Raw genomic sequence first — 72,089 nt, forward strand, 5'->3', positions numbered from 1 at the left:
TGGTACCCCGTAGCAAACTACAGCACTCTGTACGAATACAGAGCGACGAACCCGCGAGTAAGAGAACTGACATCACTCAACTACAAGCACTACTAGCATCTACTATACCAAGTAAAATACTAGAGATAGGAATCACGAATACTTACTAAATACCGAAGAATGTAGCAGCATCCGTAGAGGTACAAGCTGGGAGCAGAATGCCGACACCCCGGTACTTCTCCCGAACTACTCCCTCACTCTCGTAGAGGTACAAAATGGAGAAGAGCACCGAAGACCGGCGCCCCTCCTAGTACCTCTACCCTCTCCCTACTCTAAGACAACTCTAAACCAAGAGAAGGCTTCAAGTGAGCACTTGATGGATTGTGAAACTCAACTTGGTGGTGTGTTGAAATGGAGCCCCTCCCCTCATATTTATAGAGGGGGTACATGGTGCTTTCAGCCGAGGATTGAGCCAGTGCCTCCTTGCACCGCCTTTGGCATCGAATGAGGGATCTCCATGTGGAGGATGAGGCCGAGTCGAACCGACCTTAGGTTGGGCGACCTGGTTGGTCGGCCGACCGGAAAAGGTGGCCGAACCGCCTCAAACTTGGTCTAGAGGCTGCTAGGTTGGCCCCCATGTCATACCCAGGGGTGTGGGCCCCTCTTAAGGTGGTTTAGATGTTCTGGTGGGCCCGTGGATCCTCGTGAATGCATCTGATTCGTTGAGAGGGTGTTGTCACGGATTGATGACGTGTCACCTTGCTTGTGGGCTGCATTCCTTCTCATGTGAGGCTATTTAGTGGGCCATTTGATCCTTGTACGTAGTTGCGCATTTTGCCTTGAACTGAGGAGTGTGTTTCCCTGCTCATGAAGTGTGTTTTCACCCTTATTTCACCTGCATACTAATATTTACCAACACTCGTGGAAATGGTCAGTAATAAACCCCTACCACTATGTTGATGTTTATATTTTATGTATTTATGCAGGAGTTGACGGCCTAGATTTGGTACTTAAGAGCCGTTAACAGTTTCCACTATAGAATGACTCACGTGGGTTTCAAGCCCAATTCCATAGATGCATTGTCTATCACATTCCGTGAAAGACCCATTGCAAACTGATCTGCTAGATTTTTAGCCATCTGAACATAGTCCAAGACTATTACTCCGGAGTTTCTCAATTTCCTGATAGACTTCAACCGCCTTTTCACATGTCTTGATGACTTCATGTTATCCTTTGAACTGTTCACCTTGACAATCACCGTTTGATTGTCACAATTCATTAGAATTGCCGGTATCGGTTTTTCAACTATCGGCAAGTCCATAAGGAGCTCACGAAGACACCCAGCCTCAATAGTGGCGGTATCTAATGCTGTGAGTTCTGCTTCTATAGTTGACCTCGTTAAGATGGTCTGCTTGCAAAACTTCCAGGAAATAGCTCTACCACCAAGTGTAAACACATATCCACTTGTGGCCTTTATCTCATCAGCATCAGAAATCCAGTTTGAATCACTATACCCTTCTAGTACGCTAGGGTACCCGGTGTAGTGAATTACATAGTTCATTGTGCCCTTTAGATAGCGCATTACTCTTTCAAGAGCCTTCCAATGATCATCTCCCGGGTTTGAAACAAACTGGTTCAGTTTGCTTACAGCAAATGAGATGTCAGGTCTTGTTGCACTAGCTAAATACATCAATGGCCTAATGATCTGAGAATATCTCAGCTGATCTCGCATTATCCTTGTGTTCTTCCTTAAAATTAAAATGGCATCATATGGTGTTGAGACAGGTTTATAGTCGCTATAACCAAAGCGACTTAACACATTCTCCACATAGTGAGACTGTATTAGAATCACCCCACCATTGCTCTCTTTTAAAAGCTTTATATTAAGGACAACATCAGCTTCTCCTAGATCCTTCATCTCAAAACTTTGAGATAAAAAGTCTTTGACTTTCTTAATCACATTAAGGCTAGTGCCAAAGATCAGTATGTCATCCACATACAAGCACAAAATCAATCCTTCCGCCCCACCATAACGATAGTACACACATTTGTCAGTTTCGTTCACAACAAAGCCAGCAGAAGTCAAAGTTCTATCGAACTTTTCATGCCACTGCTTAGGTGCTTGCTTGAGACCATATAGAGATTTCAACAACTTACAAACCATTTCTTCTTGACCCTTTGATACAAACCCATCTGGTTGATCCATATAGATCTCCTCTTCCAACTCTCCATTGAGGAAAACTGTCTTAACGTCCATCTGATGAACGAGAAGACCATAAGAGGCTGCCAAAGAAAGTAACACTCGAATTGTGTTCAAGCGGGCAACCCTTGGCCACAAGTCTAGCCTTGTACTTTTTAATAGTACCATCTGGCCTAAGCTTTTTCTTGAACACCCACTTGCATCCAACCGATTTACATCCATAAGGACGTTCAACGACCTCCCAGGTTCCATAAACATAATAGAATCCGTCTCACTCCTCACTGCTTCCTTCCAATAGTCAGCATCAGGAGATGAATATGCCTCTTCAATGGTTCTGGGTGTATCATCCATGAGGTATACAACAAAATCATCACCAAAAGACTTTACAGTCCTTTGTCTCTTGCTCTTTCTAGGAGCATCATTGTTATCCTCCTCAGGATTTTCAACAAGTGTAGGTTCATTGTGTTCTATTGGCTCTGCAGAGCTAACATCCTCGATGAACTCTTGCCTAGATGAACATGTTCCATCTCTCATGGGAAAAATATTTTCAAAAAATATAGCATCTCTGGACTCCATTATTGTACCAACATACATGTCAGGTACTCCAGATTTCACTATTAAAAATCTATGCCCAATGCCATAAATAGCATAACCTAGAAAGACACAATCCACAGTTTTAGGTCCAAGCTTACGTTTCTTGGTTATTGATACACTCATTTTTGCCAAACAACCCCATGTACGTAAGTATGAAAGTGTTGGCCTTTTCTTCTCCCATTCCTCGAATGGTGTTATCTCTTTATTCTTTGTAGGAACACGATTTAGGACATGACATGCAGTCAATATAGCCTCACCCCACTATTCCTTGGAAAGTCCCGCTGTATCTAACATGGCGTTAACCAAATCAGTTAGAGTGCGGTTCTTTCTTTCAGCAACCCCATTTGACTGAGGTGAATAAGGAGGCGTGCTCTCATGAATAATACCATGTTTCTAACAGGATAAAGTGAATAAATTTGAGAAGTACTAGCCACCACGATCTGACCTAACTCTTTTGATCTCTCTCAAGTTGGTTTTCTACTTCAGTTTTATAGATTTTAAAGTAGTGTAAAGCTTCATCTTTTGACTTCAACAAATAGATGTAACAAAATCTAGTGCAGTCATCGATCAAAGTCATGAAATATCTTTTACCACCTTTTGTCAACATGCCATTCTTTCACACAAATCGGAATGAATTAATTCTAAAGGTGCCAAGCTCCTCACCTCCGCGGCCTTATGAGGCTTGCGAGTTTGTTTTGATTCAACACATACATGGCACTTAGAATTTTTGGCAAAAGTAAACTTTGGAATTAAACTCAAATTAGCTAAGTGCATCATACAACCAAAATTAACATCACAAAGCCTTGAATGCCAAACATTTGATTCATCAACGTTAATAACATTGTATGCAATTTTATTACAAACATCTGACAAAGAAAGACGGAACAAGCCTCCGCTTTCATAACTTTTTCCAATAAAAGTACCAAACTTAGACAAGATACATTTATTGGACTCAAAGACTAACTTAAAACCATCTCTACACAATAGAGAGCCACTGACTAGATTCTTCTTGATGGTGGGGGGCATGCTGCACGTTCTTCAGCTGCACGGTCTTCCCCGAAGTAAACTTCAGATTTACCGTACCAACACCAAAAACACGCGCATGCGATCCATTCCCCATCAGCAAGGAGGAAGTCCCTTCGACCTAGTAAGAAGAAAACAAAGAAGCATCAGCACAAGCATGAATATTAGCACCAGTGTCAACCCACCACTCGGGTGAACAGAAAACTGAAAGACTGTAGATAATGAATTACCTTACCTCGATGTTCCTCCAGGCTCTCTAATTACCATGTTGGCTGAATTCTTGCCTTTGTGGTTTGGACACTTTGTCACAAAGTGTTCCGTACTGGCGCACACATAGCAAGCTCCCTTCTTCTTCTTCTTAAAGGTGGTTGTCTGCTTAACCTTTGGTTGGTTCAGCGGTGGCTTTTTCTTATTCTTGTGGGAGTTGTTCTTCTGAACAAGATTAGCACTTGAAGCACCAACAACTCCTTTCCCACGTATGTCCTTTGCTCTCACCTTCTCTTCAACATCAAGAGTCCCAATGAGTCCATCTATGGTGAACTCCTGTCTCTTGTGTTTCAGTGAAGTAGCAAAGTCCCTCCAAAAAGGTGGCAGCTTAGAGATAATACCTCCGGCCACAAACTTATCGGGCAACACACATGGAGACTCTTTGCTACAATTTTTGAGATCTTTTGCCAGAGTATGTATTTCATGAGCCTGTTCCACCACAAAACGGTCTTCGACCATCCTATAGTCTAGGAACTGCTCCATCACATACAACTCACTGCCGGCATCAGACACTCCATATTGAGCCTCAAGAGCATCCCACAACGCTTTGCCAGTTGGCAGCCGGATATAAGAATCCACCAGGTTTTCAGTGAGAACACTAATGATGCAGCCTCAAAAGAGGGTATCAACCTCATCGAACGCACTCCCTTCCTCTGGAGTGAACTGTTCATGCTTACCCTCTTTTACATGCATCACTCTCAGCACTGTCAACCATAGTATAAGCCGCTCATGCCAACGTTTGTAATTGGAACCATCAAAAGGTGGTGGTTTAATTGTTGCAGCAAAGCTAGATACCGAAAGCCTATTAACAAAATCAGGTTTTTGGATTGTTAGATATCTAGGCAATTTTTGGTATATTTTAATTCCAAATATTACTAACAATTTCATGGCATAAATGAGTGATAATGTGTGAACAAAATATGTGCCTGTGTTCATGTTATTCTCACTAATCAGCATGAACAAAATCTTAAACTAGAATAGGTTTAAGATGTACCCCAAGACGGGACCAGTGTTGGAGGCACCGGTTGCGTCGTTACCAGCTGGAATAGACATTCTATTCGACTGGCCTTGGTTGATGTAGCCGAACGATGTCGATGCAGGAAGATGTTCACAGTGCAGTCCCACGAACGGTCACCAGGAAGTAGACGAAGTAGTCGTTCTAGTCGCTGGGATGTGGACGATGTAGTCGTTCACACCGGGATGTAGACGAAGTAGTCATTTTGGGAGTTAGCAGTCGCATCAAGACGCCCCCCAAAAACCTGATTGCACGCTATCCCGTGCAGGACCTTCAGCGAGCAGAGGTTCCGGAGGCCTGCTCTCGCTAGAGCTGTGCGCGCAGAGCTAGCGATAGAGATTGCAGAAAGCAGCTGAGGGAGAAGGGAGAGGTCTAAGCATGAGTACCTAAAGCAAGTGCTGATGGTGTGAGGATGAGTGGAGGAGGGGATGGTTTATATAGGCGTGGAGGTTCCTCAGATTCAACGAACCTGGATTTTATAATGGACTTTGATGAGCGGCAGTTAATGGTGCAATTGAATCACAGGAATCTCATTAACCGCCAAGGTTTTATTCTGTGTCATCATTCACCTGTAACTGTCAATGTTTTATTGTCTCTGATTTATTGCATTCAACAGCAATACGTTCTCTCATCTTGGCGCCGCGCCGCACCTGCACGTCACGTCCGGCCACACCACGCCCTCGGCCTCGGCCCGGCTCGGCGAGGCGAGCGAGCGCGCGCACGTGTGGTTCACCAACCTCCTCTTACCGGTTTCACAAGTGGTGTACACAGGGTCCACCCTTTAAGTCGGTTGAGATCCTCCCAATTCCCGATACAGAATTAAGCGATTGATTCCCTAGCATTTAATAGTGGGTTTTGAATTCTTTTATTTGCATTGAATAGAATAAATGGGCCAAGCCCATAATTCCAACACCTACGACAAATCAAAATTATTTATCTTTGTGCTCTCTCTGTCTTTGTTTATTATTTTCGAACAAAATACACATATAAATACATATAAATGGTGCATAATATCTATCTGTTTATGGTTAACAATTACTCTTTATGTTTTTCTCGTCTAGATCTATATAATTTTTTTCTCTACAAGGCACCTCTATGAGCCTTCAATATGCATTTATTTGAAACCTTAGCTTAAATTATAAATGAATGTTGTAAATCGCATTTAGACCTACAATTTTGGTATATATCATGTGTATCCAAGGACATTTCAAAAAAAATCAAAATCCAAGAACTTAAAATGAATATTTGGGCCTCTAAACTGCCTTAGATAAAAAAAATTATAGATCACATTGGGAGTTATAATTTTGATATATACCATGTCAATATCCTTTATCCTTTGAAAAATTCAAAAATTGAAATTTCAAAATCTAGCAACTTTAAACGAATATTTAAGCCTCTAAAAGATCTCAAATAAAAAATTGAAAACTACAAAGATGTAGATCACATTGAGCTCTATAATTTTGATATAAAGCTTATATGCATTCAACTTCATATGAAAAACTTAAGATTATTTTATATAATAGAAAGAGAGAAACCGCCTGACATGTTGGCCCTACCACCATGTTAGCAAAAATACCCAATAAAACCACTGTAAAGTGGTAAGAGTGGATATTTTATCTTGTTTTCAAAGTTAATATGTATATATTGTACGGTATTGGAGTTCGAGGGTTTTCCAAATTCAGCGACTAGTATGGGTAAATCGGAGTCATATATTGAAGCCCCTGGCTGTCGTTTACTCGAAAGGAGTCCCAAAAGCCACGGAGACCATGGATGGGAAAATCTTTGGACTGCACTCCTCCTAGTTAGCGCGCGCGCGCCAGGAGGCCAACTAGCAAACGATTTCCGATAGGCTCAAAAATTTCCATTTTCGGATTCCGTGTCATTCCATTTCCTTTTTGGGTTCCGCAGTCCACCGTTCCCAAGCGCGGAGTCGGGAGGGGGTGCCAGCGCTCATAAATGTAGATATAACAGTCTGAACGATGATTAGACGGCGGCTGATTTTCCTTTTTAGGAAAATTTTTCTTTTCCATAATTTTCTACTTTTAAAAAAATATTACTATAAATTTTTTAGATAATTATTAGATGATATTTTTTTCAGCATAACTTTAAATGATAATTTTGCAGCACAACTTTTACTATACTTGTAACTTTTACGCATAACTTTTTCTAACTAACTTTTTGTAGAATAATTTCTTAACACGATGCGTATAAATTTTACGCATAACTATTTTCAGCCTCCTAACTTTGAACATATTTTTTACCAAACTTCTCACGCAACTTTGATACATAAGTTCGTGATACAACTTATCGAGATAACTTTTTGGCATATTTTGAACGAAATATTTGTCAAAAGAATATCTTTAAAACAAAAATATAAAGAAAGTAAACAAAAAAGATTGAAAAAAGAAAAAGAGAAGTGAATACTAGGCAGTTCGAATTATAGAGTATACGTGGCTGAGGTCTATTATGTAGAGGAAAAAAGAATGGTAGTTGTTGCCGTTACGAAACACGTAGAGGAAAAATAGAAAGAAAAAAAAGTAAATCAATACCTCAGCTTGTCACGTGGGTGGGCACGGACAGGTGGACGGTTGCTTCGCCAGTGTTCGTCGCGCGCCAGGAAGCTTATTAGCGCGCGATTGTTGTTTTGGATTTCCGACTCCTCCTTCACCAAGATGCTGAATTTGCTCAATCAAAAATTATTTATATATTGTATTATTTTTAAAAATAATAGAATAATTACAATTATAGTATTTTATTCATGTAAAAATGTTATAATATTTTAGTCAAAAAATTAAATGTTTTTTAGATGGTGTATAGGCAAATATAAATATTTACATTGACAATGCGGATTGGCTAGGCGGCTGCTGACAGATGATTGTACATTGAGCTGACAAGCCTTGTGACGTGGATTGATTGCATAACCTACGTCTTGTTTACTTCCTAAAAATTTTCCTTTTCACCTATCACATTAAATCTTTGGACACATGCTTGGAACATTAAATATAGTTAAAAAATAACTAATTGCCATATATTTTACGAGATGAATTTTTTGAGCCTAATTAGCCCATAATTAGCCACAATTGCTACAGTAACTCACGTGTGCTAATAATGGATTAATTAGGTTTAATAAATTCATCTCGCGATTTCCAAACGAGTTATGTAATTAGTTTTTTTATTAGTATCCGAAAACCTCTTCCGACATCCCATGAAACATCCGATGTGACATCCAAAAATTTTGTTTTCGCAAACTAAACACAGCTTAAATGATGATAAACAAAGTTGAGTAAGGTAAGCTAGCTCTACCAATCAAATCGAATTTTACAGAAATTTGGATAAGAACCGTCCATCTACTGCACGCAGTCAGGATCACAGATTCGACGGATAAATGGATCTAAAGTTACACCCATGACATGACATGTCTCTGTCAGACAAAACTCCAATTCAGTTTTTAATCTTTTTTCTTTCACCACATCGATGATCCAGAATGTTTTTGACTGGGTAGCTAGCTAGTTGGGCGCTGCTGGTCGCAACTTGAATTAGGCAGGTAGAGTTTAGCTTCAGAGGAGTGGGAGACAGCGGCAAAGTTTGGGGAAAAAAGCTGAAGACTTTTGCATGCCTCAGCTGCAACATGGAGCCATGGAGACGAGTAGTGGACACTATAGGAAGATACGGTCGTAGTCATCGTCGTCGTTGTCGTCTCGTGGTGCATGGCAGCTGTATGATTTTGACACCTTTTGAGTTTTGATTTGACGCCGGCCGGCCTTTTATACTAAACTAGTGGAGATACACGTGCCGTGTTTAAAAAATAATTATTATATTTAAAAATATCACATGTTTAAAGAATAATTATATTTAAAAATAATTGGGTTGCATCAAGACTACTAAAAATTTGTGATCGTCGTTGAGACTGGATCATGATTCGAGCAGGCGATCAAGGCAGAAAGAACATTACCTGTACATCGATGCATTCAATCCTAACGTTGCTGCACTCGCCACGTCCGTTGGCGTGTCTGGCCTAATCGCCTAGGGGGAGGGCTCAAACAGAACGAGGCATTGGGCAACTGGGCCGATCGCGTCCGGGCTAGAAAATTCTTTCCTAATAATTTGGGGGCAAATGAGCCACTTTCCTTCACCACTAATTTATCCTAAATCCCTCACATTGTATTCTTGTAAGTTAAGATCACTAAACCAAACTATAGATAATATTTGATATATAGCACACTGAAACATACAATCAACTTTCTTTGGCGTTAAAGCAGCTTATTGAAAAAGAATATACTTCACACGAGACATAGACCACCTACTCCTGAGAATAATAGAAACCAGATCCAACTATCCAAGACGACCAAGGATTTCTCTAATACATGGCCATGAGTCTCGTCGAGATTAAGGCTGGGCAAACAGAGTAGTGAGTCCTGTCCAGATTATGGCTGGACAAACAGAGTTGTGATTTAAAAATAGCTGATGCATACAGGTCACTCGACATGCAATGAATAGTTCACTACTGTTCATTGAAATAAATAGGAAATAACCTATTGTCCAGAACAGAGATAAACAAAGTAGCTTGCATGCCATATATGACTGTTAATCTTAACAGAACTATGTAGCAGTTACTGAACTGTAGTTAAATGCATCATCTGAAGATGTTGCAGGTGATTCCTTAGCAGTTCACCATACCACGTTTACAGCTTCAGCTTCCGCATTGAGGTCTCTTGACTTTTTTTCCTTACTGAATGATGTGAAGTCATTTAGCTTTCAGAAAGACAAAAGCCTAAAACTCTACAAGCAGCAAAGATGCGAGTTAGAAACCTAAAACCAGAAGTTTCTCGTGCCTTTTATTTGATGATTGCTGGATAGGTGAATCCAAATGATAATTATGAAACAAGAAGAAGAAGAAGATCAATTACCCACCTGCTCAACCATTTGCTAGTAGAATGAACATGGATTTTGGTTACAACAAGTTGCATAAATGAAGAGCAAATAACAAAGCAGTGGTGTGGGCTAATTTTGTTGAGAACAAGCTGCCTACTACAAATATGGTAATGTACTAATTTCATTTCAAGGGAATCGGTACCTAAAGAGTCCTTAATCTGCTAAACAATTTATGTTTAGCACCATTTAGTACACTAAAGAAAATTTACAGATTAAATCTTAGTTGATCAAATCACCATAACTTGCACATGGAGAATGGAAAATCTATTGTTGAAAACTTGAAAACCATTAACATTACCCGTGCTTATCTAGGTCCCTGAAACTTGATGTATCTTCCGGGTTGAAACAGGGATAAGTTTTTGTGGATTCCTCTGGATCTCTAATAAGGACAATATTCTGCGGAACATAATCGAAATTTGAAAATGGTCTCCATATCGTAACGTGCAACATAAAATGTGCCGACAACAAAACAAGTGCAACTGCACATCTCGTAACATTGAGACATTAAGCTTCCTACCTGAATTTGATAAGGCACCATCCACACATGGTAGAATTTTCATCAGCTACTCCTTTGACAATCCAAGCTTTTTAGCCTAGAACATGTCATCATAGAGTGGTAGTGCAGGCCCCACGATCTCTGCTCATGTGTGGCAAGTAGCTGAAATTTAGAGCATAATATCATAGTTGGGTGAAGCACATGCATGATACAATTCTAGACAGAGAACAATTGGTCCTACTCAGCCATTATGAGCAATATAGCATATACAAGTTAATGCTATCCAGAGGAAGATAACAATAAAACAGTAACTAAATGCTTCTGTTTATAATTGCTGAAAACGGGACATTGCACTGACTATTGTTGCCAACACTACGATACTCAATGTTACAAGACTACAACTCTCATAGCTTTTTTCAGGAAAAATGATGAGATCTGATAGCTAAGATTACTACTGGTTCACATATGAAATGGTTTTTTAATTCTTATTTACGACCATATATGAGAAATCCATCGATCAATAACTAAGATGCATAGCTTCAGGATTTCTAGAAACATATTAAATGGAAAGATGTTAACAGAAGGTTTTATCCCACAGAGTCTACTCTGGTAGCATGGTTATTACCTTTACACCCAGAGGATTCGAAATACCATGAACGAATTCGACATGAACACCATCCAGCTGCCTAGTCCTCTCACCAACCCAAAGCATGTGTGCAGAACAGTTATAGTACATGCCAGTAATGGAGTCCTCCCTAGTCAGTGCTTGCTCATATGGTAAATGAAGGCACTCATGGGAAGTCCATAACTCAGCTGTGGTCATGATGGGGTGTTGAGGAGTCAAACTAGCAGCAGCCATAAACCCAATGGAATCCTGAACCCTCTATGAAAACTCCCCAGATAACTGCTAGCACAAGAGCTGTGAAAAGGGTCAGTTGACATCCATAACAGTCGGCTAAACAAACTACTCTGTTATATTTGTTGTTTTGCACACTGGATTTTTCTGCCTGAAGCAAGCCAATAACACATGAAATTTTCATTGAGAAAACAAAAGTGAAAAGAGTAGCATAAAATTAATTGCAGAAGGCATAGTCACTCGATGACACTGGCTAAGTACTGTCTCCTTGTTTGCTGTGCCTCAATAAATCGAGATTCCACTGGGTGACTCTTTGAAGATCTGCGAACCCTCCATGAGCAAATCCTCTGGAAGATTTAGGGTGCTTGTGGACTGGCTGTAGGCCTGAATCAACCTTTCAGGACCTGTGGTACATGCGATTTTTCATCAACAGCGTCACCGTTGATGATATCCCCTCTGTAGGAGGGAAGTGTTACCCCATCTCTAGTCTCAGTTGGATTCGATCTTGGCTTTGCAAATTGATCAGCCATCCTTCCAACCTGGAATACATCATCAACACCTTATATAAGCCACTCGAGAGTAGCTCTTCTTATATAAACTATACTCGATAATCTGCAAGCTCAAATAACAAGCTAGTGTCGCATTTTGCTCATGCAGAATGATAAATCACGAAGGGACAAAATTAAAATGTTTTAATGGTGGCCCTTTTTCTTTTTCTTTTTCCAAACAAAACAGAAGAGCAGGTTAAGAAATTGAAATACATTATTGCTGTCAGAACATCCTGAATGCATTTTCCCATTTGTAAATTTCGACACCAGTGATGCTAAACAAATGTGATGATAATAAAAGTCAGACACTTATCTTTGATCTTATGATAACCTGAGTCCTCTTTCGGCACATTGAACAAATATTCAATAGCTTGCTTCAACATATTTTCAGCTTTATTTCGCTTATAGAAGGCAAAAATGAACCCTCGAGATCATTAAACCCAGCAGGCAATTCCCTTAATCGAGTCCCAGAAACACCATCCCCATGCAGTTTTTGGCGACTCACAAGCAGAGAGCAAAAAAAAAATCAAGCCAAGCGATAGAAGGGCACCCAACCCGGTCGTAGAAACTACGCGGCGGGCATGAGCACCCACCCCCGATCCCCCATCACCCGGATCGAACCCAGCCTACGACCGGAGCAGCGAGCACGCGATGGTACCTTCTGGAGGCGATCGAACGTGATCTCGTCCCGCCGCCGCGACCACATCCCCGATCCCGATGCGGACAGCACCCCCGGCATCGCGTCGACCCCCTCACCGCCGTGTTCAACTCAGCAAGGTCCTCCCGCCCGCTCCGTGGCGCATCCAATTCCCGCTGCCGAAGACAACGACTCCGCCTGCGGCCCTCAGAGGATGCGGCGGCGGCGGGGTGCCCCGAGCTGCGGCCCGGGTCGGATCGACCACGGCGGTGGCGCGGCGACAGCCAAGAGGGCTTCAGGCTAATCCTGTCAACCACCTGGTCTTATACGTGGATCATGATGAGGTATTTTGTGAGAGGGATGGATAGATTAATTTTGGTGAAGATTATATCTAATTTTTTCATCTTTTATAGTATAGACAAACAATGACATTATTGTCAGCGCAAAAACCAAAGCTCCTTTTGTCAACGGGCAGTTTAACAAACAGTGCAGCTAACTAGCTGTATGCAATGAGGTATTTTGTGAGAGGGATGGATAGATTAATTTTGGTGAAGATTATATCTAATTTTTTCATCTTTTATAGTATAGACAAACAATGACATTATTGTCAGCGCAAAAACCAAAGCTCCTTTTGTCAACGGGCAGTTTAACAAACAGTGCAGCTAACTAGCTGTATGCACGAAAGCAAAATGTGGTTCTGCTCAAGTTTCATCCAACCAATAGCATGGTAAAGCAAATAGTATCTTGGTAAAATAGGTTACAAGAGACGCGCACTCGTGCCCACGAGGGATCGAACCCACGACCTCTGCGTAGCTACTCTGACCACTCCACCCACATCACCCTTGTGTTTTACTCTGATATTCGTGGGTGTTATTTTATAGTCAGCCGGTATTAAAATGAGTATTTGAGGCCCTAAATGAATTCAAATAAAAAAGTTGAAAACTACAAAATTTCATAACTTTTCAAGATCTACAACTTTGGTGTTAGCAGTTTCTCCATCTGAGGTCATTTAAAAAATTTGAATTTTAAATTTTAGAAATTCAAACGCAATTTTGGGAGTCTAAATGATTTCAAAAAAAAAGTTGTATACTACAGAGTTTTATAACTTTTCGAGATGTATAACTTTGCTACCGGTGGTTTCTCCATCCGAGTTGGTTTGAAAAAATCAAAAAAATCAATTTCAAATTATTTTTACAGGCGCTATGTTAAGAAAACCGTCACTAAAAATCATGAATTTGTAGTGGTGGTTTTCTTTTACCTGTTGTTTTCTTAAGAAAATTGCCAGCAAAAATCATGAATTTTTAGTTGGGGGCTTGGCTGGTCGTCTGTTGGCGAGGTATTGGAAGAAGGGGATGTTCGTGAGTATGCCAGGGAGGAGGCCAAGGCTGCTACTGCGAAGGTGTTGTTTTTGATTTGCTGTTTGTTCGAATTTAGGGCGTGTTTGGCGCCTATCTTCTTTTTGATGCGAGGTGTTTTGTTTTGGTTGCAGGCTGCTGAGGCCTCGAGTCGTGCCACTGCTTTGTCCACGCCCTCTGCTTCGGCGGCGCCCGTGGGTAGCGGTTCTACTGCTGCCACCGCTACTGGCGAGAGTGTTGTTGCCGTCGTGGAGGGTGTCGCTCACCAAGAGGAGGCCACCGCGCTGACCCCTGGGGCGCGGGATGACGGCGACCGTGACGAGGTGCCTTCGTCGAGCAGGCAGGGGCCGTTAACCGATGAGCAAGTGTGAGAGGAGGGAAATTTTCTCTTAGTTGAACTGTTAGGCTGGTGGCCGAGTTCATTTCGCATGTGCACTTTTGGTACCGAGTTGATCGGTTTGAACAGAGTTTTAAGTTGGGTGAATCATGTAATGAATGTTAAAACCTTGCCTTTGTCGCGCAGGTGCCTTCGGGGCCTGCGGGCGAGGTCCTAGATGTGGTTCCGGTTATGATGAATTATCAAGACATCTTTATTTCGGGCGAAAGCTGAGCGCATGCGAAGTTTAAGTTTCCTTTTTTGACCTTCGATCAGTTTTGGTGGGCTCGGGTTAAGAAATATGATTTGAAAAACCAGGCTTCGATGAGGTTTTGGGAGTGTGCGGAATTGAGCGATCGTCAGTTGATGAGGGTGGTGTTCGGACCCTCGAGTCGATGATGGTGATGTGGAGGACGAGGTTGCTGTGAACTATGTTTTGGGGGTTGGCGGCGGGGTTGTAAATGACGAGGGTGAGCTTGCCGTTCCGAAGTTGGAGCCTGTTGAGCTGGACGCGAGGGATCGGCGTGTTGTCTACAGGCGGAGCGTGCTCGGAGGTGCTCTTCCCTTGGTTAGGGCGAGTCCGGTGCTGTGGGGGCAGCTTTGCGTGGTTAGCGAGGGGGTCGAGGTTGAGGGGTTGAATGCAGGGGTGGCTGGGGAGGAGTTGTCTCGATGGTCCCCTTGGGGGCCGAGGGTCCCGCCTCGAATGTCGGCAGTGCTGGTTTGGACGTTGAGGTTGTTGGCGTTGAGGAGTTTGTGGAGGAGGTGGCCGGGGCTCTTGTTGATGATGCTCTGGGCGAGTTTGTCGGGGATGTAGTGGTGCTGATTGTTGGAGTTCGAGGTTCTGCATGTGTGGTTGACTGTTTTGAATCCCGCCGCGGTTGCCTATTGTGCTTCTTGGTATTCCTTGCCCTTGGCGAAGAAAGAGCATTGCTTGGTATAGAGTGTCCCTTCTCTGGGTCACAGTAGTGGCAATATGGCTCTGGGGGTTCTCTTTGCCTTCTGTTGCTGTTCCATGATCCTGTCCTGTGGTCTCTGGGGCCTGTGCGTCTCTTTGTTGTTGCGAAGGTCTTGCCTCGCTTTGCTGTGGGTGTACGGTGTCGATGGCGCCCACTGGGACGGGCTCGGTTCGAGGGTAGGGCTCGCGCCGTTGCTGGCGCAGCTATTGTACTTGCGAGGGTTGTGGTCGAAATGCTTCAGTTTTGGCTCGATGGTCAGTGTCCGCTGTCGTATATTTTTCCATGATCTCGTGGAGCTCAGAGATGGTTCTTGGTGACCTTCTTGATAGCTTAGAGTGGCATGGGCCTGGGCGGATGCCGGTGATCGCGGCGATGATGACTGATTCGTCTGAGAGACCCGGGGTTCGGGCTCGCATTTGGATGAACCTTCACCACCAGTCCCTGAGCGGCTCATTGGGTGCTTGTCGGGAGTTGAAGATTTCTATCGGGTTAGCCGTGGTGGTGCTGACGCCTTTGAAGTTTGTGCACACCTTGTGACGGAGGTCGGCCCAGGAGCAGATGGAGCCGGGTAGTAGGTTGCTGTACCAGGAATGGGCTATGCCCCTCGCAACGATGACAAATGACTTGGCCATGGTGGCCTCGTCTCCCCCTGCTGCCGCCACAGCTGCTTCGTAGCTCATCACGAATTGGCGAGGGTCAGACTCCCCGTCGTAGCGGGGTAGATGTTGCAGGCTGAACGAGGGTGGCCAACTTGTGGTTTGGAGGAATTCTGCGAGGGGGGATTTTGGGTCGTAGGCGAGAGCGCGGACTTGTTGTCTGGGTTGGTGTTGGTGCTCTACCTGGTTCGCTCCCGCATTGGGGTAGACTTGGTTGATGCGCGGGTAAGCTTGTGCGAGGAGTGGGTGGGGCAAGGGCGCTTGCGGCGGAGGGTTGTGCTGCGCTTGCGGCGGGGGGTCGAATGGTTCGGCTGGCGGTTAGCTGGCGAGGATTTCGTCAAGCATTTGGAGTTGCTCCCTTGCCTCGTCTGCCTTCGCCCTTAGGATCCTGAGCCTCTTCTGACGTTGGATGGCCTCGAGCTGTCTTCACCGTTGCTCGATCCGGCCGTGGATGTGCTCTATGGCTTCGAGGCCTCATGTCTCTTCGTCGTCGTCGTCGTCGGTCATTCCTCCGCTCCTTGTGCCCGAGGTGCGGGGGTGGTTGATGTTGGTTGATGGGGTCTTGCACCGTGGATCCGTGGACGTCGCCGGTCGAAGGGGCGGGCGGTAGGCGGGTGCTGGCCGCGGCTCCGACTGCGGGCGCGGCGTCCGGGGGAGGTTGAGCGTCCGCCGAACCCCTGACCGCGGGCGCGGTGTGCTCTTGGGGTTGCTCCCGTGTTCGCCTTGTATTGGTCGTGGCTATTCGAAGGTTATGTTCGATCCCCACGGACGGCGCCAACTGTGGGGTCGTACTCCTGCCTCCCTGCGCTCTGGGTAACGGTGAGCGGAGAGGCGAGGGTACCCCCGCAGAAATAAAACAAAGGGAAGCAGCGAGGCCCGAGGGGGAGGAGCGCCCGGAGTGGGGCTTCGCGGGGCCGAGGGGGGAAACGACACACCAGAGTCAACATCAATAAATGGCAATAAAATCAGGTGTCCATTCTCTTCCGTGCACAACATCCCTACCCAGGTATTTATAGGGAATACCAAAGGGCGGGGGACTTTTTTACATCAGGGCTACAAATGGCAACACAATGACAAGTGGCCCAGCTAGGGGCAAAACCGTACAAACACACTGTTCCTCCAACCACTCCTCTTAGGGTTTCCGCGCCGCCGCCAGGCCCTTCGGAGGTGCGCGCGACTTCTGGAGGGAAGCAGTCTCCTGCGAGGGTGGCGCCTCGGGCATACCCTCACGTCGGTGATACCCTGAGACAATATTCACAGAGAGCTGATGAAAGTTAGAGCTCGCAGAGGGCGGTCAGGGGCTTACCTCCTAGCGAGTCCGTCTGTGTTGATTTTGCGAGGGTCGCTTTCCCGATGAACACTCGCGATCGGGGCTCGCGAAAGCCTCGCGGTCACGGCTCGCCAAGGTAGCCTCAGCGGTGTTGACTTGTAAGTATGTCGTAGAAAAGGAGGGGGTTCATTCTAGGGTCGGACGCAAGGTTTTAAATAGCCGGCTATAGCTTCCGCTATAGACCGCTATAGCTTTTAGAAAGGGCGGCCGCTATGGCATTTAGCCCGCTAAAGCCGGCTACAGCCCGCTAAATTCTGGATATAGCCCGCTAAATGCCGTAACGGCAGTTCTACCGCTAAATGTCTTAGCCGGCGATTTAAAACCTCAGACGAGGGTACCTCCCCTCAACAAATCGCGACCATCAGGAGAAATCGTTTCTCTACTTAGTGTTAGGATCTAATAACTGAGGATCTACATCGTCGTCTTTCAATCGCCTGCACGGCAGCCGGCATCGGCACCATGCTTTACTTGTATTTCTAGGCGAGGCCCTAGGTGGAGGCTCGTTCCAAAAGAAATAGCTCCTTAGGTTTTAGGGCGTGCTTGGATTCCTTGCTGGCCTTCATCTTTCCAAGCCAGGCAAGAATTTAGAACAGTTGATGCATTTAGATCTTTTGCCCACTGCCTCGTTGCCTATGAAAGCAAGGATTTTGCTTGCTAGCTTGGGTAAGCTAAATTAGCTTTCCTGCCCTCTTAAGGTTAGCTTTGCTCGACGAGGTAAGGCGAACAAGCTAGACAAGGGATCAAAATAGACCCTAGAATTTTTTTATACTCTCTCTTTATTTACACTATATATATAGGAAGACGTATGTTCGTGCACTTTAGCAACCAACGCATTTGCAAATATTTACTGTTTTGTGCAACTGTGAAGGTAGCAGAAGACATCAAGGATATCAGAGCTGTAGTCAAGCAGCTAGAAGCTCTCATGAAGGAACGCCAAACTGCTATGGCCAAGCTCAAGGTTGAATTGGAGTTCCTCCGTTCCGAACGAGAAGGGGAAAGGTGTACGTAGCTGAGACGATTCGATTCCGAAACTGTTAGTTTGCTCGCTGACTGTGTGTGTGTGTGTGATCAGCTATCATTAGGGAGTCACTCGAGGTTGACTAAGACATGATGTTTCAACTGAAGTGGTTTCCACAATTTACTGCTTTGACGTGTAATAATGTGTTGCCGTGTACATGCTGATTACGTATTATTTTCGTTTCAACGGTTATGTGTGTGACAGAATCGAATCACACAAACAGATACTCCCTCTGTCTCGTATTAACTGTCATTATGGCATAACATTTGAGGGTCTGCATTCATGCCTTCTGCCGTGCATCTCGAACCCCCTCCCCCTCTGTCCCTGTTCATACAAACAAAGTTGTACCTCCTCAGAAGCTAAAATGACATAGATAAATAGACGGAGCGAGTACGCAATACGCACGTGAAGTCCTGGAGTAGAAGTAGATGGATTATCCTGCATATCAATATAGAACTCCTCTGTTTCAAAAATAATATCATTCTCACTTTTTGAGAAGTTGTAAACATTCTTAACTTTGACCAAATATATAAAAAAAACTACTAATATTTATTTATGGTTATATAAAATTTAAATAATTCAAAAATAGCCATCATAATATAGTGTATGATTTAAGAAAATATTGTGATTGGTTTCATTTTTTATAGACCTAAAATAAATTTTTGTAAATGTAGCGAAAATGGCCTCTCATGCCATATTTCAATATAATGTTTTGGCGATTGATGACACAGACAACACTTGGACTAATATGATTGTTAAGATGACCATTATCAGGCTTTTTGGTTCAAGTGACGACAAAGAGAAGATAGGCATAGCTAGACCCGGTTAGCGGACGGGGGTCGAGGGGGAGCCGCCCCTCGCGGGTCTCAGGGGCAGCGCCCTGAAACCTCTTCGGTCCAAGGGACAAGAATTGAAGAGACCGTGAAGAAATCAAGTCAAAACGAATAAGACAGAGACAATTTGCTATCACCAGTTAAACCGACATTAGGCAAATTGTACTCATCGGTGCAATGGGACCAGAAAGCTGAGACTAGGATTTTGCACCGGATGAACCGACGATGCCTGAAGACAACTCATTGGTGCAATGACTTGAAGTGAAGACTGACCCAGAGGCACCAGTTAAACCGACGATAAAGAAAAAGTGAGCGTCGGTGCAGTTGTCCAGAGACTCCATTTTTTGGGGGGTTTCTGAGCTTGCACTCACCGGTTAAACCGATGTTGGTTTTGAGAGCGTCGGTCGATTGATCAAGTAGCCGTTGGAGCAGTAACGACTAAGTTGCTGGGAAAATACACTCACCGGTTAAACCGGTGATGACAAGAACTGAGCGTCGGTTTAACCGGCGTTAAGGGATTTCGTCAGCCTTTTCCCAACGGCAAGTTTTGGATGTGTGGCTATATATATGCCACCCCACGGCTCATTTGAGAGTGCTGGAGACCAAGAAAGTATACAAGAGCCAAAGATCATCTCCAACCACCTTAGAGCTTCATTGTACATCATATAGGCTTAAGCACACTTGTGAGAGTGCTTAGTGCTTGTAATAGGGATTAGTTCTTGCGAGAGCTCCCTTGAGAGAAGTCTTGCTGCGGCAAGCAATCCTTGTGATCCGTCGTGTGACCCTCCGACTTGGTGTGGAGTGGCAACGACACTTTGTGCGGGGGAAGAGGAGACCCCCTCCTTGGTGGAGAAGCTCCGTAGTGGATTTCGGCTGGGTGACCGAGAAAGACGGTGGCGGTGCACGAGACTCCGTGTCTTGTGGGCACTTGACTTTGCTTGCCGGCATCGCCTTGGTGGCGTAGTGCAAGACGGTGATCGGAAGAGCCTCGGTGTCCCGTGGACGTAGGCATTTGTGCCGAACCACGTTACATGATCGTGTCTACTCTGGAGTTTGCATCACTCTTGCACTTATCTCTTTACTTACCATATTACGTTTCCGCATTTACTTTATCTTGCGTGCATTTACTTTCCTAGTTAGTTTGTTTAGGATTGGCTATAGGTTGCAAGTATTTTGGGGTAAGTAGAGAGTAGCAATGATAAACCTTAGTCATAACTAGCATGTATAGGACGTGTTAGGTTTATCTTATGCAAGTAGATTGAGCCCTAAGTTAAAAAGCGATTAGCGACCCTATTCACCCCCTCCCCCTCTAGGGTCGAACACCCCGGTGATCCTTACAGTAAACTTTCTATGATAAAATCTAATTTTTTTTATTTTTAATAGAATAACTTTGTAGAAAATATTTGATAGTTTTAATAAATATTTCTACAACTTTTTATAAGATCTATTTGAGCTCATAAACTATTGACTTAGTTCGATTTATCTTATTTGTGGCTTACATGATGTGATGTTAGATAAAAATGCTGTAAATATTGCACATGGAGCAATCTAGACCAATATTGTCCATGGAGTCAAAGTCCGATTTTTTCGAATGGGAAAGGGACATTTTAGGAGCTGGACTATGTTTGCCTACGCCTGCTAATGGGGTTGAACCCGCCCCAAATTCCGTCCATACACATATTTCAAGAGCCATAACTACCACCAGCCCCGACCCACACCGTCGGTCCAATGCCCCAACCCGTCTTAACCCGAAGTCACGACGGAAGATGATATGCGACTTACGCGCCGATCTACTACCATAGCGCCCCAACCCGTCTGTGTCGTCAACCCAACCCGCCCCAACCCGTTTCATAGTGTCACCCGTTTCCACTCATCCAATAGTATCCTTATTAAAATCCACCCAAAAAAACCCGTCAAGTCCCGCCCCATTAGCAGGAGTATGTTTGCCTCGGTTTTTTTTTTTAATTTTATGTTTGCCTTGTTGGAGTGAAGCCTGAAGACCATGCGTACAATGGCCCCCGTGCAAGCCGAATGGGCTTCTTTCGATTTCGATTGGGCTTTTAGCAGATTACCTAGCCGTGGCCCATAACTATCAGGAAATCATCCTCTCTGCTGGTAGTGCTCTCTGCCAGGGAAAAAAAGAAGAAGAAAGAACGGGGAACTGCTCTGGCGACCGGCGGCGATTGTGAGGGGATGGACGGAGTCAAGCCACCGGCGGCGAGTAGGAAGCAGGATCTGGAAGAGGCGCTTCTCCAGATCGTGCACCGCCAATCCCTCCGCCAACGCCAACTGACCGGTACGCCGCCGCCCGCCGCCATTGTTGTCTCCTCTGCGGCTCTGCCCAAGTGACCGAACAAATTATTCACCCCATCTTGCTCCACGCGCGCGCGCGCGTGGAGAGAGCCAAGGAGGACGCCCTGAGAAGCGCGGCGCGGGTCGCTGATGTGCTCGTGGACGCGGTCGACGGCGGGGTGCAGGAGCTCTTCGTCAACGAGAAGCGGATTGAGCTCGAGGCCCGCGCGCTGCTCGGGACCATCGCGCGCTACAGGCGGCAGACTGATCAGTGGCTGGCCGCCACCAACGAGATCAACTCGGTATTGAAGGTAATAAATAGCTAACGAATTATCAGGGGGAGTATAGTTACTGCTGGTGCTCTCTGTCTTGTCGATCCTTTCCTCGTGTAAACTTAACCCATGGTGAATCTGAAACTCTGAATCCCGCTACACTGATTAGAGAACATGTTTTTTTGATGGTGTGGCTAGAACGCTGACTTAATGTGATTAGTTAGGAAACCATTCCTTCTGTTTTGGATAATTCGGTGAAAGGTTGGGCGGCCGAGTTGGCTAGCCCAGCCCGGTAGCGTCGCTCCCACGAGGTCGTGAGTTCGAACCCCGGCTGGGACGAATTTCCGCTCGTGTGCAAAAAAATCCCCTCGCTGTGCTCGCCGCAAGGCTTGGCCCTCTCGGGCATGGGCCAGGGTTCGGGGGTTTTTCCACGGCCGGGAGAAGCCGTGTCGCTTCCTTTTAATGAAATACGGTGGGTCCGTTCACCCCCCGGCCGTGTTTTTTTTTTTGGATAATTCGTATACAGAAATTTCAGTGCAAACCATGTGCTAGTTGTTGCTGCTGAAGCATCCATGTTCAACATTTGTAGGAAATTGGAGATTTCGAGAACTGGATGAAGATCATGGACTTTGACTGTAAAAGTATCAATGCAGCCATACGCAACATTCATCAGTCATGAGTCTGCCTGCAATCATGTTCCTCTCATTGGAATTGCACAGGCTGTTAACCCTCTTGTGCAGAACTGTTCCCCGTTCTGCTGTACAAATTTGTACTTCAGTTTCATAGTATGATGAGTACTGTCTTTCTGTCTCTATTTTCTACGATTTCATAGTTTTGATATATGATCAGAATATGCTCCATCTAAGTGGTGTTATTCTTGTCCCATTATCGAAACAAGTGTTTATCCACTAGGTTGTTTAAGTTCAAGGTTGGTAAAAGGCACACACATACTAAAATTGTTTCGAAAACATTTTTCATGTCATTTTATTCTTTTCATATGTATTCTGCGAAACTGTGGATGCATCTTTGGGGAGGAGTATAGTATGAGCAAAAGGGAAGCTTTCTTCCTTTTCAACAAAGATTACAAGGTCTAGTTTACCCTCCTGCAGTTTTTCCTTATCTGTCCACTGGATCCAGTGAGGGGACTAATGTTGCTCATCTTCGCCATCGCCGCGCTGAAGTCGGTGAAGAATTTTGCCATGTTTGAAGAGTAGGTCGTAGTCTGGGAGTCTGCTGAACCTCCATTGAACAGTTTCTGGTCAGAATGCAGCACACCCTTGTTCAGCAAGTTCTTGTAGTAGAAATTGTCAAAAACATAGGGTGTCGAGGTGTCGAGGGGCGAAATGTTATTGTCACCAGTCTTGTTGGGACAATTTGTTTTCAGTGATGTCGCTAGGGATGTGTCGATGTTAGTTCCGCTGTATATGCAATTGCGGAAGTTGACACATCTTGCTTGCCCAATGGTGTGACCTCCTGGCAATTTTTTTATTCCATATCAGTCAGTATTACTATTTTTTCCATTCAAGGAAAAAAAATCTAGCATTGACTATGATTTGTGAATCAAATATATGTTTGTTCACAAATTTTGCATTGTATTGCAGTACCTGATAATGCAATCATGTCAGTTGCACTCAGTCCTTTGTTTGAGAAGGACTTGGTGAGATCAGTGAGGTCAAGAGTTGGTGCTGGGATGTCGTTGTTTGCCGCATCTAGGCTTGCTGTCAATGAGTCACGCCTTCCCAGATTGATAGGCCAAGTAGGCCCTCCAAGCTGAAATAGAAATTGCCAACTCTTACTATTGTTTGTTTCTATTGGAATTGTTAAATTGGATTGCATAAAATGCATTTGGTCAATCAGTTGCTAGAATCGTTGAATATGAATGTTGACTTTTGTAGTTTAGTTTAGTGCTCCCTGAGGCTTGTTTTGGTCTAGGTTATAAGTTTATCATAATCTCTCAAATATAAAGAGTTGTACCATCCTCATTTCAGTTAAAGAATTGGATAATCATTTAGTTGGGGTTTGTTGCGAGGTTCACAATCATAAACACTTCTACATTGAACTTGTTGCCTCTAACATGAAATGTTTCTTTTGTTTTGTCTTACCGCAACAACAGAGTCACGTGCTGCCACAGCGACGATGTCAGCACATGATACCACCTGTGGGCACATCCTCTCAAGCCGTGCCTTGATGCTGTCAATCACGTCAAATCCACGCAGGGAATTGTTGTTCGGAACAGCAGTCTTCTCCCCTGTGAAGGTTGGGGTGTCATCAAGCAGCACGGAGCCATCGCAGGCCTGCGAAGATTGCCATGCTTATGAATCCAGAAAATGTGAAAACATATGTGCAGATTTGGGGACACATACATTAACAAAGCAGTCGTGGAAGTGGAGGCGGAGCAATGATGCGCCCATGCGGTTCTCCCTAGCAACAGCAGACCTTACCGCTGTTTGGATGGTGTACAATGCATTTGGGCATGACTTGTTATAGAAATTTGCAGTAAGCTGAGCTGAAACCAAGCTTGCAGCAAAGAACAAGGCCAAGACACTGCAAGGGAGGGGTTTATGGGAAGCCATTTTGCTCAGGGGTTTAGAGCTGTGTGTTAGCCAGTGTCAATGTGCACAGATATTTATAGGCAGAATATTTGCACACGATGAGTTTCTAACTTACTTTATGCAAGTGGCTTTGAATATTCTATATTTGCTTCACCAGACTAAGTGGAGTGGTCTGTGCTCTGTATGCAGTCTGAAAGCGTATTGTATAAACAGATGTGTTCGGACAAAGGCATGACTACATTATTAACTGGTATATTTTATAGTTTATTGTGCCGAATTGTCAGTTATACTTAATTCTATTAGGGAAATATATAGTATAATATCCATATATAGAATATAAGGGAGGATCTATGCGTTAAATTTTGAATCTTGCTTTTGTCAACCAAATTTGGCGGAATCACACACCTTTGGCAATTCAGGCTCCTTTCTTTTCGTAATAATTATTATATTTTTAAAATAAAAGGCGTGAGAGAGTTATTAGTAAGGCTAAAGATAGCACTAACAAGAAATATATGGTAGCACCAGACAGATGCTTCATGCATGTTTGGTGCCTGGGTATGGCCCAAATTTGTCATGGTTGCCCGTGTCCAGACCGTAGCTCAGTCTCGGAAAATGGCAGTACCTATCGATGGATTATATGCTGCAGTTCGCCCATGGACCGAATTAGCTAGCGCGCGCCATGCATGCCTGTGGACTCTCAGAATTGCAGTGGAATTGGAACTTGGATATCTTGAGAGAGAGTGGGAGCAGTTGGTAGTGGCAACGGCAAAACACAAACCGAGAGCGCGACACAATGCAAGGAAATCACTGCTCCTTTCGACTAATCTTCAGTGCTGCTTGCTAGTGCTACACGGCCAAAAAAAAAGAAAAGAAAATTACAGAGGAATTTAACTAAGTATCATCAAGAAAGAATTGCAGAGCATCTATCTGTCTGTCTGACACCAAAGTTGCAAACAAAGGAGGGCAAGTATCTCTGGGTCTTCTGTCCATCTGATGAAGGCTCAACACAAGTCTACACAGATTTGTCCAAGATACTCAAGACACAAGGAGTCAAGGAGCAACACTACTGGATGTCTACCACCACCAACCATCCTCATATAGGTTCTAGCCAACAGACTTGGAGCCACCTCACTTCCTTGCTTCACCCGCGCTCAAAATCCCGCTGCCAAGTCAGCGAGTCGAAGAAGTCGCCAGTGCCATCTTTCGACGATGTACCGTACCAGATAGCCTAGCCAAGCTGGACAACCCGCCGCAATCCGCTACCAGCCAAGTCATCCCACAATGTCGATGCCGCAAGCGCCGTCCTCCGACGAAGTCCCATGCCGCACTGACGGTTGCCACGCAACACCAGCCGCCACGGTCCGCTGCAAGCAGCCACATCAACAAACATGTGACGACCTTCGACTGCCACCAAAGCCGTGAAAATCTCCACGTGGGCTTAACAACACCCGTTCAGCTTGCCAATCGACGAGATTGCCGCCATCGGCTACAGCAGCCCATGCCTAATGAACCAGAAATGCCAAGAGCTAAGATAGGTCTCTAGAGATGACGCCTCCAAGAAGAATACGACGCCGATGGTGCCGCCGTCACTCGTCCAGGAACTGGACAGGGTTTTCACCCAGAGGAACCCGTGCAGGAGGGTTGGAGCTTCGACGTGACGCCCCCAATGAGGGAACGACACCAAGTGGTGCCGCCGTCATGTCCACCGGCTTTCCCGTGAGGGCTTTCGCCTGGAGTATCTCCTCCCCAAGCTGCACACTTGCAGCTCAGCACTCCTGGATCGCAGCCAAGGCAACCTAGCCGGGGCGGCGCCACCGCCGCTCCTATGCTCGCCCAGCCGCATTCCGTCCAACGCCGCCCCACATCCAGTCACTAGTTGAGCAGGCCCGCGGCGGGCTCGGCTGCGTCGCCGCCCAGTGACGCCGCGCACAACCGCAGCACCTCCACGGCGCGGCCATGGACCGCTACCACCTCTGCCTCGCGCCAAGCTCAAGCCAGCCCGCGGCCACCCACGTCACCGCGAAGGCTTGCCGAGGACAGCACCACCGCCACCATGCAGCCCCGCCGCCAACTGCCGACAGCGTCGCGCCCGCACTTCCGCGCAGCCGGGCCAGAGCCTTCTCCGCGCCCACACAACAGCAAGCCATCGCCACCGTAGGGTCCCGAAGCAGGGCACGACGCCACCAACCCACACGCGGCCGCCGCCGGCGCTGCCCCCCCCCCCCCCCCGCGCCGAACTCGCCAAAGGGCCGCTCCGCTGCCGCACCCCGCAGATCCACGCCGCAGCCACCACCTGAGCGGGAGCAGGCCTGCTACCGACGAAGCCCCGCCGCCGCCTTCCTAGCAGGAGCCCGGACTTCCGAGGCCCTACTCCGGCAGCGGCGAGGTGGAGAGAAGCTCTCGGAGGGAGGTGGCGGTGACCGCCGGCGGGGTGCTGCCCGACTACGGCCCGAGTCGCCTCCATGGGAGAGACGACGCAGGGGCCTGGAAAGAAAGTTCTGAACTCTACTCCTCCTGTAAAAGTATATGGATCGGTAAATTTGAGGAAAAAACAAAGAAACGGTGATCCAACAGACTCGCAATCCCGCTCGCTCGGCACAAGTAGCTATGCGCTCCGCCTCGCCATCTCGTGGGTCCCACGCCCTCCCTTCTGTGCCGCTCCTCGCTCCCTCTGCCCCCCGCCGCAACCCCCACTGGCAGTAGATCCCTTTCTCCTCCTTCCTCGCCGGCGACAAGCTCGAGGATGATGGTTGCCCGTGCGAGCGGCGGAGCTTGCGCCGATGGGGCTTGCCACCAGGACGGGCGGAGCTCGGACCCGCGGGTCGCGCCCGCAGGCTGAGCTCGCGCCCGCCGGTGGCGGAGCTCGGACCTGCTGCCATGGCTCGTGCTCCCGGACGGCGCCTTCTTCAGCTTGTGTGTGTAACACCCGGTCCATATCAGTGTGGGTATGATGTGGGCCTCAGTGCCATACCGACCCAGCCTAAGGCCCAAGCCAAGGCTGCAGCACTTCTAGAAAAGAGATCAGCAGCAACAGCAAAGGGAAGGAAAGAAAATTAAATCGGAGAAGATCCTGAAGTCATCGTCTTCCTTTGGAAGAAGCGGCCAGGTGAGCTCGTCGAGATCCTCACGCCTCGGTCCTCACCGCCGGTGGCCACGGGGTGTGACAATTGGTATCAGATTCAGGCTATCCCCGGCGCGATTTCGCTCGATTCGCTGCCTTCTTCCCTAGTCCGGTCCGCCGCCACGGCGACCTCGACTTGCTCCGCCGTGCATCACTCCGATTCCGGCATCCCCGCCCCGTCTACCGACTCCTAGTCGGTGACGGACACCGCCAACCGACGGTTAGCCGCCCCGGCGCCGTCGTCCACAGATCAAGTTCCGGCGCCGCTTAGGTTTAGTTGGGGATTCGGGATAGAGTGTTGTGGTGTTCTTCGTCGGGGTCTAGCTGTTGGATTCCGCGATTTGGATTTGCCAGCGTTGCTTTCGGTTTCTCCTACGGATTTCTTCGTGTTGTGGTGGTGATTACTTCGATTCATCGTTGGCCACGAGCAATTACAGTGGAGGCGATTGGAGGCGGTGATTTGGTGCGTAGCGGAAGCATGGTGGGGCTGCAATCCTAGGGAATCCAGCCTCGGCGCCACCCAAGCCATCCGCTCAGATGAAGTCTGAGGCATGGGCAGTGGTTAGTGGAAGCAATCCTGAGTGTCATCCCGGCACTGATTTGCTCGTGGCTGTGGACAACTTGACGGTGCGGTCAGAGGAGCAGCGGTGGGCGTTGGCGAAGAAGAGACTCGACTTGTTGTTCAAGCAGGTGGAGTTTATCGATACTACGCAGCAGCATGTGAAAGTGGCCCAGATGTGGCATGAGCAGGTCCCTTCGATGGGTGTTGTTTCTGAGTTGTTCAATGAAAAGCACCACAATGATATTGTATGGGATGATGAGTTCCTGCAGAGCCCTGACTTGGACAACAGTTTGTTGGAGCAACTAGCCTTGGGTGTGGGCGGCGAGAACACAAAGTGCACAGTTGAACTCGATTCCAAAATATCAAAGGATTCTGCACATGTGTTGCTCGATGGAATGCCCCACCAGGATGTGGTGTGGGATGTGGAACTGTTGCAAAGCATCGACTCTCAGGATGGTCTGTTGCAGCAGCTAGCTCATGGGGTGGATGACCAAATACAGAGCAAAAATGTTTACCCGATGCTATTTGAGAGTGATGCAGGACTGGAGTATGATGAAATGCTTGACAAGGTTGTCTGGGACGAAGAAATGTCAGCTGAGCTCGACATGAACAACGACTTACTGCTACTGCTAGCTTCCAGTGGAGGGTACCCAGATGATGAGCAGGTTGTTGATGGCTCCTTGGGATTCTTAGAGTTTGAATTGGCTGATGCATACCATATTTTTGTGGAAGAGCTTGGTGAAGATAGCAAATCAGTTTCCGAGGCAGGCATGGATGATGAGCTGACTAGTGAGAGAGAGGCTCCTTTTCTCTTAGAACTCGATATGTATTATGCAGATAAGATGCCAACCAGTCTTGGCATGCATGAAAATTTGCCATCGGCACTTGAGGCACATGACCGTTTATTGCAGCAATTGGCATGGGACAGAGAGGACTTCGATTATGAAATGGGAAAGGCTATTGCAGAGCTTGTCCTTGAATATGTGTGCACCAATGTTGGCAGCTCGTCTCTCAGCATTGATTCTGGCATGCAACTCATAGAGTCATTTGTCGATATTTATCTGCTGGAGGTGAAGGACAAGAGGGTATGCATTTCTATGAGGCAGTGGGATCCAGGTATCTTTAGTTATCTTACCATGGGACTGGCCTCTAGAATGGGTGAAAGATCAGCCTTGCTTCAATTTATTCAAAGAGTTTCAGAAGTAGACAAGTGTGGCATTGTTGCTAGTGTGCTTGAGCAAGATGTTATGCTGAAAATTAGGCAAATGCATGGAAATGAAACAACTGCTGTACTGTCAGAAACAATTCTGACGCTTCTATGGGCTCCTTCTGTTATCAGTTGGCACACTATGCTAGAATATCACACATTTATGTGTCAGATGTTGCGGGATTTTGACATGCCAATCAGCGATGAAGCTTTCAAGTTACCATTACTTGTTGGGGCTTATATGATCTATGAGAACTACAAAGGGGCAGCTATTTTTGTCAAGAAATTATGGGATCCTGGCATTTGAAGATACATTATCAGGGAATTGGTACTTGAGTGCTTAATGTGGATATCGAGAAGATGGAGTCCTAGCCATGAACCTTGCAAGCTATTTTTCAAGAGCTTCTGTGTTTTCAATAGATGGCTACTATAGCCTCTCTCAGAGATGGTTGTGCATTGAAAATTCTTCATCGGATGGCTGGAGGAGTGTGCAATGTGCTATCTATATATTGACCTTGCTTGGGGACAAGCAAGTTTTTCTGGGGGCGGTAATGTAACACCCGGTCCATATCAGTGTGGGTATGATGTGGGCCTCAGTGCCATACCGACCCAGCCTAAGGCCCAAGCCAAGGCTGCAGCACTTCTAGAAAAGAGATCAGCAGCAACAGCAAAGGGAAGGAAAGAAAATTAAATCGGAGAAGATCCTGAAGTCATCGTCTTCCTTTGGAAGAAGCGGCCAGGTGAGCTCGTCGAGATCCTCACGCCTCGGTCCTCACCGCCGGTGGCCACGGGGTGTGACAGTGTGGTCCAGAGCGGCGGCGCGGCGCTCGTGTATGCCGTCGAGCCGGTGAGCTCCTCCGCGGTCTGCCCGCCGCCGGTGAGCTCCTCCGCGGTCCGCCCACCGCCGGTGAGCTCCTCCGCTCGCCGCGGAAGCTGCGCCGCCTGCCGCCGAGCCCACCGCCGCGGAGGCGGCGGAGCTCCTCCGCACGCTGCCGAGCTCCTCCGCCCGCCGCCGAACCCCCGAGCCCGCTGCCTGAAGCTCGTCTATGAGGACGCCGTGGCGGCGTCAACCGCGGCACACGGGGGATCTGCGACTGCGGCAGGGATCCTCCACGCGCCCGCGGCGGCCGGCTGCCAGAGGCCCCGCTCGTAGCGCCGCCTCCTCGCCCCGTTCTGGCCTGCTCGCCGACGGACACCGCCACCGCTCGCGTGAGGCCGCGCGGTGGTGCCGAGGCAGAGGGGAGTGGAGGTCGGGAAGGATATATGTGAAAGGAAAGGGATGACGTGTGGACCCAAGCTGTCAGTGGGTGGAGGTGGAGGATGTTGTGATTAGGAGAGGGAAAAGATGGAGAGTCTGTTGGAGTAACCAATACATTGTGGAGAAATTTGTTTACAGAGTCAAATAGAGAGTCAAAAATAGCTACTCTCTTAGAGATGCCCTAACTTCTCATACAGTTGGAGGCCTCCGACGTCCTCAGACCTCATTTGCCATACTATGCTACAACTAGTAAGTTTGCACAACAGTAAACGTTACTTGCCTATATCTGAGGCGTTCTCCAGTGATGGTAAATTGAACACTTGGAACACCACCATCCATCATTTCTTCCTTCCAGTTTCAGCCAACGACTTGGAACACCACCAACTCATACCAAGCACTCCACAAACTAACAGTAACATATAGCAAGGCGTGTAGCCATGTATGCGGCAAAAAATCACAGTGCACACTAGTTCGCACTACACTCTCCACCCGGCACCATCCGCACTGACTGACACACATCGTATTACTGCCCTGCCATACATTTGCATTGGCTTTGAATGTCAAAACTCAACACCCAACTCCAGGATCTAACAACACAACAAGAAACTCCATAGAAAAAGGGAAACTACACACACAATATAATCCAGAGCTACTTTTTTTTGATGAAACACAAAGAGATCGAGCGATTAGCGCTGTGCAAGTCCCAACAGACCCTTCTTATGTTCTCATACAGTTGTACTATGCTACAACTAATACTAACGTTAATAGTTGCCTATACTAAGGCATGCTCCAGCGATCACCAAGGTTTGGCCCCGTGTTACAAAAAGAACTAGCTATACATTGCTAACATACCTTAGCCATCGTAACTTCGTAGTAAAAGCAATTCTACCACTAAACTACCTATGTACATGAAAGGCCACGTGTTCTAGGATAGGGGGAGCTTTAGCTCTCCAGTTTTCATTCACTCCAGCTCAGATTCTGATACCTCTTCCTCTGCCAGTTCAAAGGCATCCACGTCTGCAAAGTATGCTCTCTGCTTCTTCACAAATTCTTCTGGTAACTTGGGTGTCCTTGCAAGAGGCCACTTCTGTTCCCAAAATGGCAAGCAGTCAGAAAGTTAAAAGTAACGGCCATCAAAAGGAGCTGAGCTACTCTTCCAAATGCAGCCTTAATAACTACAGTATTTAACATTCAAAACATTCAATCATCTCATCATATTGTTATATGATGTTTCACATAAATGTTTCAGAATAGATGCACTTATGCAAAGATGGACAGAAGCGAAACATTAACAGATTACCGACTTTGTTGCGGGCACAGCTCTATTTGTTAAATACTATGCCATGATTAGTTTGGAAAAAATGTGAGTTTGTGATGGTAATCTCATTATGCCTTGATAACAGAGAACTTGATAGGGTCAATATGAGGAAGTGCAATCAGATTGCAGTCATGCTTACCTTTTTGGCTTCACGGCAAGGAGCTGATGAAGAGATGGGCCGAGTATCCCTTTTCCTGAAGACAAGTTAGTTTAACTGTTCAGTAAATAACTATTGAATGTCAAATAAGATGAACTAAAAGGATCCCTAAAGTCATGAATTCTGAATATCCTATGCTTCCAAGTTTGGACACTATATGATGTATAGTGTGCTTATTCTAAAAGAAATGTGAAAGACCTAACAATACAGTCGCTTCTGACCTATATCACTATATGTCAGTTTACAACAAGCGTTTAAGATATTGATTATTACAGCAATTCCATCATCTGAAAATAACAAGAGTGGAAAGGTTTCATCGAAGTCTGCGACAACCAGGGCCTAAACTCTTGTTACCAGCAAGTGCCTTGGGACTGCGCATTGCACTAAATAAATGGTCAATGATATTATGCACACTGTTCACCTACACGGCCGTTTACACCGTTTACACGGCGTGTAAACACTACTCGATGGGTAGCCGTGTAAAGCCGTATAAAACTGTTTTTACCGTTTATAAGGCTGTTTAAACGGCCGTGTATTCCGACTATTTGCTACATGGTGGGTCACCGACCGTTCACCGTTTAACGTTTAGGCTAACATTGATTATGCAACGTGCATACACAATACAGCACTATGTCAAGAGTGATGGACGGTGATCCTAATGTCGTGCCCTTTTCAAGTAATAACAACTTATGTGCATTATGCCAAATCATATACACTTACAGGCTATGGTATGACTCTGCCCTCTCAAACATGAACTGATTTGATTGCCCAAAATGACTACGAATGCACATCTTTGAAATTTAGCTGCAGCTATCTGGTTTTCACACTAAGCAAAAACAGGGGTAATTGATCCAAGCTACAAGAGAGGTCACCGACACCCACAAATGACCCTACCAACCACTACACTAACCATATACATATCGCAAACAATTAAACAGAGGAGACGTGGTGACGCTAAAATGGGGCTTAATTTAACATATCACGATTATCTCACTCAGATTTTCCAAGAGGGGGGCAACTCGCGGCAGCGCCAATGGGTTCCTTGCCCTTGTTGGTGATGGTGGGGTTGATCCATCCCTCTGTCTCAACCTCCGTAGTCCTGCGCCTCGCGTAAACCATGCAGATGGTCGGCGAATCGAACACGCTCCCCTCCTCCTCAAGGACTGCAAACCAAGAGCAGCATTAGAAATCGCAGCACAATGGTGACCGAGGATGCCCCCACCGCACCCAGCTGCGGCGGATCGAGCGCAGATGTGAGATGCAGATTCCCTCACCGGCGGCGAAGGACGGCTTGGGCGCGGGCGTGACCGTGGCGGCGGACGACGGCTCGGGCGTGGGCGTGGCCGAGGCGGTGGAGGGGGAGGCCTGGCCGCGGGCGTGACCGTGGCGGAGGACGACGGTTGGGTCGCGGGCGTGACAGGGGCGGAGGCGGACGAGCCGGGCGCGGGCGTGGCCGACGCGGAGGAGGACGGCTTGAGCGCGGGCGTGACCGAGGCTGAGGAGCAGGTAGAGGAGACAGCGGAGGCGACAGAGGGCGCGGGGACGGGCCGGCGTGCAGTCCTTCTGGGCTTGATCGGGTCGGGGTCTCGGGGCGGAGGAAGAGGTTGGTGACGTCGCCGAGCGGCACCGACTTCCGCTGCCGCTTGGTGGCGCCGGGCTTCGGGCTCGTCGGCGGCGTCGCGGCGGCGCTGGTGGAGCGCGGCCTCATCGGATCTCGCCCGCGTGCGGGGAATGGGAGTTGGCGGTTTGGGATGTAGTGGATTTGGATAGAGGAGAGGGCGGCGGTGAGGATTGAGGAAGAGGGGAAGAGCGGAAACGGGAAGTGAAGCGACGGAATGTGCGAGACGGAGGGGCGAGAGTTCTGGAAGGGGGAAGGGGATCGCACTGTGGAACGGAGGAAGAAGGCTTGGAGGGACAGGAAGATCGGCTGTGTTTACGCGGTGAAAAGTTTGCATTTTTGTCAAAATTGTCATTTTGACAAGTAATATTTAATTATAAATTAATTAATATTATTAGATTCATTTTATATGAATTAGTTAGATTGTATAATTAATTATTTTTTAATTATATTTATATTTTATGTATATATTCGAAGATTTGACGTGATTTACGCTAATTTTTGGAGTGCGGAAGGATGTCGTGTCCTGTTGGACTGAGGTGGGCTGGTGACCCTCTTTTGCTCTTTTCGGGTTATTATTAGGCCGGTTGTTCCAGCGATTTCAATGACCACAGCACAGCCCACGGGCTGACCTGCTACTGGGCTGACCGCGTGGCGTGGCACAACGAATCGCCTATTTCTCAGCTATATATATACGGCACCGCCGGTTCAATTTCTAGCTGCGTAAGGGGTTTTTTTTTGCCATGTTTGGTTCGCGCTAGGATTTCAGCATGTTAATAAATAGTGACATTTTGATCGCTAATTATGGTGTCAAATAAAACTAGTTTATAAAACTAATTTTAGAACCCCGCGCTAGTGACCCTGAAGAATCTAATAAGGTATTTGACCACGCGATTAGAGGATGGTTACTGTAGCCAATCATCGATTAATTACCGTCATTAGATTCGTCGCGAAAAGTTACACCCATCTCTAAAAAGATTTTACAAATAGACTTTATTTAGTACTTTATGCATACAAGATTTTTTTTCGGGAAACGTTCAGCTAGTTTTGAAGAATGTCAAACAAAGCCTTTGGCTAATGGTTTATGTGGCTGGTAAGCTACACTATACAATGGCTGATAAACAGAGATAATAAGTTTAAGCGAACAAGGCAATGAGCGCGCCAGGGTTAATGACGACGTTCTCCAAATCCGCCATCCGATTGTCGACCCTATAGCTTTCAGGCTTCATCGATTTGTGCCTCCGCCACCTTCATTTCCATCATGGTCACCTTCAACTCAGATATCCCCTAGAATTCTCACTCAGGAGAGCGAGAATTTGGCCCAAGAGCATGTGTGTCATGAGTCGCCTCGCCCTGTTCACCGGTTCCGCAAAACCGGTTGCCAGCCCGCACCCAACCCGAATAGACCCGTCCTGTTGGAGCTATCGACGGGCTGGGCCGGTTTTAGCTCTAAAATCGGATAAGAAAATAATTGGGTGGCTGGGTAACGGGTTTAATCATGATACCCGTCGAAACCGTCTTCCTGCACGGCGGCGGCGAAGAGGCAAATAGCGTTGCATCGTTTGCGAGGCGAGAAAAATCAAGCAAGATGCATCGACAGCTTCTTATTCCCATCGCCCATGAATCAGAAAAATCAAGCAAGAGAAAGGAAAATCTGAAATTCTGAATAGCTGGTGAAGAGACCGTGGCCACGAAATCCTTCTATCCTCTTGGTCAAGCGGTCCTGGTAGAAGCCTGGCTGAGCAAGCAGCAGGAGCCGCACGAGCGGCGGACGAGCTCCACCTGGCGGCGCGGAGCCTCCCGTTGTCCCGCGCGATGGCCATCGGGGGAGCTCCGCCCGGCGAAGAGGGCCGTAACGACGCGCGCGAGCAGCCGCGGGGGAGCTTCAACGAGCGGCGCCGGCGTGGAGCCTCGCGCGCGAGCAGCCGCACGGTGGCGAGCTCCGCCCGACGATGCTCGCGAGCGGCCGCTGGCGACCTTCAGCGGGCGGCGCAGCAGGAGCTCCGCCCCCTTTTTGCGGCGGCGGCGCCCGCTCGTGACCCTGTGGAAATGTGCCAGGCATCGAGGCCCAAAGGCTAGAGGCAAACACCTAGCTGGCCCATTGACGGCCTTGTTGTTTGTAGCAAAATTAACCCGTGCCAAACACGTCGAACCACACTGGACCAGTTTAACCCAATGCATAATTAAACCCTTTCTAAACCGTACGGAACCAACCCAACCTGGACCAAGTAGTAAACACGCGGGCTAGGTTGCGGACCCAGCTTAACCCGGGAAAACCGGACCATGAACAGAGCGAGTCATGACTTTGCACTACTAGAAAACGAGTCAAAGGTCCTGGTAAAAGGTACCAGCTGTTATTGCAGCCGGTACTAATACATGGCATTAGTACCGGCTGCAATAGCAGTTAGTACTTTTGGCCAGCGGCGCTCAAAGGGAGGACTTTTGGTACTGGATTAAAGCACTACCCAGTACCAAAACTCACAAATAGGCACTGGGTGGTGCCACCAACCAGTACCAAAAATCTAAGAAGGAATAGGCACTGGATAGTGGCATCAACCGGTGCCTAAAGCGCTAACAATGGCACCGGGTCTTGCGATGACCCGGTGCCGCCAAGTGCCCAAGCAAAGGCACCGGTTGGTAACTTCAACTGGTGCCGATGCCTAATATTTGGCACCGGTTGTTCAGCACCAACCGGTGCCTTTGTGCCAGCACTATAAATACACTGCTCCCTTCCCCCCTCCAAGATGCCGTGACTCACTGTTCATGGTAGCCGAGTGAGGGGAGGGGAGGTGAATTTTTTCAATTTTTTTTAAAAAGGGTTAGTAATATTTTTTCCAATGCTTTAGCAAATTAATTTTGTAGATGTAGTTAGCACTTGATTTAGTTCATACACATGATAAATATTTGTAGATCTAGTTTGGACTTGATTTAGTTTATGATTTTATATTATTGTTATATAAATTATTAAGCATAAAATAACTATTTAATTAGATGTATTTAAATATTGGGTTATTTTATTATTATATTATGCATAATATAACTATTTATTGTATATAATTTTGAGGACACTCCAATTTGTTTCGTAATCAATCATTAATTTATTTAATTTATTATTTTTACTTCTAATATTATTTAATAAATGATTTATCTTGATACTCGTTTGATGTTAATAAATGAATGTGAACCCAAATAAGTCGGCAATGGATGTACATGACAGACCGGCGTTCAATGGAGTTCATTGATGGCGTGTATGAATTCATAGAAGTTACTGAGAAACACAAGTACGGTGGTTTCGTTCGCTGTCCATGCAAAAACTGCAAGAATGAGAAGGATTACTCATCATCAAGAATCATCCACAGTCACTTCTTCAGTAGTGGTTTCATGCCGAACTACTATATTTGGACCAAGTATGGAGAAAGAAGAATTATGCTGGATAATAATGAAGAAGAAGAAGACAGGATTCCTGACTTTGCAGGCAATTACAGTTTTTTGATGACACTGCAATGGGTGAGCCTGAAGAAGATGCCGAAGGACACGTTGTAGAAGATGATCTAGGTCAGATGCTGCACGAAGCTGAGGTAGTTTGCGAAACAGAAAAGGAATCGAGAGATCTGAAGCATATGTTGGAGGACTATAGAATATTGTTGTACCTAGATTGCAAATAAAGCCAAAAGAAGTTGGGTACCACATTGAAATTGTTGCAATGGAAGGCATCAAATGGTTTGTCTAACAAGGGATTCGAGGAGTTGCTGAAACTTATAAAAAACTTACTCCCTAAGGGTAACACCTTGCCAGAGACAACATACGAGGCAAAAAAGATTATTTGTCCTTTAGGATTGGAAGCACAGAAGATACATGATTGTCCTAATGACTGCATCCTATATCGAGGTGAGTATGAAGATTTGGATTCATGACCTGTATGCAACGCGTGCCGGTATAAGATCCCTCGAGATGATCCAGGCGACGTTGAGGGGATGCGTGTCAAGAAGAGGGTGCCTGCCAAGGTGATGTGGTATTTCCCTCTAATACCACGTCTGAAACATTTGTTCATGAACAAAACCAATGCTAAATTGATGCGATGGCACAAAGAAGGACGTAAGCAAGACAATATGTTGAGACACCACGTTGATGGGTCGCAGTGGAGAAAAGTGGACAGAACATTCCTAACATTTGCAAATGATGTGAGAAATATAAGGTTCGGCTGAAGTACGGATGGCACGAATCCTTTCGGTGAGCAGAGCAGTGGCCATAGTACCTAGCCTGTGACACTCTGTATATACAACCTTCCTCCTTGGTTGTGTATGAAGCGGAAATTCATTATGATGCCGGTGCTTATCTCCGGCCCGAAGCAACCTGGTAACGATATAGATGTGTATCTGAAACCACTTATTGACGATTTTCTATTGTTATGGAAAGAGGAGGGTGTTCGTATGTGGAATGCGCACGCAGAGGAACATTTTAACTTACGTGCATTGCTTTTCGTAACCACCAACGATTGGCCCGCACTAAGCAACCTGTCCGGACATTCCAATAAGAGTTATAAGGCATGCACCCATTGTTTAGAAGAAACGGACAACACATATCTTAAGTACTGTAGAAAGATCGTGTATATGAGTCATCGTCGATTTCTTCCGATCAAGCACCCATTAAAGAGGGTTAACTAATTATTACGCAATTAACAAATTTACTAGGCAATTATCAGATTTGTTATTCTATAACTAATTAACTAATTTATTGGTCAATTAATTGATTTACTAGGAAAATAAATGTTTTATTATTCAAATAATATAATTATTAGGCAACTAACAAATTTACTAGGCAATTATCAGATTTGTTATTCAATTAAATAAATTACTAGGCAATTAAGTGATTTATCAGATAATTATATTATTTTTTGGACAATTATCGGATTTACTAGACAATTATAAGATTTATTGGGCAATTAAAAGAATTAATAGAGAACCAAATGGGAAAAAGAGAAAAAGAAAATTTCTTTGGTACCGGGTGGAAATATCACTCGGTAGCAAAGGAAGCTCATTTGGTACCGGTTGGTAATTTCAACCGGTACCAAAGGCTTTTTTCGGCAAAAAAAAGTGTTCAGGGCAGGAGTCGAACTCCGGCTGCGGCGCCCAAAATCCGTTGAGAAACCATTGAGCTATTTAGAGATTTCAGTTTTGAACGGGCCATCACTCAAAATAACTGAGAAAAGTAGTCTTAGACACCGATTTGTTTGGGTCACCCGGTACCAAAGGGTATTTCATTTCCCGCCCGTTGGAGACCTAAAGCATCGGGTGAAACACAAACCGGTGCCTAAGGCTCCATTAAGGCACCGGGTGAGACTCTAACCGGTGGCTAAGGCTGCCATAGGTACCGAGTGATGTTTTCACCCGGTACCAAAGGCCCTGCCTATATAATTCGTCCCCTTCTTTTTCCTCGCCTAAGTCTTGCTCATCTCAATTGCTACCGCCGCCACTGCGTCATCGAGCTCCCCGATCCTCGTTCCGCCGTCGCCGTCCTTCGCCGCGCACTGCCGCATTGTCGTGCCGCCGTCGTCGTTCTCCTCCGCGCTCGCTCCGGCGTCATTCGCCCGCGCCGGTTGCCCCCGCCCCTCCTCCACCCACGCCAGCACCGACCTCATCGTCGACGTCGACTCCGGGCAACTCCGCGCGCCCGGCCCGGCTGGGGAACCTCCCGCACGCGCCTTCCTCGTCCTCTCCGGTGGTCGCGCCATCCTCGATCGCCCTCGCCGGCCCGCCTCGACACCGCGCGGCCCCCTCCCCTGCGGCGGCGACCACCTCGACGCCGCCCCACTCCACCGCGCTGCCGACTCGCCCCCCTCCACCGCGCCGCCGAGCAGCCACACTCCACCGTGCCGCCGACCAAGGCCCCCTCAACGTAAGGAATGGCGGCGCCACCGCGCGCCGGGCCTTTTTTTTATTAATTGTTTTATTTATATATTAGTTTGTATTATATATGTATAGTGCTTTTAATTTATGTAGTATATGAGTTAAATAGAAATCGATGTAGTATATAATTTATGTAGTACATTATTTATGTATAGTGCTTTTAATATATGTATAGTGCTTTTAAAATATGATTAATGCTTATGATTTATGTCGTATATAATTTATGTATAGTGCTTTTAATATATGTATAGTGCTTTTAATATATGAATAATGCTTTTAGTTTTTTACATAGAGAGTGAATAATGAGTTTAATTATTTAAATAGAGAGTGACTAATATTTTTAATATATGAATAATGCTTTTAATTTTTTACATAGAGAGTGAATAATGAGTTTAATTATTTAAATAGAGAGTGAATAATGCTTATAATTTTTTTACATAGAGAGTGAATAATGCTTTTAATTATTTAAATAGAGAGTGAGTAATGCTTTTACATAGGGAGTGAATAATGCTTTTAACTTCTAGTATTTAAATTCTATTATTATGTCTAATGTATAATTAGATAGAATTTAAATAATTATAGAGAGTGACGACGACGGCGGAGAGGAATAATGACGATGTACATGTCAAATTATTTTATTACTTGTGTAATTTAGATGTACACACTTCAATTTTATTACATGTATTCAAAGACTTTAATTTATCATCTATTTATTATTTTATTATGTAATTCTTCATTCTTAATTCAAAGGTGTCATTTATATTACTTCTCGAGCTCGCAAACTCGCGCTAACACGCAAACTCACAAACTCGCGCTAACTCGAGCTCGCAAACTCGCACTAACACGCAAACTCGAGCTCTCTCACACACACACACTGGCAAGCTCGCGCTAACACGCAAACTCTTGCACACACACACACTCACTCACACACACACTCACACTTTCTAACACACACACACTCTCTCTCACACACACTCACTCACTCACACACACACACTCACACTCTGTAACACACACACTCTCTCTCACACACACATACACACTCACACACACACACACACACTCACACACACACACACACACACACACTCTCTCTCTCTCTCCCTCTCTCTCACACACACTCACTCACACTCACACACACACACACTCACTCACTCACTCACTCACACACACACACTCACTCTGTTTCTCTCTCACACACACACATTCGTTCAAAGAATTGAATTCTCGTGCTTTAGTTAAGGATGAACACATACTCTAACACATTTTTATGGTTTCAGTTAAGGATGGACCCCTTCGGTGATGAGGAGGCTGCCGGGCAATACATGTTGGACGCAATAAACGAAGATACGAGGGCCAACCCTGCCCAGCAAATCGGTGAAGAAGAGGCTCGGACAGCTAATTCGTTCCTAAATATTTCTGGAGACGCCGATGAAGAAGATGACGACTTTGCGCTGCCGCCCAATCAGCAACATGTTCCAGTACGTATCTTAATTATGCATGGTGACTTAGGTACATTAGTTCTGCAATTAACATATCTTTTCTGTAATTTAATCAACCTCCGCATCGAATACAATCCAATCAAAAGGGAGACGCCGGCCGACCAAGAAAATGGAGAGAAGACAGGTCGTCACAGAAGTGGACACAGAGGGCTGTCCAAGTGCTCCAGAGGCTGCTAGCACAAAATTTGTCAACCAATGTGGGGTTATTGTTCGGGCAAGAATTCCGATCACCACAAGACTCTGGAAATCGAGCAAACCAGAAGAACAGCAACACACCGTGCCTCCACATTAGAAGGAAATGCTATGGACAGAGCTCAAGGATATGCTCACTCTTCCTGAAGGAGTTGATCAAGAACTTGTGAAGAAATATCCCCTAAAAAAGATGGCCCTAGCCTTTGGAACTTTCAATAAGAAGTTGTACACCAATTACATCAAGAACGATAAGGAGCCGAACTAGGACGATCTTCCTCAGGTTAAACCATATTGGGAGGAGTTCAAACAATACAAACTATCAGAGGAAGCCCAAGGAAAAATAGAACAGGCCAAGACGAATGCATCAAAGAAGAAGTACAACCACCACCTTGGGGCTGGAGGGTACAAGAAGGCAGTTAAAAACTGGCAGAAGATGGAGCAAGACCTTATGGATAGAGGCATCAGGCCGGTGACTTGGGAATGTCCGGATAGATCAAAGTGGTGGTTATTTGATAACAGCGTGACACTAAACCAATTGGATGGAACTTTGGTCGTGCCACAACATATGCAAGAAGTGTCCCGCGATCTGGTCACAACAATAGATGAGGCCCAACAAGGAACATTCTAGCCTCAAAGGGAGAATGATGAACTGACCAGGGCATTAAAGAATCTGGAACACCCTGGACGAGCACGCGATATCGGCGTGGTCCCAAGGAAAGTTGCTTGGGCCGAAGATTGCTCTTACAAGACTCACCAAAAGAGCAAAGCCGAACAAGAAGAGAAACTCCGGGCCTTACAAGAAGAGATGAATAGGAAGGTTACGTCCATGGAATCTCAGATGGATGCCAGGGTCAATGAGGCAGTGCAGCTAGCTCTGAGCCAAAGGGGCACTGCTGGGTCGCACCCGGATGTTGTGATAAGCCCGGCCTCTCAGCGACGCAGTAGCTGTGCATCCACGGCGGCGCCCGACGTACAAGCTAATCAGCACCCCACATTGAGCCACCGGCTGTAGATGACCAAAGGTATCCAATGGATGATATCACCATGCCGACAACATGTGAGCTACTTGTGCGAGCAAAGAATATATCCATTCATGTAGCATACGGGTCAGCCCTGCCACTGAGTCCTTCTACTACAATTCATGGAAGACCGATACCCTCTGGCTACGCCTCTGTTACAGTTGAGTAGATAGTTGGAAACAATGAGGATCTTGAGCTCGACTTCGTTGGAGGGGATGCAGAGAAGACATTGGGAGACGCACTGCACGGGGTCGTTCTATGGCGCAAGGCCGATATCAAACTTACTGCAAGCACAATGGCTCCCGTAGAGACCGATCGTCCGTCTCCGCGACCTCCCTCACCGCCGTCCCCACAATCACCTCCCTCACCACCGTCTCCGCCGGGGCAAATGGCCACGAGTACTCCAACTCCTCCAGCACCGAAAAAAGGAAAGAAAAAGACATCATCACTCCCAGCGGCTGGACCCTCAAAGAAGAAGTAGAAAATGGTCGAAAGAAAATTAACCTACGAGAAGACCGCTGAGGAGTTGGAAGAGAATACTGCTCGATATATAAAAGAACAGTTGAAACCTAAAGTCCCCCCGAAGAGAGAAAAGGTACCTCTAGAGGTAGGAAAAAAGCTTTTCGCAAACCTAGACAACCCACTAAAACCGAAAAGCTTACATTCGGACTATGATCGGACTCTAATAAAGGCCCACAAGCAGAGAAATCAGAATAAATGTGGCAAGACCATTCCTCAGCTTGGCACACAACAAAAAGAACTCGAGCCCCTCCGAGTGCCAAGGTTGCCAGACCTACACGAGGCGGACCTACATGAGGCACAATTTCTTGCTGAAATCGGATTAACGCTAGAGCAGGCAAGGGGGCAAGAGGAGGATATCCCTGTCGCTCCCGTTGTCGCTCCATTCGAGCATGGAAAACCTTTTGTCATTGAGAAACAGGAGATGAGTCTGGGCACGCAGATGTTCAATTTGCATAGATGGTACCTGCGAATGTCGAATGATGAATTGAAAATATTTGGAGTCAAGTATTGTGACCATGATTTCTTTCACGGGGAGGACAACTTCTGGGTGTACTTCGAAAATCTATATTACATATAACATCGACAAGCCCTCGACGCCTCTATCATCACCATTTGGGTTCTGTAAGTATCACTTACTTCTACATTATTACTTTTTGTTAACAAGCAACATAAATATTTGTGTGCATTATATAATTTCTATTGTATCGTTTAGTATGGAGATTCAAAGAAGCCGAAAAGAAGGATGGCAACATCAGATCGGCTTCATGTCTCCATTGCTAGTCAACCAGAAAATGCTCAACGAAAATTATAAGGAAACATGCCAAAACATGTAAGATTCATTGACTAGGCAAAATTACAAATCCTATATATTCATACCATACAACTATGAGTAAGTCTTGATCGAGTCAATCCTCTTTTATATTTCTAAATAAATACTAAGTCTAATGCATGTATATATGCTATCTATATCTGCAGTTATCATTGGGTTTTACTCATACTTGCCGTAGAGAGCGGCAATCTTGTTGTGTTCGACTCAATGAGAAAATCAAAGTCCACAATCCAACATATCATAGACCCCTTGAACAGGTAAGTTCAGTTTGCACAATCAAATCCTTTTTCAATTTATAACAATTGTTGAATATCAAACTTAACTTTGAGCGCAGGGTGTGGGAAAAAATTTGTGAAAACGAACAAAGGACGTAGTCAATGGAGGCCTGAACTGAACGTTAAAATGGATTATCCGGCATGTTGATTCACGAACATTTTTCTAATTAAGTAATCCCAAATTATTCTGTATTGAGTAATTTATTTGTTTCTCCTTAAGTGTGCGAAACAAAAACAAAGAATTGATTGGTGCGGGTACTACGTATGCGACTTCCTGCACATCATGACTCTATACGGGAAGCCTACTACGGAGGACCTAAGAGTACGTACAAATCATTCACTAGTACATTTTCCTAATTATACTGACACGATGAAATTAATATATCAGTCTTTTTTTCCTAAATGATAGATGTGTCGAATCGCGGATGAAGTTTATTCTACCGATCGGATCAATGCCGTGTGCGAGCAGCTCGTCGGATTCATTTTGAACGAGATCCTGGATCCTAGAGGCGAGTTCTACCACGACAGTCACATCTATAGAGGATTTCCATCGACGTCCTGAGGGGCACAATAGTTGGACTATAAACATGACTTGTACATTTGTAAATATTTCTAAATGTGATGTCTTGTTGTTTGTATATTTGTAAATATATTAGTTTAGCTAATTACCTTAATTATATGCTTGCATTTGACTTTTAGTTAGTTTCAAATATTCTGTGAAATCGAATACGACCAATGAACGCATAGTACTGTAGAGCTCGGATGCGCTTAGTAATTATAAAAGAATAAATAGTAATAAATAAAACAAACAAAACTGGATTTGGGCAAAATAAGAAAAACTCATTGGTACCGGTACCAAAGGGGCTGCCAGCTTGCGTCAGCGTGACAGCCTCTTTGGTATCGATTGACCTTTCCAACCGGTACCAATGAGTGCCTAAGGCACTGGGTGAATAACCCGGTGTCTTAGGCCGAGACCATTAGTTTTGGTTTGGGGAACCGGCTAGAAAACCGGTTCGTCGTTTTCAACCGATTCTTATAGGCCGTTTTCTAGTAGTGTTGCTACCGCGCGAGGTAGGTGTGAGGCATTATGTTTACGGCTCCGTTATATAGCAGATGTTACCGGACTACCAGTGATCTATGAGATAGTAGTTTGGTTGAACAAGGTCTCAAGCACCGACGATCGCCGAGCTTGCCACCGCCATCGCCAACGAGGAACGGGTTCAGACTAATGATGAAGCCAAGTTTCTCCTCTCCATCCCTGATATTGTTACAAGAAGGGGCAAGGAAAGCCTCTTGTGAAGTGGGCAATGTAGGACCGTTTTGGCTTAGTTGATCCAGCCCGGCCCAGTGATTCGCAGGTTCTTCTTCTTGATTCGCGCCACTCGCCTGTCAACCGTTAGCCCAGGAGGAGATGTCTTAGAGAGTACGCCTTCTTCCATAGTGGCGGAGGACTCAGTATGGCTAGGTAGGGCCTCCGCCATACCTTGATTTTTGTGCTTCGTTTTGTCCTCTTTTATACACGGGAGAATTGGGTACCAGATACTGAAAGTGGAGCACATTTGCTGGCACACACGCTGTTTGGAGACATTTGCTGAAAGGCACTCTCGTTGCTTTTTTTTTCTTTTTCTTTTCGCGATCGGGACTTCACCCGAAAGACACTCTCGTTGCTGACGATTATGCCGCTGGACACCGAGAGTGTCTTTCAACAAATGCTCCGAACACAAAATAGAGACATAATTGCTAGCAACGAGAGTGTCTTCCAGCAAATGATTATGTCCAGCGGCATAATCTACTACTCCTATAAAGATAAACCCCCACTAACTATTTCTCTTAACATGCAAGCTATCCACCTAGGCAATGCACCATCACATACAATTAATATCCACTAAGGAAAGGCCTCACTAGCTATATATCCCAACATGCAAGTTGTCCAATTAAGCAATGCACTATTACAATCTATAAATGTCCATGTCAGCAAGACACATAAGCATTTTATTGTCCATGTCATTATACCACGCAACAGGGGCGGACCCAGTAGAGGTGCTGTACACCCAATAATTTTGGGAAGAAAAAAATCAGCTACGATGCATATACATATCGGTATACTCGTAAGTGGGTCAGATTGCATATATTTGAGACCAAATAAGATGAATAGCTTCTCTGGACTTGGTGAGGGGCATGAGGCCCTCGGCCGGCCTGCTGTACTGGCCCAGTTAGGGAGGAATGGTGGGTTTTTCCATTCATCGCGCGAGCGAGCCGGTACAGACGCGTCGCACAAGAGGGATTCCGCAGTAGCGCAGCTCATATGACGGCTTTCGTGCAATACATCCATTTAAATAAAGAAGAAATTGCTCAATCTCACAAACTAATTATCCAAATTAAATTCTGATTGTACCATTATATTCTTACAGTAAAATCTTCAAAACTAGATCACACTTGATTATATTTAATTAACATTTTTACTAGAACATTTTTAATTTGTTCCGAAACAATTTCTTTGTGTTTCTTACAATAAAATCTTCAAAACTAGATCACACTTGACTATATTTAATGGATATTTTACTAGAACAATTTTGATTGTTTTGAAACAATTTTTTCTTCTTAAACAATTTTTTATCTTATTTTTGAATACTTTATTTTGTTCTAGGAACAAGTTCTATTTTTTCAATACATACGGAACATTTTTGTTTGTTCTAGAACAATTATAGTTTTTAGGTAGAACAAGAAAAATTACTACTTGGGAACACTTTTTTTTGAAAACAAATCTGAATGTTTCGGGATAAACTGAAAGTTTCGGAACATTCTGAAATAGGACAATCTACTAAACAAGGCAGATTGTTTCGGAACACTTTAGAAAAACATCTTAATGTTCTGGAACACTTTTGAAAAACGTCTTAATATTCCGGAACACTTTTGAAATATTTCAAAAATAAATTTTTGAAATATTTTTTTAAAAAATGAAATATTCCAAAATACTCTGGAATGTTTCTAAACAAAATAAAAGTTTCGGAAGACTTTAGAAAATAGAACAATCTGGACATGTTGATAAACAACTCAGAATATTTCCGAACACTGAAATGTTTGCAAAACATAACTGATTGTTTTGACTTGTTCACATTCCAAATTGTTCCGGAATAATTTTAATGACGACACTCATTTGAATGTTTTGGAGGATTTAAAACATTTTCGGAATAATCTGGAATGTTTCTAAACAAATCTAAATATTTCGGAACATACTAAAAGTTTCAGAATATTCTGAAAACAAAATAATTTCCTAACCAAGTAACATTGTTTCAGAACACTTCTGAAAACATCTTAATGTTCTGGAACACTTTTGAAATATTTCCAAAACAAATCTTAATATTTCGAAATAAACTAAAAGGCTCAGAACATTTTGGAAATAGGACAATCTATTGAACAAATCAGAATGTTTCGGAACACTTTTGAAGACGTCTTAATGTTCCGAAACACTTATAAAATGTCCCGAAAACAAATCTGAATATTTCGGAACAATCTTGAAAATTTCTAGAATATTTTTGAAATGTCCCCGAAACAAATCTGCATGTTTCGGAATAAACTTAAAGTTTTGGAACATTCTAAAAACAAGACAATCTACTAAACAAGTCAGAATGTTTCGAAACACTTTTGAAAACATCTTAATGTTCTGGATACTTTTAAAATGTTCCAAAAACAAATTTGAATGTTTTGGAATAAACTAAAAGTTTCGGAACATTCTGAAATAGGACAATCTACTAAACAAGGCAGAATGTTTCAGAACACTTTTGAAAAACATCTTAATATTTTGAAACACTTTTAAAAAATGCCTTAATATTCCAAAACACTTTTGAAATATTTCGAAAACAAATTTAAAATATTCCAGAACACTCTGGAATGTTTCTAAACAAATTAAAAGTTTCAGAAGACTTTGGAAAATAGAACAATCTGGACATGCTGATAAACAGCTCACAATATTTCCGAACACTGAAATGTTGGTAAAACATATCTGATTTTTTAAAATAAATCTATATATGAAGAAATTTGATGTGTTCACAACAATTTGCATGACAGTACACATTTGAATGTTTTGGAGGATTTGAATGTTCCGGAATCATCTGGAATGTTTCTAAACAAATCTGAATATTTTGGAACATTTTGAAAACAAAACAATCTACTAAACAAGTCGGAATGGTCTGTGAACACCTTTTTAAGAAAATATCTGTATGTTCGGGAACACTTTTTTTTTAAATGTTTCCAAAACAAATCTGATTGTTTCGGGATAACTGAAAGTGTTCCGCAATATTTTTGAAATATTTCCTAAACAAATTTGAAATGTTCCAGGACACTCTGGAATGTTTCGAAACAAGCTAAAGGTTTCAGAACACTCTGAAAACGCAATCTGGACATGATGCAAACAAGTCAAAATGTTTTCGGAACACTATGAAATCTTTTTCCAAAACATATCTGATTGTTTTCAAACAAATCTATGTATGAACATTTTTGAAATGTTCACATTCTAAATTGTTCCTGAATAATCTGGATTGTTTCTAAACAAATCTGAATGTTTCAAAACATTCTAAAAACAAAACAATCTACTAAACAAGTCAGAATGTTTCGAAACACTTTTGAAAACCTCCAAATGTTTCGGAACACTTTTCAAATATTACCAAAATACCTTTTTCGAAATGTTTCCGAAACACTCAAAAAGTCAAAATGTTTTCCAAAACAAATTTGAAAAGTCGGAATGTTTTCCAAAATAACTTTGAAATAATTAAAGCTAGACCGGTTTTATATGGAAGTCAAACTTTCCGGAACAAACTTTTGAACAATCAGCAGCGCGAAACTTTCAGAAACTTAATGGACCGGGGCTCCTCTTAATAGGCCATCAACTTACGCGCTTCCGATTCCGCACGCGCGCCCCGCTGGCAAGTCGCTTCTGCGATGCATTCTTGTGGAGTCAGCTGAGAGCGACGTATAGACACCCCTGGCTGCTGGCTACATGCGCACTCAGGTGCGGCCGGCTGGCGCAGCTAATTAGCATGTGGCTCGAACCACGTGAACCATCGGAGCACTAAATTGAATATATATTACGAATGAAATCAATCGGTGCTCCACGCTTCCTCAAACGGATCGATGGAGCGAGTATGGTTCCCTCTGTGGAGCAACCATCCCCATCAAGAGATTCCTCCTCTCTTCGACTTATGCTGCCTAGCGCCGCCTTGGGCCACCATCGCCTATGGTTTGACTAGCCGTCGGATGCTAGTGCATGGAGGAGGGCACGGAGAGAAGCCAGGATGCTGCGTTGGCTCTCCGCAACAGCGACGGCCATAGCCACGGCGGGTGTGGAAGCGCTAGAAGCGAATCAGGCAATGCCATCACTAGCCATTTGTGGCCACAGGTGGAGAGCAAGCCGAGCCAACGGCGGGCATGGCCGACGCCGAGGATGGGCAGGCCACATTGACGCTGCACGCAGCAGCTACGACCATAGAAAGTTCAGCGGCTGCAGTTGCAGGTTCATGAGAAATGTAAATTGGCAATCAATTTAGTGGTTCTAATTTATGTTTGTTGCAGTTGATTCATGCCCGGTACGGTGAATTGGTGCATTCAGCATTTGGTCCAGTATTTCGATGTAGCATATTTGTTTAATTGTACTAGGCATCAAAAAGATGGAAGGTTATTGATTTGAAATCTTTGTGGTGGAGCTGCAATGAAACCAAATCAATTATAGCTAGTTAGTGCCTGCACACCAATACAGCAAACTACAGAACGCAAAATTGGTGTGATTGCGATACGCACCATGTACCCTTTATTTTCTTAAACCTATATGTGATGATTGTTCATTCGCTAATATTTATGTACACCCAATCTTGAATTCCTGCGTCCGCCACTGCCACGCAATCCACTAATTCTTAGTGATATATATTATATTATCAAGTTCTTACATACATATACATCTTCTAATTCTTAGTGATTAAAATCCTAGCTTATTTATGTTCCTTCTTCATATACCCGCGGCAACGCGCGGGGAATCCTCCTAGTTGTTAGCAACAAGAGTGTCATTCAGCAAATGTCTCCAAACAGTGTGTGCCAGCAAATGTGCTCCACTTTTAGTGTCCGGTAACCAATTCTATTAGTTTTCTCTAGTTTTTTTCCTAATGTTTTTACCACAAATTGAGTCATCAAGCTCTAATTTAATGGTGTAGACGTGTAGTTGTGCCACAACTTAAATTTTATTCTACCTCCGCCACTATTGTTCCATGGTTCCTTCAGGGTCGCCAGCATCTTGAGTAGTACTCCTAGGAGTATAGCTGCTGCTAGCAGTAGCACAGGACTCAGGAACCAGGAGTGGTCAACCGCAGCGCGCATTGTGTCGATCGCTTACCCGCCAACCCAGACAACGTCCTAGTAGGTGTAGGGGGAGATCAAAACAAGAAGTCACGCCTAGACGACGACGTCCGTCGCTTAGCTTTCGACGTGGCAAAGCGAGCTGAGCTACAGTGCACAACCCACTCCGGCCTTGAAACCCTAGCGCCGCTCGTATAAAAACCCACCCGCTCCCTTCGATCTCTTCTCCCCTTCCCCCTCTGAGCGGCCACGGCATTCGACGGCCAAAGCCCCAGCACAGCACAGCTCCCTTCTCTCATCTTCTCCAACTCGATCCAGCGGTCGATCGATCGGGAGATCCACAGGGCGCAAGGAAACCGCGCGGCGCGCCCCACCTGGGTAAGTACCTTGACCACCACGGGTAACCGCGCGCCACTCCCTTCTCTTGCCCCTCTAAGCCGCCGCCAAGATCGCACCCGCACCCCTGAGGCCCTGACTACAGAAACAACGAGTTAGGAATTAATTAGAAGAGGATGGGGAATTTGAGGAGGCCAAAAAACTGAAGTCAACGGATCGGATTGGATAGGAGTAGAAATAGAAACTAAAAGAACAAAATTTTTGAATTTAATCTCGCTTGCTAATTAGCTCGCACACCCCTCACTCAGAATATGATTTGCATGCTAAATCTGTCTATTTTTTTTGAAAAAAAAAAGATAAATGAGCAGTTTTTAAGTGGTACCCAGGGGCGGATCTACAGTATCCGTGTTCGAACTTCGAATCCCTTGGTCCGTGGACGACCTCCTTATTCAGCACTAGGGGCAGGGCGTTGGTTGATCGTTTTGTTTCCGTTGTTTGATTTGATGCTTTATTTTTATATAAATAGAGAAATGCTATCTATAAATAATGTTTTTTTTAAAAAAAAATCGTTGTGCAAATTATCTTCAGCACTAGGCGTAGGGCGTTGGTTGATTCATTTTGTTTTCTTTTCTTTTTGCTGATAATCTGTTTTACTTTGATGCTCCTTAGGCGGACCCGATGGACTGCGCCGCCGGCTCTGACGTCGACGTTGCCATCGAAATCCACGACGACACGCCCACCGGATTCCCTATGGACGCCAGCAAGGAGGATTTCAAGGACCTTGTCAAGAGGAAGCGTGGAGAAAGCTTCCACCGTCTTGGCGGCGAGGCTGGCATCGCCGCAGCCCTGTCCTCCAGCCCGGTGAGCGGCATCGACGGGGGTGCCGAGGACATCCTGCGCCGCCAGGAGGCGTTTGGTCGGAATGAGTGCCCAAAAAGCAAGCCTAATAGCTTGTTCAAACTCATGCGTCACGCGATCTGGGACGCCGGTGTCATCGTGCTCTTGGTTCGTGTCATTGTCTCCGGCTACGGCATCAAGAATCACGGGATCCACGACGGTTGGTATGACGCGGTCCCTGTCTTAATCGCCGCGCTACTCGTCGCAGTAGTGTCTGCGGCTAGCACCTACAGCCAAGCCAAACACTCCGACGACCTGCTGGCCAGCAAGTCCTCCGTCCAAGTCATTCGCGGCGGGCGGAGGCAGGAGGTCTCCATCTGTGACCTTGTCGTGGGCGACGTGGTGCCGCTCATGATCGGCGACGTCGTCCCCGCCGATGGAGTCTTGCTGCACGGCCACGTGCTGCACGTGGACGAGTCGAGCATCAGTAGCGGAGCGCTGCGGAGGCGAAACTGGGCCATGGCCCCACTGGCCCTGGAAAAACAACGAGGAGCTGGTAGACACTGGCCCAACAACACCACGGTCTGTCATTCACAGGATTGAGGCCGACACGAAATCACATTACACGCCTACACGTACTACAACCAATGGTCCAGCAAGCGTTTCAATTAGTAGTACCCATCTCACTACTAGCGTTACTATGATCACTGTAGCACTGTCCCCCCTTGAGTTCAATGCTAGCTTCGCCACTGTCGAGCATGGCAGGCGACCAATGCCCTGTACAAAACGATGCCAACAACACTCCCTTCCTCACCTCCGGCGCCAAGGTCGCCGATGGCTACGGCACTATGCTCGTCACAGCCGTCGGCACGTCCACAGCGTTGGGAAAGATGATGAGCAGCACAACGCGCGGGAAGACCGAGACCCGACGCCGATCCAGGAGCGCCTACAGGACATCAAGTCCATCATCGGCAGGCACTACGGGAAACGGTTAGTTTGCCGTATGTCTGGACTTTTGCCGTGTGCAAATTTTCGAGCACACGGCAAACTTAACCTTTCCCGTGTGTCAAATCAAAAACACTCGGTAAAATATTTGCCGTGTGTCCAGATCTGAGGCACACGGCAAACAACTCCCCCACCCCCACTTACCCACAATTATTAACCCGCACCGACTCCTCCCTCAGATCGATACGCCACCTCCCTCCCTCCCTTCCCCATCCTCCCTCAGATCCGCCGCCGCCCCCTACTCTCCTACCTGCTCGCCGTCTCCCTCCCATGCCTCCCCTCCCCTCCCCCCTCCGCTCGCCCCTCACCGGTAGTGAGGAGCAGCGGCGGGCGAGGAGCGGCTGCGGCTTACCGGGACCGCCCGCAGGGCGCCGTGTGAACTTCGGCTCGAGCTCAGGCAGCGGTGGCGGATGGCACGGCGCGAGCTCCGGCAACGGCCGCAGATGGCGCGGCGCGAGGTCCGACAGCGGCGGCCCCTGCTCCTCCTCCTCCGGCACGGCGTGGCGGCCCCTGCTCCTCCTCCAAATCCGGCGCACGGCCCCCTCCCTCTCCTTCCCCGGATCCGGCGCGCGGCTCCTCCCTCTCCTTCCCCGGATACGGCGCGCGGCTCCTTCCTCTCCTTCCCCGAATCCGGCGCGTGGCCCCGGACCCTCCTTCCCCGGTGGGTGGCCGCACCATCACCGTTAGGCGTGGCGGCGAGGCCGGATCCGGCCACCTCCTCCTTCGGTGCTTGACGTCGACGGTGGAGGGGGAGATGGCTCCAACCGGGGGGGGGGGGGGGCGGCGGGAGCGGCTTCCGGTGGTGGCGGTCTGTTGGTGGTGGCGGCGTGCGGCGGCCGGCAGGGAGCAGTGGCGGGGTGCAGCCGGCGGTGGGGCAGTCGCCGGGCCCAATTTTTTATTTACTGTTTATTTATTTTACCGCGTGTCGGAAACTATGCCATGTGCCATGAGCACTTTACCGGCCAAAGTATGGCGTGTGCACGTTGCCGAGTGTTGCACACGGCAAAGCTTTTGTCGTGTGCAATATGGGCTTTGCCGTGTGCCTGGGGCACACGGCAAACTACTCGATTCCGGTAGTGAGGGTTGGGTCGCCGCTAATGGACAGGCAGCACGCGACCATCATTGCGCTATTCAGCGCGATCGTTGGGATACTTCTTCAAGCCATCGCCATTCCTCAGGGCCTGCTGCTCGGCTTGACGCTGACGCTCTCCTTCACCATGAAGAGGATGGCTGTTGACGCAAATCTCGGTCAACACAGGAACACACTAGATCGTGCGGCACGAGAAAGAGCTCGATGCAGCTCTTCCTGCGTGGAGCAGTCAGACCGGTCTAAGGGACCGGTCAGACCGGTCGCCGGTGAGAATCTGCGATGGCCGACGAACACGAACCCGGGAGGGACCCCGTCAGGGTAGGCGCATGTAGGGTTGTTCTAGGATCGGCAGGCCACCTAAAACGCCTTCAAACGTCGCGGAGACCAAGGAAGAACAGCAGAGGGGGTTGGAAAAGCTAAGGTTTGGAGAAGAGGATAAAAAGTAAGGTTTGTATTGATTTTGTTCGATTGGATTCTCTAATCAGCCGTGACCCTTTATATTTATAGGGTGGGGTGGACTTATCCCGCAAGAAATCCTGTTTACAGATCTAAATCTATAAAAATCTCTAGTTGTACTCGGACTCTACCTGGACCGGTCAGACCTGTCGGCCCCTGCCGGAAAGGCCATAGTGCCTTGACCGATCAGACCGCTCGGTCATACCGGTCAGACAGGTTGGTGCCAATTTTGGCTGTCAACATATGCCCCCTGTTTTTTGGTAAAGCTTGCTTACCAAAAAATATTCTTCTGAGTCAAAATTGTCTAAGGGCGATGATTAACACTACATCGGCCATGTTTTGCTCAAGTCAATGTTGAAACAACTTGTTTGGGCTACCACACCTTCTTCATTGTCGCTGACGTCTTTGGCACGGTCTCCACTTGTTGTCCCATTGCCTCCTTGCGCATACGTTGCAGCCTTCGCTTCTGAGTATGAGACAAACCTGAGGGACACCACCTCGGCTGTAAATACTTTGAATCTTGCTCCTTGCTCTTCCCATTCTCTTTGCTGCAATCAACATCTTGCTTGACCGGATTATTGCTAGCAACAATCGGTCTTTGTAATAATGCATGATTTGGATACATAGGAGGATATTGAATATAATATGATTACATATGCATCCTACTATAATCCATATGTGTATAAAAGTAATGATACCAGCAATACCATGGAGCAATCAGTCCACTAGATGAAGTATAATTACTTTGACTCGATTGTTCTTGATGTCTTGACGATGATCCCGTATCCTTGACTTCGCTTGGTGGCCCTTTCTGTCTCTGAGCACTCCCTTCCTTCTCATATTTGGACAAGAGTTCTTTAAAACTCGGCCTTGTCTTAATTTTGGAGGAGTTTCCATATTTACTGGGCGCACCGGTCAGACCGGTCCCATGACCGGTCAGACCGGTCGAACCGGACAGACCACCGCCATGGCCGGTCAGACCGGTCGACTTGATGTCGGCCTTCTTCTTCTTGTCTTGCCCCCCGAGTATTTTTGCGCCTTGAGGGATCTTCTGTGTCAGCTTCTTTTCAGGTCTTTCATCACCAATAACTACATTTTTTCCTTTTGTCGATTCGGCTTGACTTGGCCGAACTAACACTTTGGGATTATTCAATTCCAACATATGCACCGGGAAAGGATTCTGATCAATTTGCATATTAGGAATAATCAATCATCCTTCATTAATGGCCGATTGAATTTGTCTACGTAACATATTGCAATCATTAGTAGCATGTGAGAAAGTATTATGAAATTTGTAATATGCTCGCCGCTTCAATTCTTCAAGCGACGGTAAAGTATGTGACATCTTGACGTATCCAATCCTATATAACTCATCGAATATCCTTTCGCACTTGGATACATCAAAAGTAAATTTTTCATCTTGCCGATTTCTCTGAATCGGCTTAAGAGCAGAACAAGTAAATGGTTTAGCTTGAGATGGCCAAGCAAACTCAGCAGCATACACATCATTAGATTCATCGTCCGAACAATTTGAATTGCATTCTAAAGTATGCACACTGGAACGATGATGTCTTTAAGACTCTTGAGGCTCTTTGCTTCGGCTTTCTATAGCCAAAGCTCTTTGATGCACCTGAGTAACGGTAAAGAAATCATAGCCCTCTAATCTTTCTTTAATAGGAGAGCGCAAGCCATTAAAAGCCAAATCAGCTAAATCCTTTTCTGCAATATTCACACTAAATCATCGGTTTTTTGTATCGCGGAATCGTCTTATATAATCATTGACAGATTCATCACGCGATTGTCTAACCGATGTTAAGTGAGACAATTTAAGCTCATCATGCCCACAGAAAAAGTGCTCATGGAACTTCTGCTCTAATTGTTCCCATGAGCCAATAGAATTAGGTGCCAAAGATTAAAACCATGAGAAAGCGGTTCCAGTTAAGGATAAAGAAAATAAACGCACTTTCAACTCGTTTATTGAACCAGCTTCTTCTAATTGGGCAAGATACTGACTAATATGCTCAAAAGTACTCCTAGTATCTTCCCCACTGAATTTAACAAACTCAGGCAACCTAAAACCAGCAGGGTATGCAACCGAATCAAACGAAGTAGGATACGGCTTTTGGTTTGTGCGGGTTTTGCTTCTAACATCCACTCCAAAACTTTCTCTAAGCAGATTAGCCAAATCATTCTTATAATCAGTAAGCATTTTATTAAAATTACTTGAAGAATTTGGCTGTGTGGATGTAGATACCTCTCGCTGGTTTGAAACAAACTGACCAGATGGACCGGTTGGGGGGAACCGGTCTGACCGGGCTGATATACCGGTCTGACCGGTCTCTGTCGGTTTTGCCAACGCTGCACATATCGGTCGAACATCTCGTCGGAGATAGGACCGGGGTGTGGCACTGAATTGCTGGAGATTTCTGGTGGTGTGTACTGAACAATCTCGTTCGTTCGGCTAATGTTGGCCGAATCAGGAATACTCATAATAGGATCAGTGTATGTGGGTGTAACAGTTTGACCACTGAAATAATTTATCGGCATCACATATTGAGGTTGACTCGTAGGAGATGCTGCCGATGGTTGAGGAACATAAAATTCAGAAGTAGAAACAGATGGAGGTTCATCGGCTGATTCTGTTTTCTTACCAGCCGATTCCCTTTACTTAGAGCTAAGCCAATTAACCCAATAAACATCACGCTCAGCTAATAATTTCTGAATTTGTTCCATAGTAACACTAGAAGGTGGAGCAGTTGCAGCAGGTGTTACCTCAGTAGATGCATCCGAGGAAGTAGTAGTGAAGTCGATCTCTTTGATCTTGGTGACCTTGCCGCATCGACCGACCTTGATGCTTGCAAGCGCCGCTTGTAGATCTTCTTCATCACGCTTCTTCTTGCGCTCCTCCAGCAGCAAACGAACGTCCTCCGGAAGATGCTCATATGAAGGGATGATGTTCTCCTTGTTGATTTCTGTGTTGGAGCCCATCTTCTTTGGAGTAGATTAGATCGGTTCTATTAACCAAGATCTTTCTTCCCCAGCGGAGTCGCTAAAAAGTATGTTGACGCAAATCTCGGCCAACACACGAACGCACTAGATCGTGCGGCGTGAGAAAGAGCTCGATGCATCTCTTCCTGCGTGGAGCGGTCAGACCGATCTAAGGGACCGATCAGACCGGTCGCCGGTGAGAATCGGCGATGGCCGACGAACACAAACCCGGGAGGGACCCCGTCAGGGTAGGCGCACGTAGGGTTGTTCTAGGATCGGCAGGCCACCTAAAACGCCTTCAAACGTCGCGGAGACGAAGGAAGAACAGCAGAGGGGGTTGGAAAAGCTAGGGTTTGGAGAAGAGGATAAAAAGTAAGGTTTGTATTGATTTTGTTCGATTGGATTCTCTAATCGGCCGTGACCCTTTATATTTATAGGGTGGGGTGGACTTATCCCGCAAGAAATCCTATTTACAGATCTAAATCTATAAAAATCTCTAGTTGTACTCGGACTCTACCTGAACCGGTCAGACCGGTTGGACCTACCGGTCAGACCGGTCGGCCCCTGCCGGAAAGGCCATAGTGCCTTGACCGGTCAGACCGCTCGGTCATACCGGTCAGACCGGTTGGTGCCAATTTTGGCTGTCAACAATGGCGGAAGACCACATTCTTATGCGCCGGGTATCGGCGTGCCAGACCATGGCCTCGGTAACCGCCATCTGCACCCACATGCCTAATAAGATGAAGGTGACCAAGTTCTGGGTCGGCATCAATCGACCCGAGGCGGTGGCTACTCTCAACGGCGATGTCGTCACCTTGGTGCACCAGGCAGTATTGCTCAACACCAGCGGAAGAGTGTACAAGCCGGACAACGTCTCGCCACCGGTGATATCTGGGACCCCGACGGAGAAGGCTCTGCTGACTTGGGCGGTGGAGAATCTCGGCATGGACAGTGAGATGTTGTACCGGAGCTGCAGATTGTTGTGCGTCGAACCATTCAACTCCATCAAGAAGCGTGCGGGCGCGTTGATCAGGTGCAACGCGACTGGCGCTGTGAACGTGCACTGGAAAGGGACCGCGGATACTGTCTTGGCGAACTGCTCAGCATATGTCGATACAGACGGCGCGTCACGTGAGAACCGCCCAATTTGACATCACTAGATAAAGGCCCGTGCGTTGCCACGGGCATACTAATTTGAACGAAACAATAACTACTTCAAATAAGCAAAATTGCGCCAGGCAATGTCCACCGAGACATAGAAGCCTCCCATATGCTTGAGAATCAAAAATCAAAATACTGTCGACACAATATTTAGTCTATGAGTTGCCAATGCGCATACCATTTGTTCACTGCTTATCCATGGCACCACATGCCACACAATATGTAATAGAGGTGTGACTGTGTACAGTACGGTTGGATGGTGAGACAACAGCAAGTCGACGATAACCCAATAATTAGCAGTTACACACCAAGAGATAATAGAAAGGATCTAAAGTGTGGTAGAAAGAAATACACATTGTTCTTTCTATCACAGCCCCTCCAAACGGATCGGATTATTCTAGAGCTATTCCCATGCCTGATACAAATGACAAGCTTCGTCTTTGTACCCGTGCGATCAGTGCCAGCAAGGCAGCAACAAGGGAATCGTCCCTAGTTCAAACAAAGCAAAACAGAAAGATCAGGGCAAAGAAATGATGATAAACAAAAGGTTTACTCAGAAATGTAAATTACTCACGTTGGGTGCTAGGGGCATCTTGTCTTCCATGTATCATAAAAAACTACAGATTCTAAGTAGAAGCACATGGGTTCAAAACTACGGCGCAGGTGAGATGGAGATGGGTGCACGGCACGGCTCGGCGTGTCGTCTCCGTGGCGCTTCGAACGGCCATCCTCGGCGTGCGCGCAGGGAGACGGCACCGCGTGGCGAGGCCGAGAGACGTCGGGAGAAACCGGGGGCGGGGGAGGCGGTTTTGGCCGGGGGCTCGGCGCGTGGCCGGCCAGGTGGCCGCGCCGGCGGCGACACGGCGACGAACGGCTTGAGAGATGGTAGTGAGGGCAGTTTCGTAATTAGAGCAAAGTTCAAAATTTTCTTTTGTAAACTCAATTTTTCTCCATTTTCATGGCCTCAAATGAAAAACTTGTGAATACCAAACTTTCTTAAAATTTCGAGATCTACAACTTTCATTTTATGCACTTTTTCATTTGAACAAAGGTTTGAAAGATAAAATTTAAACCTTGAGTGCATAGACATACACACATACACATAGACATTCATGCATACACATGCATTCATTTCAATGCTTCTTGGTTAAAGATGCATGATGACAGGTTTAAAATTTCTTGCTTAGCATTTTAAGACTCTGGGATGTCAGCCTACCCCTTAAAAAGAATCTCGTCCCGAGATTCTGATGAAGTGGTACATTGGAATTAATATAGGATAACAAAATGTATCACCTACAAAAACTTAGAGGTGCAATGCGGAGGTGGAATAGAGGTACGAAGATCAATGCAATAGGGCCGCATTCACATAAATCCAAGATAGCAACGCTTCCCAAATGACACAATCATGCAACCTCCATTGTTCAGCACAAGCAGAGATGTACTGGTTGTCATGGTACCAAATGACCGTCCAAGTACAAGTCCATATGCACCAAAACAGAATAGATAGATATACGAGGTCCTTGGTCGTATCGTGGCACCCTAGATTATTGCTCAGTGACCCAATGCAAAAGAAAATAGTTACAAAATCAAGGATATCACATCTAGATACGGAGGAGAGAATAGGAGATCAGAAATGCTTATAGACAGCTAGTCTAATTTTCTCTTCCCCAAAATGCACATGATCTAACAATGATACTGAAATGCTATCAAGGAATGGTGAAATGCATGGATATTGAAAGATGATCATGCATAAAGACATTTCATTTTCTAGTGCAGATCATAGGTAGGCACCTAAATTGATATTATTAACCCATGGCATGATAGGAAGTTTTGGTGAGTTAATAAATAGGAACCATATAGGGAAATTTATCAAGAAAAATAACATTGTTTGCTATTAACAAAATTTTAAAACACACATGATATGATATGATATGATATATGCACATCCTATACATCCTCACAAAACAAAACAACTGCCAAATAGCTTTGGACTTACGGGGTTAGCACCAGCGGCACGACATAAATTACGTCTCTCCCTATATATATATTTAGCTGAATTCTATTCGTTCTTAACCTATCGCAATCGTGGTTAGCGTACCTGCAGAAAATGAACAGCATAAATATATTGAACCTTTCGTGCCAGCACTCACGAAAGCGTCCCCATTTAGTACCGTTCACTATAGAAACGGCAGCCATACAATTTCTGCCGTATGGCCAACGTTAACATACGCCACCGACATAGCGTATTCACGAGTTTCTTTACTCCCAATATAATTGACCGATGGTTGGTATATTGGTAGCAGCTCAAGTAGGCCACTGCTTGAGCACAGCGTTCGGTTCGCATCACCGACGGAAAGGTAAGACTCCCTCAGCTGACTGAGTATACTTTACTCCCAGTATAGTGAACCGATAGTTGGTATATTGGCAGCAGCTCAGGTAGGCCACTGCCTGAGCATAGAGTTCGGCTCGCATCACCGACGGGAAGGTCAACTCCTTCAATTGACTGAGGATTCTTACCTTAGCGTAGGTACGTCGGTACAGAATTTAAAAGTTGATTGTGCACAAAAGTAAGGTTTGACAGAAAGTAAAGTGCTGGAAGTCAGTTATATAATAACCTTAAGTTAGCTAGCCACCTAGTAATACCCCTATAATTTCCCCTAGGGCTTTACGAACTATGCACAATCCTTAACGGACCAACGCATTTGCAAACGCAATTTTTGTGGTCAAGTTTTAAGAAAATAGGTTTTCAAGGTTTGTTGCAATCTCTGAAGTATGCTTTGCAGTTCTGATACCAGCTATGGCAGTACTGCCCAAATTAATTCGGCTCAAGTGTGCTAACCATCTCCATAAAGGCAATACAGGTTAACACGCACTTCAAACGGAGTAATCCGGCAGTGCTGTCGGGTAAAATCCCGATTAAACCACTTGAAACAGGATCGACAAAGCAGTTCAGAGAATACAACATTCCACAAATTTTACAGCACAGAGCCTAAAACTGAATTATTTTTACAAATTGAGTTTGAATTTATAAAAGTACAATAGAGTTTAAGTGCGACAAAAAATGAACGATAGTCTACCGACGAAACAAAACATCATGATGAAGCCCGTACATGACGTCAACCATATCCTCAAATGCGCCAACTGAAAAAAATAAAGCCACAAGTAAGGCTGAGTATACTAATACTCAGCAAGACTTACCCGACTAAGTGTATACTTAGCCCATTATCTAGACATGCAAGGCTTTTGGCTTGAGGGGTTTGTTTTGCCGAAAAGCAGTAAAGAGTAGATCCTTAATTGTTTTAGCTTCCAGGTTCTAGTTCAACTAACTATTCTAGGCTTTCATCATTCAACCATATTTATCCTCATCATCTTCCACTTCTTACTTTATGTGGTAAAAGGGTTAAGCAGTCCCAAACCGTGAGAAGCGGACGATTCGAATCGAATTTGTTAACCTGGCCAGGCAGACCTAACACACACGCATGGGGATCGACGTCTCGCTTCACCCACATGACTTTTTCCTTCAATTCCCGCTGCACGGAACAGGCCCACTACCCTCGACTACAAGAATCCACGCCACAGTACATCGGGTCGTAAGCCTTCTTGCACCCGCATGTGGCCACATGAGAACAACGTTCAATGACGGTGGAGAGTATGTTCCGGCCTCGGTGCAATCCAATACTTAAGCTTATCGATTACCATATTTCTCGGCATGTGGTTAGTACGTTCAAGCGCTTTACCATCACTACCACACACTACGGCCTTATCCATTTTCACTAAACAGACGGGGTATCACAAGTACCACAACCCTGCCCGTGAGCTTTATAGTTGCAGTATGTAGTAGACATTCAACTCCTATAATTCTCGCGAGTGATAGGAAATCACTCGACTTCTACCGAACCATTAGCCTAGCCAACTAGCGACCTACACATACTAGTGTTCAAGCATAGATACCTAGGATCATGCAACTAAAGTTCCAAGCAACTACTTTAAACTTAAATGCACAAGTAGATAGGAATAATAATAAGTTGCATAAATTTAAAACAGATAGGACATGCTCCGGGGCTTGCCTGGAATTAACACTAGGTCAGTGTTAGTTAGAGGATAATTGCTCGGCGAGCATTTTCCTTCAGTCGTGCACATCAGGATTCATCCGTCCATCTTCTAGATGTGTCCACCATTCACCGTCTTCTGGCTCGGTTCCAACATCACGTCATCCACGCGGTTCATCTATCGTACCTAAATGAAATGCAACAATGCATATGTATGAATGCAAAATTCTGAGTTGTTTTACGATTTAGGTGTTATTATTTTTACATAGTGATTGAGTGACCAAAATAGACCTATGGTAAAAATATCAGGTTTTTCTAGGCATAGAAACTATTTTCCTTGATTTAATGTAGTTCTCCTTAACAAAAAATCATTTGGTCTAGTTAGGCATAACTAAAAATTCTCAAAAAAAATTCTACAGTAACTAGACACTGGTATAGAGGATCTGAAAATTTTTTAGCTCAAGAAACAAATCATAGCAACTTTAAGAAATAAATCTATTTAACCTAGGCATAAATCAAAATTTAATTAAAACTTTAGCTAAACATGAGAAATGGCCATGAAATGTTTCCCAATGGCTAAACATTTAACAAGCAACCTACTGCCCAAAAATGGTGATCATGCAATGCATAGAAGTTAAGATCTAAGTAAAAGTCTAATAAAATTGCATTAATTTTAGAACAAAAACTAGTGCTCAAATAAGAAAGTACATGTAATAAAAGTTGTAGATCTTGTTACAGGGAACACAAATCAATTGAGTTTGTATTTTTCTGATTTTTCTATGAATCTTGCAAAGGGGTCCCTGAATCTTGCATAAAGGCCCCTGGGAACTTAAAAGAAATTACAGAACGGCCCTTGGCCGGAAAACAGAGCAGGGGCGGCTGTAAGGATCACCGGGGTGTCCGACCCTAGAGGGGGAGGGGGTGAATAGGATCGCTAATCGCTTTCTATCCTAGAGCTCAATCTATTTGCATGAGATAAATCTAACACGTCCTACACATGCTAGTTATGACTAAGGTTTATCTATGCTACTCTCTACTTATCCCTAAAAGACTTGCAACCTATAGCCAATCCTAATCAAACTAACTAGGAAAGTAAAGGCACGCAAGATAGAGTAAATGCGGAAACTTAATACGGTAAGTAAAGAGGTAAGGGAGAGAATATGCAAACTCTCGTGAAGACACCAAGACACACGATTTAACGTGGTTCGGTTAGGACACCAAGTCCCTCCCTACGTCTCTTCGCTTGATCACCGTCTTGTGTTCGCCACCAAGGCTCCCAGCAAGCAAAGGCTAAGTGACCCCAAGTCACCAAGACAAGGCCACCGTCACCGTCTCTCTCAAAGCGTCACCAACGGCACCGTCTTCACTATTGGAGCTTCTCACCAAGAGGGGTCTCCTTCCCGGCACAAAGTGCCGTTGCCTCTCCGCACCAAGTCGGAGGGTCACACGACGAGTACACAAGATGCTTGCCGCAGCAAGACTTCTCTCAAGGGAGCTCTCGCAAGAACTAATCCCTATTACAAGCACTAAGCACTCTCACAAGTGTGCTTAAGCCTATATGATGTACAATGAAGCTCTATGGTGGTTGGAGGTGTTCTTCAAGTGTTTTATGCTTCCTTAGTCTCCAGCAACCTCAAATGACCCGGCCTTGGGGGTATATATAGCCCACACACCCCCAAAAGAGCCGTTGGGAAAGGCTGACAAAATTCCTTAACGCCGGTTAAACCGACGCTCCAGTTTTGCCAACACCGGATTAACCGGTGAGTGTACTTTCCCTTCTACTAGCTATTACAGTCTTCCAACGGCTACTTGATCAATCGACCGACGCTCTCAAAACTAACGTCGGTTCAACCGGTGCATGTAATCTTCAATCAACCGACGCTCTCAAAACTAACGTCGGTTCAACCGGTGCATGTAATCCCAGAAACCCCCAAAAATGGAGTCTCTGGACAACTGCACCGACGCTTCAGAAACCAACGTCGGTTCAACCGGTGTACTCTGCTGATTTGGCCTTCTCTGAGTCTGTTGCACCGGTGAGTACAATTTCCCTATCGTCGGTTCAACCGGTGATAGTAAATTGTCTCTGTTTTGATCTTTTCGACTTGGATTTCTTCACGATCTCTTCAATTCTTGTCCCTTGGACCGAAGAGGCCTAGCTACGCCTATCTTCTCTTTGTCATCACTTGAACCTAAAAGCCTGAGAATGGTCATCTTAACAATCATATTAGTCCAAGTGTTGTGTGTGTCATCAATCGCCAAAACATTATATTGAAATATGGCATGAGAGGCTATTTTCGCTACAGCGGCGCTTCCCGGCCGGAGAAGGCGGGGCCACGAGCCCAGCGGCTGGTGATGGTGGCGCACGGCGGCGGGGGTGCTCCGGTGAGGTGGAGGCTGCGGGGACGGGTCGGGGAGCACCAGTGGGCGACGGGGAAGCTTTTGGGCGGGTCGGTTCATGAGATGGCGGCGGCGGCAATGGAGTGCCACGGCGGTGGCTTGCCGGCAGCAATTGGGAGGGGCGGCCGGCTCAAGGAAGTCCATTGGGAGGTGGTGGACGTACTGGGGTGCTTGATTTGGAGAAGGAGAGGGCGGAGACGCAGGGCGCCGTGAAGGCCAGGGTGGCGGTGCCATGGCGTGAGGCGGCAAGCTCGCTCGCGAGCTGCAGGGGGGCAGGGACTGTGGTGCCGTGTCTCGAGGGACGGGAGGAGAGTAAACTGGAGACGCAAGCAAGCTGTGAAGGGGCGAGGGCACATGTGAGATGGAGAAGGGGCGCACGGCACGACACGGCTCGGCGCGTCATCGCCGTGGCACTTCGAACGGCCATCCTCGCCGTGCGCGCAGGGAGATGGCGCCACGTGGCGAGGCCGAGAGACGTCGGGGAGAAACCGGGGGCGGGAGAGGCGGTTTTGGCCGGGGGCTCGGCGCGTGGCCGACCAGGTGGCCGTGCCGGCGGCGACACGGCAACGAACGGCGTGAGCAGAGGAGGAAGAGATGGTGGTGAGGATAGTTTCGTAATTAGAGCAAAGTTCAAAATTTTCTTTTGTAAACTCAATTTTTCTCCATTTTCATGGCCTCAAATGAAAAACTTGTGAATACCAAACTTTCTTAAAATTTCGAGATCTACAACTTTCATTTTATGCACTTTTTCATTTGAACAAAGGTTTGAAAGATAAAATTTGAAATTTGAGTGCATACACATCCACACATACACATAGACATTCATGCATACACATGCATTCATTTCAATGCTTCTTGGTTAAAGATGCATGATGACAGGTTTAAAATTTCTTGCTTAGCATTTTAAGAGTCTGGGATGTCACATTAAGGCTCTTATGATCAGTGTAAATGTGGCACTGATAGCCAAGCAGATAGTGATGCCATATCTTTAGAGCATGGACAACAGCCGCAAGCTCTAAATCATGGGTAGGATAATTTTCTTCATGTTGCTTGAGTTGACGAGAAGTATAGGCCACCACTCGGCCTTCTTGCATAAGGACACAACCAAGACCGATGCGAGAAGCATCGCAATAGACATCGAAGCTCTTATGAATATTTGGCTGAGCAAGAATGGGAGCGATAGTGAGACGATCCTTAAGAATTTGGAATGCTTCTTCACAAGCTTGGGTCCACTTAAACTTGACCCCATTCTTCAATAACTCGGTCATAGACTTGGCAATTTTAGAAAAGTTCTCTATGAAGTGGCAGTAATATCCCGTAAGTCCAAGAAAACTCCGGATCTCGGTGGCACTTTGGGGTTGCTTCCAATCAAGAACATCTTGCACTTTGCTACGATCAACAGCAATACCATCCTTAGAGAGAATATGACCAAGAAAGGATACTTCTTCAAGCCAAAACTCACATTTACTAAACTTGGCATAAAGATGATGCTCTCAAAGCTTTTGGAGGACGATATGAATGTGACGAGCATAATCTTCTTGGGTCTTGGAATAAATTAGAATATCATCAATGAAGATGATCACAAAGATATCAAGCTCCTCCATGAAAATGCTATTCATCAAATACATGAAATAAGTCGGTGCATTGGTGAGACCGAAAGACATGACAGTGAATTCATAGAGACCATATCTAGTAGAGAAGGTCATTTTTGGACTATCTTCTTTTCGAATCTTAATTTGATGATAGCCCAACCTTAAATCAATCTTTGAGAAGTAACGAGCTCCCGAGAGTTGATCAAACAAAATATCAATCCGAAGAAGAGGATATTTGTTCTTGATGGTGACCTCATTTAACGGACGGTAATCAACACACATCTGCAAACTATTATCTTTCTTCTTCACAAAAAGAGCTGGGCATCCCCAAGGAGAGGAGCTTGGACGAATGAAACCCTTGTCCAATAAAGTCTTGAGTTGATCCTTCAATTCCCTCAACTCATTAGGAGGCATTCGGTAAGGCTGCTTAGAGATAGGAGCGGTCCCAGGCATGAGCTCTATGACAAATTCAACCTCACGATCAGGAGGCATACCCGGTAATTCTTCCGGAAAGACATCCGGATACTCACACACCACAGGAATATCTTTCAACACAGTTGCTTTAGTACTTGGCAAAGCATATAGACAAGATTCCATCTTGGCAAGAGACAGTAGAACTCAATTCTCGGAGGGGTGCAAAAGATCGATAGTGCGTGGCCCACATTTGATGACCCCATCATGCTTACCCAACCAATTCATTCCAAGAATCCCATCATTTGATGATCTCCCCACCCGGTGATTCTATATGGTATGACACTTGTAAGTTTTACATCTCAAACTTACTATGCAGCATGAACTTCTTGTTGATGAATGACAGAGTTGCTCCAGAATCAAAAAGGACAATGGCGGGGTGGGAATTGATTAGGAGCATACCCATGAGAATTCGACATTCTCCGGAATTTCTTCGGTGGTGGTGTAGTTGAGGCGGCCACGTTTAGGAGCTGGCTGTGGCTTGACTTCTTGGCGTGGTGTTTGAGGTGGAGGGTTTTTGGGCCTGGGTGCATTGGAGGCACCACTTTGTCTTGAAGAGGGACAATTCCTGGAGATATGGCCTATGCCACCACAGTTGTAGCATGGACCCCTTGCGGCAATACTTGGGTTGCTCCAATAGGCATTGGCCGGCCTAGGAGCTTGTCCTTGAGGAAGCTGAGGGTGGCGCACAATCCACATAGGATGTGGAGGTTGAGCACCCCGCGTACAAGGTGAAGGAGGAGGTGGAGGCCCCAAACGTGGACGTCAGGAGTTACCACCCGCTGAGGTAGGAGCAGAACGCTTGTTCTTTGCTACAAGATTCTTCATCTTATGCTCAGCTCTGATGGCAATATTTACCAGGTCATTGAAATCTTCAAACTTGGTGGTGGAGAGCTTATCTTGCAATTCTTCAGAAAGCCCATCATAACAGCATTCTCGCTTCTTGGCATCAGTGGCCACTTCTTCTAGTGCATATTGGGAGAGGGTATTAAAAGCATTGACATAGGTCATCACATCATGATTTCCCTAAGTAAGATTCAGAAATTCTTTCTTCTTGATGTCCATGATACTCTTGGGGATATGGAAGGAGCGAAAAGCCGTCCGGAACTCCTCCCATGTGAAACGGTGGTCTGCGGGGTGAGAGGCCTTGAAGTTCCGCCACCAAGCCCCAGGGGTGTCTTGAAGTTGATGAGCAGCAAAAAGGACCTTCTCATGTGGCTAACATTCAATAATACCAAGTTTCTCTTCAATAACATTGAGTCCGAAATCCGCATCCAGAGGATCCTTGGAGCCACGGAAAATAGGTGGATTGGTTCAGAAGATATCCCCAAACCTATTCACTTGAGGCTCGGCCCTTAGACCTTGGTTACCAACATTGGCCATTTGATTGACTATGTGCGCCATAAGTCGAGTTTGTTGAGTCAGGACATCCGCGAGGGTAGGGTGAATGGGAGGATCGGGAAGGGGTGCATCATTGCCATGGTGGTTATTATTGCCACCCGAACCACTAGCACCATCTCTATCAGTCCCCAAACGCAACACCATTCTATTAAAAAAACAAAATGGGTTAGCGATCGAGAATGAAAGATAGTGAATGATACACCAGGAAAGGTGGAAAGATAATATGTAGATAAAAAATCTAACACATAATCACCACTGGATAGCATTTCTAAGAGAATAGATAGATTTGGTCTACTAAGATCAACAAGAACGAGATGGGCAAAGTCTGATCAGCAACACAGTATATTGATAAGGTGCAGATTTGGAAACCAAAAGAGTGAATACATGTATGAATGCATGCATGCAAGATATGAATGCAATATGACGTTCTCCTCACATCGTGAGCACACCTTAACGTCCTAACACTCACTCACGACCCAAAACAACCGCATTGCCCAGCAGCGCTACAACCCTCCTACTAGCACTTAGGGCAATGGGTATCTCCGCTAAAAAGTTTTCCTTGGATCCTCTCACCGAAAAGGTGTCAGACATAATTCAATTAAACAAGTGAAGCAATGAATAGGAAACAGCCCTAAGACAAAGGAAGAAGGATAGAAATGAACCTTAAGTTCAAATTTTAACAAAAGTAAATCTTAGTGCAGGTAGTCAAATTTTATTTTACCCTCAACCCACTAAGTAAATTTTAGATTCACTTCATGGAACCTCGGCTCTGATACCCGTTGTGAGAACTGCCCAATTTGACACCATTTTAGGCAAACTGCCTGTCACTATCATAAAGATGAGAGCTAACACGTGCTCGCCTGAGAACGTGCCACTTGTTAACCCACATCTAAAGACACGAATAACCGACACGTCATTCGCCCAAAATAATATCAAATCCAGTAGTCTCGGTATGTGCTCCACCACACGCCCAGGATCAAGCATATGCACATACCGTTTACAATCAAATACATCGCCGATGAACCACAAAGAGCAGTTTTAACATTATAAGAGTTTAATACTAAATATTACATGGTTAAGATAGGAGGGTTCAAACTACCTTCCATTACAAGCCTTGGGCTCATGATAACCATATTAAACTGAAATTTAGAGTTTATAGAATTTACATGCTCTCATGGAGTTCTATTACGGTAAAAACATACTTAAGATAACGGTGTCTTGCTCAAGGACACCATCACGACCTACTCCTCCCCCGTACCAGGGTCGGCGAGGTAGAAGGGGCTAAACACCACCTCTGGCTCACCTGCAACTTAGTCTAAAAAGCAGCCTGAGTACAAAGGTACTTGCAAGACTTACGCGATTAAATAAACAAGGATCATGCAAAGGCTCGAACAAAAAGCTTTAAGATTAAGTAATTATTGCATAAGCATGAGCTCTCTAAACTATATCTAGTTCTCTAGCAGAATTAATTAATCTTTGCCCAAACCCCAAAAGTTTTAGTTGATTAAAAGCATAACATAAGAACGATCATAAAGGTGTTAAGAACCATTCCGACATATCCGAAACTCTCTACGAGGAATTCGACGAACCAAGAGCTTGCTCATAACCGAGAGTGCGGCAATTCGAATTGATTCAAATCTTGCAAGGGTGTACTACTTTACCCACACGACGCGAGGACCATGTGGCTCACCCAACCCATCACGTCAGGCAAGGGGGTACTCACATCAACCGATCCCAACAAGGCTCAACCGTTGAGGGTATGCCTAGCTGGCGTGGAGAGTCACTTAGGTCTACCAGGAACACCCCTAAGCCTCTCTACATAGCCATTTGGCCACGCATCTAGGACCGGGCCTCAATGATCAAGTCAAGAAAGGTAATTGACTCATCCGTATTATTATTTGGATATGTGGTAGCACGAAAAGTTTCTCAAAGCCGATGATATCCATGGGCAGCACTTAAACGATCCAAGCGGACTATGCCTATGTGACTTCTTTCTCTAGGCCCTACCATTCTGCTTGAATCTCGATACTACCATTCCTTTAACACCCTACTCGAACAAGTGCTGTCAAGGATACTGGTAAGCGTGATAACTCCAAACCATTTCTTCCTAACAAGTAATATGAGTACTCTAAGCAGGGCTAAGCATCTAGTCAAATTAAGTTATTAACTAACTATCATGTGACAAGGACATGGATAAACAAATCAAGGAAGGAAAATGCATCAAATTAGGTACAAGAATGCAATACATATATAGTATACATATAACCCAATAATACCCAAGTGAGATAACTAATCTAAATCAAACTAAATAGGTGCAAGGAAATCATGCTTAGCTGCTTGCCTTGGTTAACTTCGGGCTCGACCATGAACTGGACTCCGGGTTCAGGCTCGAAGGACTCGGCAGGCTCAATGGGCTCAATCTCCAACGGTTCGGTCACTATAATGCATGAATGAAATGCATGCATTAGCATGATGCTATGCTTAATGCAAGAATGAAATGTGTGCAAAAGCATGATGTCATGAATGCGTTTAAGAGGACACAACAACCGAATTAAACATTTAACACCACCGGTCCGACTGGTCACAGCTGTTCTGGTTTCAAAAGTTAACTTGCGGACTGTTCGCACCAAAGCAGTGGACCGTCTATAGTTCAACACGTTCAGACACCCGGACGTACTGCATTGAATTAAACCACTGGCGGACCGTCCGCTGTATAACTGGCGAACCGTCCGCAGTTAAAGAGGTTTGGACATCTGAAAAACACACTGGCGGACCATCCGCGCCAAAAACGCCGGACCGATCGCGCCAAAAGCGCCGAGCCTTCCGCGAAGCAACTCGGACACAGCGGCCATGGCGCAGCGGTGGCAATCAACGCGAACGAGCGTGAAAACTATGGGAACGTATAAGAACGAAGCGAGCACGAGCAATAGCACCTCACCTAGGTTTGATTTGAGCTACTGGTTGAAGGAATCAGGGACCGGACGATGGAGTTCCACGGTGAGGTGAAACTAGGAAGGAACTAGAACTGACGGTTGGGAGATCCTTGTTTCCCGATGAGGTGATGGTCGGAGCTCAGGTTTGAGGGGCTTTGGAGGGAGCTAGGGAGGTGAGGGAGCTTCGAGTGCGAGGGATTTGAGATCCATGGAGGGAGTTGGGCGGATTTTTGGATCGACGGGTGGTCTGCTCTGTTCTTTAGGCTAGAAGCGAAGAAGAACTGAGCAAGAGAAAAAGAGAAAGGTAGGGCAGCTCAAAGGATAAAGCCGTGGACAAATTGGTGGCGCGGTGGTGCTTGGCTACTGGCTGTGGCTTCCCCGGCATGCGCTTACCGAGGATGGCCGGCGAGTGGCGAAGGCCTCGTTCGACGAGCGGCACGCCAAAATAGAGGACTAGCGGACTGTCCGGGCCTTCAAATGGACTGTCCGGTCATGGGTCGTGACATGTCACGCGAGCTCGACGCCGATATGAGGAAGAAGGTTGAAGAGATAATCAATGTGTTGAAAGCCGCGATCCTCAGGTGCGTTGCATTTGCCTACAAGCCGATCGACGGCGACAAAGGCGATCTCTCAAAGATCAACGACGAAGGGCTGACACTGCTTGCCTTTGTCGGCATGAAGGGCTCCTGCAAGCCAGATGTAAGGACCGCCGTTGAGGCCTGCGCGAAGGTGGGCGTCAGGGTCACTATGGTCATGGGCGACAACCGTCTCAAGGCCCGTGCCGTCGCCAAGGAGTGTGGAATCATCTCAAACGACGATGACCATGAAGGCATGACTATCGAGGGGCAAGAGTTCCGCTGCATGTTGACAGAGCAGCAGATGGAGATCGCAGCGGACCGTCGCTTCCGCGTGATGGCGCGGTCACGGCCGTATGATAAGCTGCAGCTCGTGCAAGCGCTAAAGCAGAGCGGTCGCGTCGTCGCTGTCACCGGTGACAACGTCGCCGATGTGCCGGCGCTCCGTGAGGCTGACATCGTCCTGTCCATGGGCATCCAGGGAACTGAGGTCACCAAGGAGAGCTCCGACATCATGATCATGAATGATAACTTCGACACGGTGGTGACGGCCACCCGGTGGGGCCGCTGCATCTTCAACAACATCCAGAAGTTCATCCAGTTCCAGCTCACCGTCAACGTCGCCGCGCTCATCATCAAAATCATGGTGGAGATTACCAGCGGCAAGATGTCGCTGACGGCCGAGCAGATGCTCTGGATGAACCTTGCCATGGACACCCTTGGTGCGCTAGCGCTGGCGACTGATCCGCCCGCCGACGAGCTCATGCAGCGCCCGCCCATGGG

General features: G+C 45.9%; 2 protein-coding genes, 1 long non-coding RNA gene and 1 pseudogene across 5 annotated transcripts; 2 read left to right on the top strand and 2 right to left on the bottom strand.

Moving 5' to 3' along the window:
- Positions 1-9,533: 9,533 nt before the first annotated feature.
- LOC120658817 lies at positions 9,534-12,866 on the bottom strand. Its single transcript, XR_005668855.1, has 5 exons — positions 12,569-12,866; positions 11,132-11,901; positions 10,528-10,668; positions 10,309-10,406; positions 9,534-9,857 (listed from the first exon to the last, which is right to left on the bottom strand). It is a non-coding gene; the product is annotated as an uncharacterized LOC120658817 (long non-coding RNA).
- An 8,329-nt stretch (positions 12,867-21,195) lies between these two features.
- LOC120660377 (biogenesis of lysosome-related organelles complex 1 subunit 1-like) lies at positions 21,196-24,458 on the top strand. 3 transcript variants are annotated; one of them, XR_005669563.1, is made up of 4 exons: positions 21,196-21,367; positions 21,469-21,674; positions 22,225-22,420; positions 23,749-24,458. XR_005669563.1 is itself a non-coding variant. In XM_039938888.1 (3 exons), exons 1-3 carry the CDS (start codon positions 21,265-21,267, stop codon positions 23,821-23,823), a joined length of 384 nt encoding a protein of 127 aa, XP_039794822.1. In that variant the 5' UTR covers positions 21,196-21,264; the 3' UTR covers positions 23,824-24,458. The 3 variants fall into 3 exon arrangements, 2 of the variants coding, with proteins under 2 accessions (XP_039794822.1, XP_039794821.1); XM_039938888.1 differs by lacking the exon at positions 22,225-22,420; XM_039938887.1 differs by having other exon boundaries at positions 22,225-24,452.
- Positions 24,459-30,974: 6,516 nt separating this feature from the next.
- On the bottom strand, positions 30,975-33,718 carry LOC120660378. The gene is made up of 4 exons (XM_039938889.1): positions 33,085-33,718; positions 32,805-32,973; positions 31,793-31,847; positions 30,975-31,422 (listed from the first exon to the last, which is right to left on the bottom strand). Exons 2-4 carry the CDS (start codon positions 32,927-32,929, stop codon positions 31,297-31,299), a joined length of 306 nt encoding a protein of 101 aa, XP_039794823.1. The 5' UTR covers positions 32,930-32,973; positions 33,085-33,718; the 3' UTR covers positions 30,975-31,296.
- A 17,311-nt stretch (positions 33,719-51,029) lies between these two features.
- The window catches only part of LOC120662582, a 23,941-nt pseudogene continuing 2,881 nt past the window's right edge, over positions 51,030-72,089 (top strand).

The sequence above is a fragment of the Panicum virgatum genome, chromosome 2N, assembly GCF_016808335.1.
Source record: "Panicum virgatum strain AP13 chromosome 2N, P.virgatum_v5, whole genome shotgun sequence".
In the NCBI taxonomy this organism is placed as follows: domain Eukaryota; kingdom Viridiplantae; phylum Streptophyta; class Magnoliopsida; order Poales; family Poaceae; genus Panicum; species Panicum virgatum.

Bases quoted from the DNA above. Each gene is read 5' to 3' on its own strand.
- LOC120660378 (XM_039938889.1), bottom strand. From the start codon at position 32,929: ATGGTTTACGCGAGGCGCAGGACTACGGAGGTTGAGACAGAGGGATGG. The intron at 31,848-32,804 runs GTGAGATAATCG...ACTTGTCTTCAG, and splicing joins CCCCCTCTTGGAAAATCTGA to GAAAAGGGATACTCGGCCCA. The intron at 31,423-31,792 runs GTAAGCATGACT...TTTTGGGAACAG, and splicing joins CTTGCCGTGAAGCCAAAAAG to AAGTGGCCTCTTGCAAGGAC.
- LOC120660377 (XM_039938887.1), top strand. From the start codon at position 21,265: ATGGACGGAGTCAAGCCACCGGCGGCGAGTAGGAAGCAGGATCTGGAA. The intron at 21,368-21,468 runs GTACGCCGCCGC...GCGCGCGCGTGG, and splicing joins CCGCCAACGCCAACTGACCG to AGAGAGCCAAGGAGGACGCC. The intron at 21,675-22,224 runs GTAATAAATAGC...CAACATTTGTAG, and splicing joins AGATCAACTCGGTATTGAAG to GAAATTGGAGATTTCGAGAA.